Here is a 72,089-nt window from a genome sequence, read left to right as displayed (position 1 = left end):
TTTAAATCTTCCCCCTCTCACCTTAAACCTATGCCCTCTAGTTTTGGACTCCCCTACCCTGGGAAGAAGACCGTGGCTATTTACCTTATCTATGCCCCTCATGATTTTATAAACCTCCATAAGGTCACCCCTCATCCTCAAAAGATTTATTTATTATTCATTCAGGAGATGTGGGCCTCTGTCTTGGACAGAATTTATTGCCCTTGAGAAGATGGTGGTGAGCTGCCTTCTTGAACTGCTGCTGTCCAAGCGCTGTAGGTACACCCACAGTGCTGTTAGGGAAGGAGTTCCAGGATTTTGACCCAGCGACAGTGAAGGAACAGTGATATATTTCCAAATCACGATAGTGAGTGACTTGGAGAGGAACCTCCAGGTGCTGGTGTTCCCATTATTCTGCTGCCCTTGTCCTTCTAGATGGTAGCAGTCGTGGGCTTGGAAGGTTGCTGCCTAATGAGCCTTGGTGAGTTCCTGCAGTACATCCTGTAGATGGAACACACTGCTGCTACTGTGCATTGGTGGATGAGGTGCCAAGCAAGTGAGCTGCTTTGTCTTGTCTACAGAAATTTTGTTTATTAGAACTTCGATTGCAGCAGGAAATAAACCAGGCCCAGGGAAAGTCATGGAGCAGATATACTCGTATGTAGAACTGGATCCTTTCAGAGCAACAATAATTAATGCAGGTTACACAATGAAAATCAATGTTAATGCTTTGATGAGAGGAAGAGAAAATACACAAGTGTAGCATCAATTTTTTGCTGCAGGAACCTGGCTTAAAAATGTTAGCTGCATCAAGTAACACCAATGGATGAGTCATGCACCTATTTTATATGAGTGAAGTGAGGAGGGACAGTGGTTACCTGAAGAATGAGTATGTGAGAGATACAATTAGTATTATATTGAAACTGATGCTGGCCATTACTGCAGATTCCTTTTCCCTATCATTTTTCTCCACCACAAAATTCCTATATACAGTGGAGCCCCGATTTTACGTGCACCGATTTAGCGCAAAATCGGATATTACGCGATCGCGTGTTGGACCCTTTTTTCTACTATTTCCGGTTTAGTGAATTAGCGCGACCCTGATTTAGCGCGACCCCGATAACATTCGCGATCACATTTTATGGACCCCAGCCATCGCGTTAAAACGGGGCTCCACTGTATTATAAATCAGTAGAACTTTAGGACCCAGACTCAACATCACAATTATCAGGGCAAGTGTCAACTGTGCTAGCTGCTGAGCATGAAAGCCAATCAAGGAGAAAGTGACTCTAGTCTGTTGTTCTGTGCTTCCTGGAGCTTCAGAGTGCTGGAGGTCCCGAAGCAACTAAGAATGGTCTGTGCCACTAAAAAATAAATTTTGGGGAGGCGATGGCCTAGTGGTATTATTGCTAGTATTTAATCCAGAAACTCAGCGAATGTTCTGGGGACATGGGGTCGAATCCCGCCACGGCAGATGGTGGAATTTGAATTCAATTTTTTAAATCTGGAATTAAGAATCTACTGATGATCATGAAACCAATGTCCATTGTCGGAAAAAGCCATCTGGTTCACTATGTCATTTTATGGAAGGAAATCTGCCGTCCCTACCTGGTCTGGCCTACCTGTGCCTCCAGAGCCACAGCAATGTGGTTGACTCTCAACTGCCCTATGAAATGGCCTAGCAAGCCACTCAGTTCAGGGGCGCCTAGGGATGATCAATAAATGCTGGCCAGCTAGAGATGCCCATGTTCCACGAATCAATTTAAAAAAAACACTCCATCCCCCCCACTGTGCACGCGCGCACACACACACACAACAATAAAAAAAGCCTCATTCTATTTTTGCTAAAAGAATGCTACAGGAAATCAAGCGGCCCACGTAGTGATGGGTGTCTACAAAACCAAAATAGGGTCAGCTGATTTAGTGACTTCAGTTCAATTCATCCGATTGCTTTTTGTTTATTAGGCACCTTGCACCAATACTACATAAACTAATGTTGTTCTGAATCCTGTGTGTGCAGAAATCATGCATGTTGTTCCTAGACTGACGAAATGTCGCAGCACTTGCCTCAACTCCAGGGAAAGTCTGGTTCTCACCTACTTATTGACTCTTTATGTAATGACAAACACTGCCTGGTGAACTTGTTCTTCCCTGTATTACCTTCGAAAAGTCTTTGAGCAAAAAGTTTCAAAATCCCTGCAGATGCTTCATTCCAAGCCACAGAACATTTGGCGATCACTTAGGAGGAAATGCTGTAGAAGGGATGGGAAAGAAAAAGAAATCAGACTTTGCTAAATTAACATTCTTTTTCTTCAATGCAGGAAGCCCACGACAACCCCAAAGCCCTCAGATTCAGCGTTCCAACACAGTACCTCACCAAAGACCTTCTCCACAGGGTCAGCAACCCCAGAGTCCTCAGCCCAGTACAAATCAGCAAGAGAAATCTCCAGGTTCAGCTTCTCCAAAGCAGATCAAATCTGCGGGCACCTCCCCTAACCAGTCATACAAGCCTGGAGCCTTCACTGCACAGCCATCTAGGCCCCCTGCTCAGGGCCAGGCTTTTTCACAGCCAAGATCTGGAGTAGCAACACCACAGCAGCAGAGCACAGCACCACAGCCACTGCTCAAGTAAGTAAAAAGTTTATTTATTAGTGTCCACAAGTAGGCTTACATTAACACTGCAATTAAGTTACTGTGAAAATCCCCTAGTTGCCACACTCCGGCGCCTGTTCAGTAACACTGAAGGAGAATTTAGCACGGCCAATGTACCTAACCAGAAATAAAGGCACTGGAGAAGGGGCACCAAAGATTCACAAGAATAATCCCAGAACTGGGAGCATTTAACCCTCAGGAAAGGCTGGAGCTCTAGAAAAGACAAGACTTAAATGTGTTGGAAGTCTTTAAGATTATGAAGGGGTTCAATAATCCAATAGGATTTCAGGAGAAACCTCTTTACCCAGTGAGTGACGAGAATGTGGTTGAGGTGAACAGCATGAATACATTGAAGGGTAAGCTAGACAAACATACATGAGGGAGAAAGGAATATAAGGATATGCTGTAGTCTGAAGACACAGTTTTAAAAAGATAAATGTTAAATATCTTGAACAGTATTTTCCTCCCAACCATCCCACCTCACATTCTTTCCCAGCCAAGCTGGATACTAAAGGAATTTGTAACAGTTTTCTGTCAATAGAGCTGTCTAAAACGCAACTGTGAGTTATCCAAGAACCGTTCAGGGTAGCCTATCCAACATTCCTTACACTGTGATCACTGGTAAGAGCATTGAGATGAGGGAGTAGCCATCAACTCATGTCATGTTCTCTGTGGCATGTCACATTAGTACATCATCACACTGGCCAGAATTCTCCGACCTCACCAGTGGTTGGGATTCTCCAGTCCCGCAGAAGTGAATGGAGATTTGGCTGAGTGCCAAATTCTCTGTTCTCGCTGGCAGTGGAAGCTGGCTGTGCAAGACCAGAGAAATCCAGCCACTGTCACCCAACTGTTAAAAACGATAGTTCCCATTCGCATCACAGCTGTAGCAAACTAAGGCAACACCAGACTATGAATCTTCCACAATAATCACTCCTAGTGTTTTGTGCACATCTTTTGTCAGAGCAATATCATACTTTTGTCAGTCATGTCAAATGTTAATCCAGCAAATTAGAAATATAAAAAGTGAAATGTTCAGCAATTTAACAGCAAATATTAAAGATTCAGCATATTGCACCACAGAACTTTAGCCACCTTTGTGCACACTTTTTTCTTCCTCTCAAACTGCTGGAGATATTTCATATCCATAATAGATATCTACCCCTTACAATTGTGATCCCTATATGGACTAGCATCATAATTGGCAAAAGTGAGCACAAGTGAGTTTAAAGAACAGTGGATTCATAGAAACATAGAAACTTTAGAAGGGGTAGGCTATTTGACACTTCGAGCCTGCTCTACTATCCATTTTGATTATGGCTGATCATCAAATTCAATATCCTGATCCCCCCTTCTCCCCATTTCCCTTGATCCCTTTAGCCCCAAGAGCTACATCTAATTTCTTCTTGAAATCACATATTTTGGCCTCAGCTACATTCTGTGGTAGTGATTTCCACACATTCACTACCCTCTAGTGAAGAAATTTCTCCTCACCTCAATTCTAAAAGGTTTACTCCTTATCCTCAAATTATGACCCCTACTTCTGGACTCCCCCACCATTGGGAATATTTTTTCTGAATCTACCCTGTCTAACCCTGTTAGAGTTTTATAAGTTTCTATGAGATCCACTCTCGCTCTTCTAAACTCCAGTGAATATAATCCTAACCGATTTAGTCTCTCCTCATATGACAGACTTACCATCCCAGGAATCAGCCTGGTAAACCTTTGCTGCACTTCCTCAATAGCAAGGAATCCTTCCTCAGATAAGGACACCAAGGGGTTGGGGTGATCGTGGCTGGCCAGGGAACGGGGACATAGGGGCCGGCTTGGGGAGGTTCGGGAGGACAGCGATCTGGAGATGGGGGATTGCGGGGCTGGCCAGCGATCAGGAGGTCGGAAATGCGGGGCCACTGTGCATGCACCGATCTCCGCACGAACAGATCAGTGCACACGCAGTAGTCCGATCAGTGCTATGCAGCCGGCCTCTCCAGCGGGAATAGGCACCACCCCTCCCGCTAGGGCACTGTGTGATGCACAGTGTGTCAGAGATTCATTCTGGTAATCCCGCTTTAAAAATCGGTGCGAGTTACTCCAGTTTTCTCACAGATTTGGGACTTAGAATTTTTTTGGGAGAATCCTGGCCATAATGTGAACAGTTGAATCATTAACATATAATGTGAACAGTCCTAGCACAGATCCCTGCGGTGTCATACTAGTCACTACCTGCTTATCAGAAAAAGACCCATTTATGCCAACTCTTTGCTTCCTATCTGCAAACCAGCTTTCTATCCATCTCAAGACACTACCTGCAATCCCATGTGCTTTAACTTTATATATTAATCTGCTGTGTGTGACCTTTCTCAAAAGCCTTCTGAAAGTCTAAATAGACCACATCTACTGGTTCTCCTCGGTCAACCCCACTAGTTACATCCTCAGAAAATTCCAATAGATTCATCAAGCTTGATTTCCCTTTTGTAAATCCATGCCGACTTTGTCTGATTATACCACTGCCTTCCAAATACTGAGCTATTAAATCCTTGATAATGGAGTCCAGCAACTTCCCCAGTAACGACGTTAGGCTCACTGGTCTATAGTTCCCTGTTTTCTCTCTACCTCCCTTTTTGAATAGCAGTCTTACATTAACTACCCTCCAGTCTGTAGGAACCAGTCCAGAGTCCAAAGAAATTTGGAAAATACCACCAATGGATCTCCTATTTCCAGGGCCACTTCCTGAACTATTCTGGGATGAAGATTATCAGGCTCTGGAGATTCATCCACCTTCAATCCCATCAATTTCCCCAAAACCATTTCTCTACAAATACTGATTTCCTTCAGCTCCTCACTAAAACTTGTTTCTCTCTGAACTTCTGGTACATTATTCATGTCTTCCTTTGTTCTATTGTGAACATTGTACAACGAAGATAAAAGGTCAGTCCACCAATTGAATTAATTCAATTAAATCTGCTAATTAGTGAACTTTTAACTGCAAAAACAACTATAGAAATTATAATGTAGGACAGTATGCATTGTCTGTACTGAGTTCAGAATTAATAGGCAGATCTTCTAAACTCCTGTCTGAATTCCTTATGTGATGTGAAGCTTTGTAGTGGGACTATTAATTTAGAAAATAGATTCTTAAAGTCTTCAGGAGGAATTGTCCCATCCCACCCGCCACGGGAATTGTAGTGGGGAGGGGGCAGGGGCAGACCATGCAAAGGTCCGTTGACCTCGGGTGGGACTTTCCGGTTTTGGGGAGAGCATGGCTGGAAAGTCCTACCCTTCAAGTATCTCATTTGGGACACGAAGATATCTGCAGTGGGGGAGTGAAAATATGTCAGTAGTACAGTCAACGTGTAGTTCAGAGATCAGGGTTAAGTTGAATTGTTGGACAAGCTTAGAGGGAATTTTTCTATCGAATTATGTGAAAATCAATCCAGATGCATTGAGTGGTAGCCCACTGGGTGGTTGAAATGGGAAGCGTTCCTCTTGCTAATACTAATCGCCATCATTTTGATGAACACAAGCAAAATCACCAATGGTTCAAATTTATGATATTCCTAATGGAAACAATAGGGATGATTTTAAAAATAAAGGCTGTTTTATTTAGTACATGGGCAATAGGTTTTTCTTTTGGATATTCAGCATAACAAGTATTACAGCTGACAGAAACCGCTCCGCATTTAATTTCTCTTTCAGCAAATCACAATCATTGACAAACAGTTTCAGTATTACTGAGCCCCCTCAGCGTACTGGCGCCAATGAAGATGAAGCGAAGGCAGAGACAATTCGGAACCTGAGGAAGTCCTTTGCCAGCCTCTTTTCTGATTAACCCTTTACAGTATTCTCATGTGTGAGTCAATGAAATCGATGAACTGTGGAAATCCACGGCACCTACCAAACTGTTCTCAAAAGGATGGTGGGAATTGGAGATGGAAATATCTGGATTCTGTAATGCAAACACTCTTACACGGATCAATGGGCAGTGCATTTCACTTTATGGATAACAAGCTGTAAAATGAGGTATTGTTTTCCAACTAGGACAAGAGGCAAAAAGAAATCCTGCTGTGCCAGGTGTGTGTGCAGATGTTAAGTGTGTGTGATGTGAATAACTGTGCACTTTATCTCTCAAAGCAGCTTGTTGGGTGTCGTATGGAATGCTGTTGTTAATCAGAGAATCATCATTTATTTGGGTTTAAAGGAACACTATGTAAAATGGACAGATTGTTATTCCCTGATGACCGAACCAATCGATCTATCCATCCATCCATTTAGGTCATTCCTATCTTCTCATCCATTTCAGTTTCAGGCATAGTTTAAATCCAGTTCAGAATCACTTTACGTATTCCTCTCCTGATTCAGTTCCAATTTGAATCGTAGATATTTTATTTTCCTCATTCTAATCCTTGATGATTTTGCTCCGGGTAGGAGACAAAAATAAGGGAAGCATTACTTCTATGAGTCAGTACCATTTTAGGCAAACACTGACCTCCAGTGTTTTTCCATAATTAGTAAAACAGCACAGAAGGAATTCCTTGATCTGGGCTGCAAACATGTGGATGATTACTACCTCCCTATCTTTGTTAGTGTGACTAACAAAGGCTTCTTTCCTAACTGACATCACCTTTGGAAGATAGTAGGGTGCTTTGGAGGGAGGGAGAGTGAATGCAATTGGCAAATGCCAAGAGAGTTGCATTCCACATTTAACTGCAGTTAGATGCTGCTACTCAGTTCATCACATCCGATCACATCAGTCTGAAATAATTGCCCCAACTACTGACAGAAACAGTAGGACAGCATGAGCTTAGCTTTCAAAACATTCTCCTTTTTTGTGCCTGTGTTTGAGGTCAAAGACAATCCTGAGTTTGCATGCTTTGCCCAGAGGCAAACCGTGAAGCTACTTGCAAATGTAAGCTTCCAACAGGATGATACAAGGGTTGGGAATCCATAGTTATGAGGCAAGATGAAATACTAGGACTGTTTCTACTGGCACGTGAGTGACTAAGAGAAGATTTAATCGAGGTTTTATTTAAGATTATGATTTGATTGGGACCATCAATTTTAAATTGTCACTACAAAAGTGAGAGCATAGGGGAAATGTCTTTATGCAGAGAATTGTTAGAGCATGTTAGCACAGGGAGGTGAGCAGATCTATTGAATATTTAAAGGAAAATTGGATATATATTTGAAGCCAAGGAAGGTACAGGAATTGAGCAGAAATTAGACCAATAGGATTGTTTTGGACTGCTCCAATAAAGGACCAGTCAGAACATAATGGGGCCTCTTTTTGTGCTAAAAAACCCTTTGGTTCATGTAAATTCATAGTTCCTTTGAAGGTTGTGCAAAAAAGCATCTAAGATTGTCAGCTCAGCCAAGAAATTAACCATTTCCCCGTTTGGATACACACTGTGAATAACATGGACACCACTTTTCTGGGCGGGCTAATGTTAACATTTGGTGATGTTGTAAAATGGACTACCAGCAGATTTGCTTGTCCGCTGACTAACCCCGATTATAACCTGAACATTTCAACAGGAAGGGGAAATCAGATGGGGGTGCCATGAGACTGGTATTAGTGTCAGAGGTCTGAGTCATGACAAAATACTGTAGAAGCTTGGGCTGTTCAGGCTAGAAAGGAAGCATTTGAGAGCTGATCTTTTGGAGATATACAAGATAACTGAAGGCATGAAAACATTTTAACGAGGAATTTTACTTAAACTATGAGAGTAGTCGAGGGAAATGGGTTCAACCTAATAAACTGGTTACTACAGGATTGATAAAGAAAATTTTAACAAGATGTGATTGAATTCTGAACTAAACCACCAAATCTAATGGAAACTAAATTACTGGAATAATTTAAGAAACAAGTGAATGCTACAATGGGTGATGTTAGGAACTACCTAAATGAATGGATGTAGATGGCTAAATTGGCTGCTTTCATTCTTAACTATCTGGTGACAATTGGCTTGATTAAGCCTTGAGAAAAGCAAGTAGGTGAGGTTCATATGTAGGTGGCTTTAAACATGCTCATCATTGTTTCAGTGGTGCACCTAGGAAGCAACATTTTTATGTGGACTGTGATACAAAGAATGAGGCAGCCCTCAGACTTAACAACAATGGGCAGATAACCAAGGGACAGTCCATACCAGGGTCCCAAATGCATTGGGTCTCACTGAGCAAGAGAACTTAACCTGGAAAATTAGTTTCAAATGTCCCAAACCAGTAAAATACAAAATTCAAAGGGCGAGATTCTCCGGCTTCCCAGCCACGTGTTTCCCGCCAGAGGGAGGTGGCACATTGTTTGCTAGCGGCGGGATTCTCTGGTCCTGCCGCTGTCAATGGGAATTCCCATTGACGACACCCCACACCAGCAGGAAACCCCCGGGCAGGGATCCGCTGCCGATGGGATAGCAGAGTTCCACCAGCGAGAACAGACGGAGAATTCCAGCCCAAATCTTTAACCTTAAATTATTAGAAGAATGATTTACAATAATTTTCTCATTGTGATGGGCCACTGTGGGGCAGACTGTACGAAGACTCTGCTTTCTTGTCATGTGGGTTCATTCTCTTTCTCCTTCTAAATATATTGACATTAAATAGCTCAACAATTTGCAAATTCTAGCATAAGTTTAACCATAATAATAGGAACATGTGGAACATAAAGCCATAAAATATTGGCTTTGTTCAATGAGTAATCCAAGTTAGCAGAAAGGTATTGTGCAACACATTCAAATAAAAGGGATTCTCATACTATTTGGCACTTTTAATTGTATCATGCCTCACAGATCCATTAACAATATTTGGCTATCAGAGGACCATCTGAAGTGTTTATTTTTGTTATTTTGCTAATGTACATAAAAAGGAAAGCTCTTTCTCCAAATCTTAACAACAGAAGACTCAACCATTTGGTGAGCCAAAACTGCACGATTGTCTGACAAAGTGCTGCTTTGTTGTTATTTTAATGCATTATTTTAAGATCTTTTTCTCCCACAACCACATTTAGCAGATTTCAGTATTCTGAGTAATCTTTCAATGTGTGTGAGCATTAACAAAATGAGTCTTGCAGACTGTTCAAACATGAGGCATAACAAAAATCTGACTCAATTCATATGCAATACCCCCAGCCCAAAACAAGAAGCAATTGTCAATTAAGCGGAATACCTTATTCGTCCTCACTGGACTCATAGATGGAGAAAAAAATGGCACTCTTGGAACCACCCCCAGTAAGATTGCCATCTCCAGGGTTGCCCTGCCATTTCCTGTAATTAAAGCCTAACCTCTAGGACACTTGCAGTGAGCAACCCGGGAGAAAAGTCACAGGGAGCAATTTTTAAAAATTGTTTCCTGAATTTTCTTTGAACACCATTGTTTACGAGCCTTGCTAGGTGCAAAAGAGCTAATTGAAAGTCAAAAATCATACAATTAGGTAATGAAGAGTCGAATGCACTTTTCAATTAGCAAAAAGAGAAGGCAGCGCACCATGAGGATGAACATGCTGGGTGACCAAGGGCAGGAGTGGGGATGGTGGTGATGGCAGGTTATGTGATGAGAGCTCCAGAAGTATATGCTATTGGATTTGGTATCACTACACCCCAATGGAAATCACCAGTTCAGGAGAGGAAGGCAAATTGGTTCAGCAGCTTCTTCTATAGCAAAAATGTTGTCATTTTTCAAATTATATGCTTCTTCTCTACGTCTTACTTATACTTTTGCTTTGCAATTTTGCCATTTCTTAAATTATCAATACCTCCCATCCCCTATCCTGGAAATGTCTAGACAACCCGCTCCTGGGTTCTTCCTGCAGAGGCGTGACTGAGCTCAGATACTGAAACTGCAATTTGGGATGGCAGAGGCTCACAACTGACTGTTGCCATTTCTTTCCAGAATTGGTAAAGGTGCCCACTGAAAGCAGGCAGGAGCAACAGGAATATTAAAATTGCTTTCCTACAATAGTTATCCCATCGCAATTTTTAATAAATGTCCCACATGCTCCCAGAATTCAAATCAAGGCTTCAGTACGTGCCCCATTGTACTGCAACCAGCGTGCAAGCTATTGAATTGTATTGTCTTTTACTTACCCCTCATTAACCCATTGTGGATGGTATTGAGATGAAGATTCCGGTTTACATTTATAATGTGTTATTTGTCATGTTTCTACTATTATTTAGTGAAACTGTAATTTACTCGTGATGAGGAAGAATGTTATACTTGGCCTATGTGTAGTTGTAACGTGTTGAATTAAGAGTGATTCTTGTTTCTTTTAAGAATAAAGTTAATATTTTGTGCTCTGGACAGTTGTTCTTTAACTGCAGAGATAAGTTTCTTTCTCATTCAGAGGTTGTGAATCTTGGGAACTCTTCCTGAGAGCGCTGGAGGCAGGGTCAGTGGATATTTTTAAGGCAGAGGTAGACTGATTTGTGACCAACAAGAGAGTCAAAGATTATTGGGTGTTGGCGGAACCTGGAGTTGAGGCCACCATCAGATCAGCCATGATCTTATTGAATGGCAGAGCAAGCTTGAGGGGCTGAAGAGCCTACTCTCAACTTACACGTTCGTAATTGTCTCCCTCCCCATCAGCCAACCATGACTGAACCCCAAAAGTACTTATTTGGAGCAATTAGTTACATGGATATTGCTAAATAGCTTGCTGTGTGAGTTTAGATAGTGAGTGCAAGTAGTCTTTCAATCATAGAGGATAACACATCCAAGACTGATACTGTCTTCATCCAACACCAGGCCTACACCACTTCCAGCAATATTCACAGAATAGTATTCAGAAGAGGAATCCTGAGCACCTCCTGCCATATATGGCTTAATATCATGACTAGTATAATAAAAAAAAATTGTAAGTTTGTGATCAAAACATATGATCACTATGACATCCAATACAGAAGGAAATTAATTCCTCTCCTGGTCTGAGCCAGTTGAAGGCCCAGCACTAGCCACTGCCCCCAGTCAGCTCTTTAATTGGCTGGTAGCTCTTGGAGAAGGATTTCTTGCCTCAGAGGGACGTGAGCTATGAATTCAGCAACTAATTGCCTGAGCTAGGTTAACCACTCAAATTCTCAGCCCCTGTTTCATTACAAGATAGAGATGCGCAACTTCTAGAGAATGAGCAAGAACGGTCTACATTGGATATCGAAGCACTGGCTTGCCCCAAATTTGAGAATGTAAGTAAACATGTTTGCAGATACCTTGAATCTAACACTAACAAATCGCATCTGCAAGCGGTACACAGACTAATATATCGGCGGAGAAAAAGTCAAAGCAGATGCAATTTGTACACTTGCCAATACGGTGGTTTACATTCAGAAAGTGCAGTTTACAGATTTGTCTGGGTTGGTGCCATCTTTTCAGCCTCCAGTGCCGATTGTGAGCATGGCTTCAGTTTAATGAATCAGACCAAATCCAAGACTCGCAACAGGTTACAAGTTATCCATTTGGAGCATTTCATGAGGATAAAATTCTACTTCACAGCAAATGAAGATGTCAACCTTGACAGCATTTTCCATCCGTGGAAAATGGAGAAAGATAAAACGGGATAAACGTATCACAGGGTTTTCTATTTAATAATGGACAGATCTGGCCTGTTTCAATGCTGTGTATCCTGTTGTTTCCTCTGGCTGGGGGGGCAGGAGGGATCTAGAACAAGAGGTCACAGTCTGAATACTTCACTGCAGAGAGTCAGAAAGTACATTCACAAAACACTCAAATTTATTTCATCGAATTCAATGCTGCTCTGCACTTTCTGGTAATGAGAGCAAGGATGGTATTGATAAATCTCGAACAGCTGCCTACCCAACATCTAACCTGGGGACTGTGTACTTATATTTAAAATACTAATCAAGCATTTTAATCCTCTGACTTCAACATGGAAATCTATTGATATTGGTGGAAACAGAAAGAATATTTACTAATTTCAATTCAGAGCACTCTGGCTTTAAAAATCCAAAAACAAACTTATTTTATCTGTGCTATCAAGTTACCATCATTTTACAAAAATGATTTAGTATGTTGCCTATAGTACCCATAAAAATCAAGAGCTCTAGGAAATGAAGCAGCCTGCTAAAGGAAAAAGGTAGGTTCTGAAGATATTTTGCATTCACATGTACAGGTTTGGTGCACTTTGCTCCATACATTAATGTTGACGAGTAGTCCTTCATTTTCTCTAGATTTTAAATCGATAGCCCCAAGCAGCCATTTTATTGAAATTTAAAGTTGAGTGTTCAAAGATCAGGTGGGAATTTGGAAGAAAACTCTGGATTAATGCAGTTTCTTGAAGCCAACAATTTGCAAGATAGTTTTAGAAAGCAAACTGTAGTCTGGATATGCTACTGACAGTTCTCTGTAAGCACTGATAGTAATTGGTAAACAGACATTGGTCAGAACATTGAATACAAGAGTTGGGACCTCTTGGAAGTTATACAAGACATTGGTACGGCTACACTTGGAATACTGTGTACAGTTCTGGTCACCCTATTATAAAAAGGATATTAAACTAGAAAGGGTGCAGAAAAGATTTACTAGAATGCTACCAGGACTTGATGGTTTGAGTTATAAGGAGAGGCTGGATAAACTGGGACTTTTTTTTCCTCTGGAGTGTAGGAGACTTAGGGGTGATCTTATAGAAGTCTATAAAATAATGAGGGGCATTGGTCAGCTAGATAGTCAATATATTTTCCCAAAGGTAGGGGAGTCGAAAACTAGAGGGCATAGGTTTAAGGCGAGAAGGGAGAGATACAAAAGGGTCCAGAGGGACATTTTTTTCACGGAGGGTGGTGAGTAGAGAGGTAGTAGTAGAGGCGGGTACAATATGTTTTTTAAAAAACGTTAGACAGTTACATGAGTAAGATGGCCATCAAGGGATATGGGCCAAACGCAGGCAATTGGGATAGCTTAGTAGTTTAAAAAAAAGGGTGGCATGGACAAGTTGGGCTGAAGAGCCTGTTTCCATGCTGTAAACCTCTGACTAAAAAACTGATTCCACTAATATTCAACTTTAAGTTGCTGCTGGCTTTACATTGTCTTTCAGTAATAGGCCATGGGCATGATATGGAGGGCATCTATAGATAGCAGTGCCTTTACATTTATTTGATACTCAGTTAATGTCCAAGTGAAATTTGACCACAGGAATATCATGCTATATAGCAGCAGCCTTTCCCTCGGAAGCAGCTGTGACATCTACATCATGCCACCCAATTATCAGGAGAGGAAACATTGGGTGGTTGATTTGTAACAGAAATGGACTGACCTCTGCATCTATTGGCGAGGCCCCACTATGAAACCACAGAATAACAGAAGAAATCCAGAGCCTAAATACATCAGCAAAATGAAGCCAGGATACAACAGATCAAGGGCAGAGATAGTTTGGCGGCTATTTCACACGAGTGCTCAACATTTCTTGCAGGTGCTACATTTTACTTGTGACCTGAATAATGATGCACCACTACCAGGTTTGGGCAGGAAGCTGGACCATCTCATAAAACATTTGTCGTGTACTCATCAGCATACAGGTCCAGCTGTTATCACAAGTTGTCAGTCAGCCTCACAAAGTAACCTCCTAAACTCAATGGAGGCTCTGTTGAAAGTCTACATTAGGAAGGGAAACAAATGGGGTATTATAATTTTATGTTCATGTATTGTGGAGGTGTTATTTGTTTTGTTATTTTTGTTCAACAGTTTCCTTTTTATTGTGAAAATACATTTATAGGTTCAAAATCCTGATTTTTCCCTATTAAGCATTCCTCCTTTCAGAGTGCTGAATCATGTGGCAGCACTTAATATATTTCAAACAATCACTCGATGGTACAAAACTTGAATACTGCTGAAAAGAGAAACATGTTGCTGAAGCTTTTCAACTTGCACTCATCAGGGCAAATGCAAGAATGCAAAATTTCAAACAATCACGACAATTTGTACTACAGGAGAAAAGGTGTGATTGGCAATACCTCAGGGGCAATCAGGGTTAACTTGCCAACTCTGGAGAGTGTACAGGGATATATTTCAGTAGATGGTCCACAGCATAGTTTTCTGTTATGATCTGTGCATCTTCCCATCATTTAGCTGAATTTTGGTCGGAGAAAGGCACACACTGGGTCATAGTAATGTGATCTCCGCAGGATTGCTGATAGCTGAAAAAATATCCAGCACCAAGCCCCAAAATGAACTGGCAAATTCCCTGTATTACCAAAACCTATTACTTGATTGTCAGTTGAATGCAAACTTGTACTTCACTGTTGACTAGGATATAGATCGAGAGTATTTGAGAGGTATTGGCTCCCTTTAAAATCCATCCTTTAATGTGGATTTTAAGATCTTTGCTAATATTTTAGAATATTAAAGCAGAATATACCTTTCAGAAAAATATAACATTTATTTATTTGTCACAAGTAGGCTTACATTAACACTGCAATAAAGTTACTGTGAAAAGTTATATGCTCCGGCACCTGTTTGGGTACACCGAGGGAGAATTTAGCATGGCCAATGCACCAAACCAGCATGTCTTCCAGGCTGTAGGAGGAAACTCAGAGAGAACGTGCAGACTCCACACAGACAGTGGCCCAAGCCGGGAATAAAATTCGGGTCCCTGGCGCTGTGAGGCAGCAGTGCTAAACACTGTGCCACCATTCTCTTCCCTCTAATAGAAAAAGACGACCTGGAATTTGTCTTGTGAGGTGGCATTTTTAATATTGAAAGTTACAAAGCATCCTACTGCAGAAAATCACATAGATAATGAATGCTGAAATTTCTATTGAAAATAGTCTTTTAGATTTTAGAAAGTGAGTGTGTAACTTCAGAGGGGATTTACTTTCCTCAAAAAGATATGCAACTTATGCTGAGGAACAGCTGTCTGGGAATATGTACCTCTAGTACATTAATCAAGTGACTGTTCAGGTAAGTTTGGGTATTCACACGGAGCCCAGTCACTCCTTCAGATATTCAAATATAGCCATTTAGTGATTCCCATTTAAAAGGGCACAAGCACCATCCCATACTAATCAGAGATACTGAGGCCAATTTTGCTCAGCTTTGCTGAATTTGCTCAATTCATCACATAATAGGAAGTCAAGATGTGATCTTTCTAGCATTGAGCAACAGAAGTTGGCTGCAAATTATAATCAAAGGTTAAAGTCCTTTTGTTTAAAGATTTATGGCGACTGGGTAGCACCGTGAGTTACCGTACCTTCACCTTCAAGCCAGACAGATGACATGAAAGCATAACAATTTTATTTTCAAGAGGGATGAATCCAAAACACAAAATCACCAATACCCACAACTAATAATTAAACTCAAGATCCACAGGATACTGGAGGTTGGAATTGATGCCATAAATCTCACTCGAGCATTTAAGTAGCCCTATAACTAATATGGGAGCTTTCAAGGCTGACACACTGCAGTCCAGGTGAGCCTTAACAGCTGACAATGTATATTGCAAATTCCAGCATTTGCACCAAACAGTTTTCTATTACACTTCAGATATGCATGCAATGGATGAGTCTCCCACCAGGAATGTAAATGTTTTTCTTTGATATGCAGAAGAATATCAATGCAATTTTAAAATAAAGTTAAAATACTTTATTAGTCACAAGTAAGGCTTACATTAACACTGTAATGAAGTTACTGTGAAATTCCCCTAGTCGCCACATTCTGGCGCCTATTCAGGTCTATGCACCTAACCAGCACGTCTTTCAGACTGGGAGGAAACCGGAGCACCCGGAGGAAACCCATGCAAACATGGAGAGAACATGCAAACTCCACACATTGACCCAAGCCGGGAATCAAACCCAGGTCCCTGGCGTTGTGAGACAGCAGTGCTAACCACTGTGCCACCCCCTGTGATGTGCTTTTGGCAGCTGATTTTAATATCTGTTAAATATGCATTTAAACAGGACTTTTCACACTCACCAGATATCTCAAACTATTGAATTGACTGCAAAGCACTTTAAGTGTAGTCACTATTGTAATGTTAACTTTTGCACCATTGTTAATTTCAGATATTTAGTTGAATAAAAAAATTATAGTCCAATAAGCCAGTCTATTGTATTAACAATGATGCTGTTTTTTTTAATACTTTTCCAATTCAATCAAATCAAATCCAATTCAGAGTCTCAACAAGTTGAGACATTTCAGATCCAGGCTGACAAGACAGGGCGAGCGACCAAACCACCCTGTCCTGGGCCTGATGTACATGAGCCAAGCTGATTGGAGAAGGGGGAGGTTCCTCCTCCAAGACTCGAGCTCATTTGCATCTTAGCCAAAAGGCCGAGATGCCGCTTTAAAAAATTGCTTCATATGAAACATATGAAGCCTCAGCGCAACCCAATGACCCCGACCAAGTGCGGCCGACAATGGGGTGCCGACCACACACCCGATCCTAGCCAAAAGGCCGAGAAGCGATGCTGTTTTACTCTGGTCAGATGATGTATGTGCATCAATATGCATGCTATACCTGTGTGGAGATGCAGCCTCATGCTCTGGGCTCCCCAGTAGGGGCAAGCTTCTGATTTGAATTAGTCAGAGGAAGTCACTGAAGAATTAACCTATTACACCTGCAGAGTCAGCAGCAACACTGGACAGGTGGAACACATTAATTTGAAATGGGGGTAAGGAAGGGGAGGAATTTAAAGGAGGCAAATAAAAGAATCTCACTTTACATATACAGCACAAGTATCCAAATAAATCAGGGGCTGGTCCACATTCCAAAATCATCCCCATTTCAAATTCACTGATCATGAAGGTCCTTTACAATGATTATAGTTGTATCAATGGTGACTTTTACAACAAGGTTTTCAGAAAGAATCATTCCAAAGTCATCTGAAACAATTTATTTCTGTGCATTATACAGTAAGTATTATAAACAAGTTTCGCTTTAGCAAGCAACTCCTTTGCATGTACCACAATTTGACACGTCTAGAAGCAAAATACAGGCAAGATTGAAATTCTTACTATACAGGGTAATAATTCTCAAGCAGCTGATTCTTTGAATCATAGTCAAATTTAAGCCATCTTGTACAAATCTACAATAAAGTAGAATCCATCTTGTAAAAATCTATGGGCAGGATTTTCCGTGCAAGCGACCACGTGTTTCACGGTGGCAGCGGCAGCCCGCCATTGGCCAGGATCTTCTGGAACCACCTTAGTTAATCGGGTTTGCCATTGAATGCACCCCTCGCCACTGTGAAATGTACAGTGGGGGTGCGCCCTCAGTGGGGCCACAAGATCCCACCGGCGTGAACAACCAGAAAATTCTGGCCTACATTACAACCACTTAGTCAAATAAAGTATTTAAATTTTACATGAAAAGAATTCCAAACAAAAATATGAACATATTCAGAAAGGGAGCTGCGATATTCTAAAGCCCACTTTTGTCGCCCTGCATGAAATAAGATCAACAATTATCCCACCATGTGGGTCAAATGTTCATTTAGGTCCTTCTGTCCCACATTTCTTATATTCCTTATTTAACTTTTCAGGCTTGGATTGGCAAATTAATATACAACTGGTGTATGTTTTAGTTGCAAGCTTTTTAGACTTTTTAAAGAAAGATTGACAAAGACTAGAAATGCAGTAACTCAGCATCCTTTAAGAACTAAATCTAAGAAAGTCTTAAAGCTTCATTGAGGAGTTCTTAAATGATGCCACGCCTAATGTTTGCTGATCTGCCTCCAGTGGACCTCCCCGGAAATCTGATGGCATGAAATCCAGGCATTTCAGTTGACTGACCTGGCAAAGAATTAGTTGGGTCAAACGGAGGCCTGAATGGAGGCAATGTCCCTGGCAACGGTCCTGATCCGGGTAAAAAGCGATTAACAGGATCTCCTCTGTAAGGCAGCTGAGGATGCTCATCATATTCTCCTCCAATAATTCCAGGTGGATAAAAATGGCGAGGTTCAAATGGGAAGGGATTGAAGGGGCCAGGCTGACCTGGAAATACGGGCAAAGCAGGTGGCAAAAAGAGAGGAATTCTGTGCAGAGTCTTTCTCCTCGACACATATTTTTCTTTGTAGAGCTTTAAAAATAAATGGTTATGCTGAAGTTAGAACATCTATACAAATGTAAGTATACAAAAAATGTTAAATTGTCTATTCTCCATTGAGTTATCATAATTTCCACCCTATTATAGTCACGAGCCGTGCCATGGCCTGTCCTACTCGCTCAGCTTTCTCCTCCCAGAGTGGGTGATAGGTTGGGCTGGTGCGGGGTGACAGTCCTTCTTTAACGCAGAGGGGAAGAGAGTTAGGCAAATCTTCCCAATATTATGATTAATATTAGGAAATTACTGGCACTAACCAGAAGCTACTGCTCGTTGGAATAATGCAGCAGGACTGCCTGCATCACTTCATGAAGTATTTTTTCATAAAATCTGGATCCAACTATACTTTTGAGAGGCTGGTCAAGATTACCCTCACCTATCATCTGAATACCACCATACTCTTATGTTCTTGACACACCATAGCAGTCTCCCTGGTTCAATTTTCTCTCCTTCTGATGGTGTCTCATGCTATGAACAGGTACGATCAGTCTTTCAGCACCTTGCCTAACTGGCCATTCTTAACGTGCGAGTCTGAACAGCAACTGTTAAGACTATTCAGCTGAGAGTAGTGGACAGTGCAGATTTGAAACAGAGATCAATCCACCCTTCCCCTCATCATCTACTGAGAGTTCAGTGGGGGAATCTGCGTTGCTGTCTCCCCCCTCTAGTCCACGGATAATGCAAGCATTTGAATTCTACTCAGTCAATCCACCTTGCCCTAACATGTATACTTAAAATTGTTAACATTTGTGGAGTGACAGAGCCAATTCTGTTTAAAACTGTACTTACTTTCTTCCAGTCATGGCTGCTGGCTCGCGAATCTGTTTAAAAATAAGAAATTAGGATATCTTTAACTTTAAATTTGTGAATGAACCAATAGATAAATGACAATACTTCGCTTGGAAAGTTTTCTACTTCAAAGCTTGACTAAAGACTTCACTCACCCTGGGCACTGGCCTTTTTAGAATTGAATTTTAAATTTATAATTGACATACAAAGAAAGACTTGCATTTTTGTAGCTTCTTACATAACCTCAGGACGTCCAATGACTTAATACTTTTACAGCAAATTACATAAAAAAGGATTTAATTCTTTTCCATGAAATAAACAGCAGCACACGATACAGGTCACAATGCAATATGATAGAGAGTTGATAGTGCAGCAAATATTACATTGTTATTTAATATGACAGAGCCAATTTTCTGCCAGCACACATCAGCTCAATTGTTGCTATGATACGGTTCCTGAACTGCAAGAGTGTTAGCCTGGCTAAGATCAAGTGTAGTATCGGATCTGCACTTGGTTGAGGTCATGGGGTTACACTGAGGCTTCATATGTTTCATATGAAGCAATTTTTAAAAGCGGCATCTTGGCCTTTTGGCTAAGATGCAAATGAGCTCAAGTCTTGGAGGAGGATCCTCCCCCTTCTCCAATCAGCTTGACTCATGTAGATCAGGCCCAGGACAGGGTGGTTTAGTCGCCCGCCCTGTCTTGTCAACCTGGATCGGAAATGTCTCAACTTGTTGAGACTCTGAATTGGATTTGATTTGATTGAATTGGAAAAGTATAAAAAAAAGAGTGTTAGCTCACCTCTGAAGTCCCTCAAGTACAGAAATCTCCAAAGTAGTTGGTCATTAGTAGCTGTATAAAGATCCCGGCACACTGCCGAGAGAGATAAAATAGAGGATACATCGAGCTGTCTGAAAATTCGCAATTTGAGTTCCAGAGGGAGAACCACAAGACCAAACACATCTGGGAGGTTTAAAGCTGAAAGAGGTTAAAAATATTTCATTTTTAGAAAGTTATTTCTTCGGCATGGCTGAAAAAAACCATTAATAAAAATAAATCCAATAACTAACATTCAAGAAAAATGAAAGACAGTAGATAAATTTACTGCATGAAACTAATATTTCTGGATACAGGTAAGCCGCATTTAAAATGCATTCTAATAAGACATTTCATTGTAGTGTGCTTTGTAAATTAGGGAAGTTCCCTGAATAGCGCTGTCTCCATTTTTATTTTAACATACTTACTAAGCATACTCTGTCTTCCTACCACTCACCGCCCCTCTCCCTACCTTCCCGCTGCCACCTCCCTCCCCTGACCTTCTGTCGGTTCCCTCTCCTGAACTCTTGCTGCAAGCAAGAACTCAGGAGAGGCACAGCGAAAGGCAGGAAGCGAGTTAGGGAGCAGGAGAGGCGGTCAGTGTGAGGAAGGGTGCAGGGCGGGTGGGGGAAGCAGCAAGTGGGCAAGGTGACAAACTAGAAATGGAAAGCAGCGAGCAGAAAAAGTTATGGAGAGGATCTTTGGGCCATTGCACCCATTAGGACTTTAACGTAAAACTTATATCATGCTTATTATGTGTTTTCTTATGGGAAATGGATTTTGTTCAGTACATTTTCGCTCAGCACACTGTACAAACACATCAGGCGTGCTAAACAAGGGATAGCTGTATTTATTTCAGATTTACTGATAAACAACTGCCACTGTATCTTGCTGTTTGTGTTGGTTTATTGATGAAGATGCAAGGCAGATTCTTGGCACAGCAAATCAGGGCATACTTGGTCTATTGGGAAACATCAAGTTACATATGCCATTGAAATTAACATTCATTCAACAACTCAGTTTCAGAAAATAAATTTCCCAGGAAACCTATTTAGCTTTCAATGCAAATTAGTATCCTTCTCTCTTGCCAGCCCTCTCCCCCTTAATACATTGATACATCTGGAGGACAGAAAGAAGCTTACCTTGTCTGGCATTGGCAAGCAGAGGATACACAAGCTGATCTTTGAACATACAGGAGAGTTTTTGTAGATCTTTATACACATTTGCAGCATTCCCACCTTGCAAAGATAAAACACATTATTGGATGTTTGTGATTAATGTTTGTGACAGCAGAGCTTCAATTTTAAGTTAGACGAGAAATGACACAAAAATTGGCTGTCTATTTGACATTGAAGAGGATAGCTGTTGACTCCAGAATTATATCAATGATTGAATGGGCAGAGAAATGGAATTAGATTTAAAAAAGTATCAGGTGATGCACTTAGGGAGGGCAAGCAAGGAAAGGGAATACTCAATAAATGGGAAGATACTGAGAGGGGTTCAGGAAGTGAGAGACCTTGCAGTGCATGTCTACAGGTCCTTGAAGATGTCAGAACAGGTGGACAAGGTAGTCAAAAATGCATATGGAATGCTTTCCTTTCTTGGGCAGGCATGAAATGATGGAACTGTATAAAACACTGGTTAGCTCACAGCTGGAATTGTGTGTATAGTTTTGGGCACCAGATTACAGGAAGGACAGAATTGCTCTGAAGAGTGCGCAGAGGAGATTATAAGAATGCTGCAGGACTTGAAAATTGCAGCTACGAGGAAAGATTGGTTAGGCTGGGGTTGTTTTCCTTAGAATAGAGGAGGCTGAAGGGTGACCCAATTGGTGTGTACAAAATTATGAGGGGCCAAGACAGGGTAGACAGGGACGACTTGTTTCCCCTTGCCGGGTCATAGATTTAAGGTGATTGGTGGAAGGATTAGAGGAGACATGGGGTAAAACTATTCCACCCAGAGAGTGGTGGCTGTCTGGAATTCATTGTCTAAATTAGTGGTTGAGGTTGAAACGCTCAATTCATTTAAAAAGGGCTCTGGATAAGCATCTGAAGTGCTGCAGCCTGCAAGGCTATGGGCCAGGTGCTGGAAAATGGAATTAAAATGAGCGACGAGTATTTTTTTCTCTATTTTGGCCGGCACGGACTCGATGGGTTCAATGACCTCTTTCTGCATCGTATCGTTCCTATAGCTCTATGGATAACTTTTCACAACATTATCGCTCAAGAGAAGCTGGTTAGGCAACACTAATTACACACAGTCATTTTTTAAAGAGGTTTAAAAATATATCTTCCCACTACAAACGGATTTTCCCATATTAAGGGGAGAAGTTTACATGCCAAAAGGAGCATAGCTAACTTCAAACACACTGAAAAAGACATAGGCTGCTAATGTGCTTTTTGTAAAGTTATATAACCTGTTCTGCTGAAGGGTTTCATTTGAAACATGCATTGCTTAGATACAGATTGGCAGGGAAATCCCAATTTTCTTTAGTTTTTATATTTCAGAACTTAAAATATAGTTAACTTTATATTTGATTTACTCCACTCAACTAATTGAAGCGGATACTTGGATGAGGTAGTGCACCCATTAACACTATTATAATTACACTCCCACAACACAGAACAAAGGGTCAGAACATCACAAACATAGATGTTCATATCACACACATGGAGGAGATAATGCCAATAACACAACTGCCAAAAGCATCAGAAACGTGCATGCTCTTCAGACAGCTGCAACGGAGCTCCATAGTGGAATGAAAATAACTTTTTTAAAATCTGGTCATGCAAATCGTTTACTGAACCAGATAATCCAACTGATTAAGTGATGAAACACTCAAACCAGCCAACATGAAAGGATATATAAGGGATTACGTGCTTCAATTACTCCCTTTCACCTCTGATGTCTAGGTTAAATCATATTGGTATTGAATTTGGCAATTCCTAATGAATACAAATTCAGAGTATAAAATACTTTGATTCAGCAGAACATGACAATTCCATGTGTTGTGATAGAAACAAGAGAGGTAAAATCTGCCACTGAGTACCAAAATGGCAAACTCTGCTCTACAACCTAGCACTGCTACTGGTCTTGTGGATATTCATTTCAAAAAACATTACACTTTTGCCTTAGCGAAAGTAAACAATTGAAATATACAAGATCCTGAAGGATCTTAACAGGGTGGACGTAGAGAGGATGTTTCCTCTTGTGGGAGAATCTACAACTAGGGTCTCCCTTTTAAGACAGAGACAAGAAACGTTTTCTCTCAGAGGGTCAAGAGTCTTTGCTTCCACTGCCCTTTGAGGAAGACACTTCCAGAGTCTTTAAATATTTTAAAGTAGATAGATTCTTGATGAGCAAAAGGTTATTAGGGGTAGATGGGAATACAGCATTTAGGTTACAGTCAGATCAGCCATGATATATGACAGAATAGGCTCGAAGGGCCAAGTGGCCTATTCCTCATTTGTATGCGCATACATAATTTATTCTCGTGAGATGTACATACATTATTTACTATAACTATGCAATAAAGACTTGTACATTCAAAAGCCTAGTTTAAAATTCCACACCAAACTTACCCAGTTTGTCGAAATAAACATAGGATGCAGGAGACAATTGTACTTTCTTTACACTTTTGACGTTCTCATTTATCTTCAGTGTGGCTGTTAGAAAAAGAGAAAACATTCAATATATGTTACTCCATTCACAGCTAAACTGATGTATATTACAGAGATCTGGCACTATCCGACTATGAAGGAGAACTCCTATGCAAGAAGCTTAAAGGACAACATGTTGGAGTACTAATACAATGTCATTGAGCATTTGGTCAGTTACTATCCGCTTTTAAAAATTAAAATGACTGCTTCCTTCTTATATGTATTATACATTTAAACATATCTGACACTTCAGCGCAGCAGTGGGAGTGCTGCATTGTTGGAGGTGCAGTTTTCAGAAATGACAAACTAAGACCTCAAGTATGTGTAGATTTCATTTGACTAGTCAAAGCAAAACAGACATTCTCCCTATGATTTGTCTAACATTTCTCCCTTAGATAACAATATCAAAACAGGTTAACTGATTAATGACCTCCCTGCTGGTTACTGGCTGTCTCAGTGTTCACAAATTCACTTGTACTTATGTGGACTTCTCAAATCCTCACGATGTTCCATTTACAACAGGTTCTTCCTTGTAAAAAGAAAATGCTTTGCTGCCCTAACTTTGCAGAACCTACCCAATCTTTCCTAATGTATAAAATGTTGTGGTATCATCTCTGAACAAGAATCGTAAACATAAATAAAGCCAATTACATATGGACAAGGGGAGATTGGGTAAATAGATGTGATGGTGATTATCCCTTTAAGAGCAGCACAACAGAAGAGGGTCACCTGGCTTGAGGGACCAATTGGGATTGTGAGTGGATAATCACCCCAGGGGGTGGAGCCCTCAGTCAGAAGACATCGAGAAGGCATGTAGAAGACACGTAGGGACTGGAGCAGCCGCTGTGGCTGTGGGCCTCTGTACAGTATTTCCTTGTTAATAAATACCCTTTGTGTTTCTGACGAAGTCTGTAGCATGCATTATTATAATAGACTAAAAAGTATGGAGGCAAATAAGCAGTCAGAAATATTTGAAGAAACAATTCAAAATGTTCCACAAAAATAATTCCATTGAAAAACAAAAAATCTGAAGAGTCATCTGTGTCTTACTGAAAGCAGTTAAGGATAGCATTAGATTAAAAGAGGCTTATAACGTTACAAAGAATAGTAGTAACTCTGAAGATTGAGTGTTTTAGAAACCAGGAAAAGGCCACCAAAAGTTGTTAAAAAAGTGATAGATGGAATGAGAGTAAAGTAGCCAGGATTATAAAAACAGATTGTAAAATAGAGTGGTTAAAGGTCGCTTAGAAATAGAGACAGAAGAAATCATCATGGGTAATGAGGAAATTGCAGAATGAATCGTTGAACAAATACTTTGTGTCTTGTCTTCACAGAAGACAAGTTACAAATCAGAAATAAAGGGTAACTTAGGGGCTAATAAGATGGAGGAAATTAAGGAATTAATATCAGCAGAGAAAAAGTATGAAAAAAAATTCAAGGGAATAAAATCCACCAAAATCATCAGGGCCTGATGGCCTACATCCTAGGGTTCTAAAAGAGATAGCTACAGAGAAAGTGGATGTGCTGGCTATGATTTTCCAAAATTCCCTTGATTGTGGAACAGTTCCAGCAGATTGGAAGTCAGTAAATTAAACACCGCTATTCAAGAAAGGAGGCCAAGAGAAATTGGGGAATTACAGACAAGTTAGCCTGGCATCAGTCATTGGGAAAAGTGCACTTTGAAAAGCATAGTATGACTGGAACAAGTCAAGCCTTCACAAAAGGGAAACTCTGACAAAACTTTGAGGATACAAAGCGAGGTGTGAATGCAAGTCGTGAGGAGAATATAAAAAGGTTTCAAAGAAATATAGACAGGTTAAGTGAATGGGCAACAAGGTGGCAGATGGGGGTATATGTGGAGACAAGTGAGATTATTTATTTTGGTCGTAGTAGAAAAGCAGAATTTTTTTTAAAAAGGCATAAAACTTATAAATGTTGAGAGAGACTTGGGTGTACTCAAACAAGGAATCTAAAAGTTAGCATGCAAATACAGCAAGCAATTATGAAAGCACATAGCATGTTAGCATTTATTGCAAGATGATTGGAGTACAAGAATAAAGCAATCTTGCTACCACTATGAAACCACACCTGGAATAATGTGCAATGTTGGTCTCCATATTTAAGAAAGGAGATGCTTGCATTGGAAGTGATACAGCAAAGGTTCACCAGGTTGGTCCCTGGGATGAGGGGGTTGTCCTATGTTGAGCAATTGAGTAAAGTGAATTTCTGTTCTCTGGACTTTGGAAGAATGAGGGGTGATTTCATTGAAATATTCAAGATTACGAAGGGACTCAACAGGGTAGATATTGGGATGTTGTTTCTCCTGGCTGGAAAATCTAGAACAAGGGGGCACAGTTTCAGAATAAGGGTTGATCATTTAGGACTGAGATGAGGAGAAATGTCTTCACTCAGAGGGCTGTGAAACTTTGGAATTCTCTACCCCAGAAGATGCACTGTTACTGAATATATTCAAGGCTGAGGTAGCAGAGTTTTGGTCTTTCGGGGAATTGAGGGATATGGGAAATGGGCTGGAAAGTGAAGTTGAAGCCCAGGATCAGCCAGGATCATACTGAATGGTGGAGCAGGCTCAATGGGCCAAATGTCTTCTGCTCCTATTTCTTCCTATCCGTCACATAATCCTGCTGTCTGGGGGGGTTGTGTGTGTCAGGGGAGCAGCTATCCCAGTTTCCTCAATATCACACTCTGTTCTCACTCTGGGCACCAGGCCTTTACTGAAGCATACAAGGGTTGCGAAATGCAAGACCAGAATCAAGGAACAAGATGCAATGTTTCATAGCAAATAGGTAAAATAAGAGGCAAAGGGATACTAATTGGCAACAAAAGAGAACAAGACTTTGATCATCTAAACATGTATATCCCAATCTAAAGGTCATATAAAACAATACATGACACCTGGCAAACGAATGACATGTACTCTTTCCAAAGAGCCATCGTGCCTTACCATTGACGACAACCAGATTTCCCATTGGGATGCAAGACAGAGTAGCAGACCCATCTTCACACAGAAAATGACTGTATTGTAGTCTATAGAGACCTTCGTTCTTCCATTTCTCAGGCATTTGGGAACCCTTCAGACGGATGCCCTACAAAAATACACAAGGATAATTCTTTTTTGCAAGTTATTTCATTCCCTTCTGAGTCCCTAGTAAATGTTCTAGCTAAGCTCTTGAGCATGTGATGTACGCCGAGGCCTCAACCAGCATTGGAAGGAAGCGTGCAAGGCTAACCTGGGTGAATCTTCCTTAAGATAAGGGCTTTGACACCTTCATTCATATTATACTCGAGACTGGGGACTTGCAATCTATCAAACAGTGGCTGCACCACATATTACCATTCCAAAGACAGCTAGAAGCACTACTCAGTACTAAGTGGTCCATCTTAATGGGTAGCTTAAACCTTTATGTTGGCCATGGGTAAGTTACCCTCCACCAAGCCTCGACCCAGCCAACACTCAAGGGTGGAAATGAGGTGGGAACTAACCAGATTCTGCCATGCGTACCTGTAGAGCCATGGCTGTGTTCATTTAATATATTAAATGCGCTTGTGATAAACAGAGACCAATGATTTCCATCAAAATTAAATGGAGGGGGCAAAATTATTTTGTCAGATTGCACAATTATTAAAATGTGATTCAACATGGAAAGTGGCCATTCAGCCCATGAAGACTAAACTTTTTTAAAAAAAATTATTGTCACAAAAATAATTCTTTAAAAAGTAGGCTTACATTAATACTGCAATGAAGTTACTGTGAAAATCCCCTAGTCGCCACACTCCGGCGCCTGTTCGGGAACACTGAGGGAGAATTTAGCATGGCCAATGCACTTAACCAGCCTGTCTTTCAGACTGTGGGAGGAAACTGGAGCACCCAAAGGAAACGCACATAGACACGGGGAGAATGTGCAGACTCCACACAGACAGTGACCCAAACCGGGAATCAAACCTGGGTCCCTGGTGCAGTGAGGCAGCAGTGCTAACCACTGTGCCACCATGCCGCTTTGGTAGAGCTATCCAATTAATCTTTCCTGCTTTTTCCTTATAGCCTGTAATTTATTGCATTTCATGTATTTATCCAATTCTCTTCTGAATGTTACTACAGCTATCCATCCACTAGCATTCCCAATGTGTTCCTAAAAAAGTGTTATACAAAAATCACTTTACTATAGAATATGTATAACAAGGGTGGGTCACATTCTTGACCTATAACTTTTACATTAAAAATCTACTAACTGCTTTGAACATAACTGTCTCAAAATTCCTCTTAGTAACTCACTAACTCTTACTTATCCCTTTCTACTTGCCTCCTGCTCTCCGATTCTCACCTCCCAATCGCCACTTCCCATCCAACCCACCTACTTGCCACTCCCTCGCCTGACCACCCAGCTCCCCTCTATAAGCAAGCTTAAATTATGATTTTGTTTTTAGTGAAACCAAAATCATTTTCAGGTTAAACTGATTCAATAAGCCAACATGGCCAAAGGAAACCACCTTAGAAGTTAAGATGTGGTTTTCTGAAAGCAACCCTTTTATATATCGTCATACTGAGTGAATCAGGCAGGCTAGCCAAAGGTGATTTTAAAATAGTGAATTCCAACTCATTTTAATAGAAGACTTACGATGAATCAATAGTTATTTTAAGGCTGGGCTAAATTAAAATTCTTAAGTCTTTTTAGAATACATTTAAGAGGCATCTGGATAGGTACATGAATAGGGAGGAATAGAAGGATATGGGCCAAGTAAGGCAGAAGGTTTTTTTAGTTTGGTTAGAGCATCATGATTGGCATGGGCTTGGAGGGCTATTTTGAAAGAGTACAAACTTCTATTAAGCTCAAAATAATTACAACATGTACCTTACAATGCATAATAATTTACTGAAACGTGCCAGTAACACCAGATTGCAAGCAATGTGCCTTGGCTATGACAATCAAGATTTAACCCATAAATCAATAAAAAAATGCGCATTATTAGCTCACCATTTGTAAGAATATAACCTTATCTAGTATTATGTGACCATTTTGAAGTCTTTACATTTAAGTTAGATTAACGGTCTAGAATCTATCAATATCTCTTAATTCAAAAATAATTATCCTCTAGTTTAAAAACAAACGAGCTTACACCATTAGGATTTGCATAGTTATGGTAACAACAGGTAGGACCAGGCAGCTTGCATGAAGAGTTGGATTCAGCCAGACCCTCAGTTATAATTATATTGGACAAACTATTAATTATAGGGGGTCAGTTAGCTCAGTTGGCTGGATGGCTGGTTTGTGACGCAGAACACGGGTTCAATTTCCATACTGGCTGAAGTTATTCTCAACTTTGCCCCTCACCTGAGGTGTGGTGATCCTCAGGTTAAATCACCACCAGTCAGCTCCCCCCCTCAAACGGGAGAGCACCCTATGGTCATCTGGGACGATGGCGATTTTACCTTTATATTAGTAGTTTTATTACAGGATTAGATTTACACAAGTTGCTACTAGGATGTTCTTAAAGGGATTTTATGTTAAAGATTAGCGCAAAGCATTCTTACATACTTTGTTAAAATGCAGATGCAAAATGGCTAAAAAGAATGCATTAAATTGTAACATAATTAGATAGAAGGACAGTGACCAGCTTCAAAACCAAAGGTTAAAACAAATTATACAAAGACATGTCTGAAATCAGACTAAGAAAACACACTGAACAGACCATTTCTCTATCATCAAGATTCATTTAACACAAAGGTCAAGACCAATTAAGCTGAATTGAAGAATGTCAGCCAATGAGCACATGGAAAGGCAGGTTCTGGAGCTTCCCCGGGGGTTTAGAACTCAAAGGAGACTCCACTAACTAGCCATGTTTTAACTGAGGATAATTGTTTGAACAGAGAATAAATGTTTTTATGGAACTAATCAACCCATCAAAAGTCATGAAGGTCTGTTAGATGTGATAAGTACGTTTGTGTTTCTTTTTTGGGTTATTTTCTTAAAACTGAATCTAGTGTGGAAAAAAGATGGGATTGATTTTAATTTAAATACATTTAACTAACTGATAAGAACTTCATTTGAATTCTGCACTGGACTAAAAGGGTTGTTTTAAAGGATCAGAGTAAACTTTTTGTAATCAATGGCTCCACCCAGTGGACAAGCTTTGGGCATTCTGCAGTCAAGTTGCTTGTTTGTGACTCAAAACAGGTTTCGGCCTTTTGGCTAAGATCAAGTGTAGTATCGACATGCTGTACTTGGTTGAAGTCATTAGGTTATATTTTAGCTTCATTTGAAGCAATTTTTAAAAGCGGCATCTCGGCCTTTTGGCTAAGATGCAAATGAGATCAAACCTTAGAGGAGGTGCAATGCCTGCTTCAATCAGCTTGGATCATGTAAATCAAGCCCAAGACAGGAGGTGGGAGCCCTGTCTTGTCAGCTTGGATCGGGAATGTCTCACTTGTTGAGACTCTGAATTGAGCTTGATTGGATTAAATTTTTAAAAAGCCTTTCAAAAAAATATATTTCTCAAATTCTTATAGTCTCCCACCAGTCACCTGTGTCTCGGTTTCAGTGAGGGCTCAGATGAAGAAAAGCAAGCATAAGCAAGGGAAAAAGTGAGGGTTTTGGAGAAGGAGTTGCAAGCGGGAGCTCAGGGTTGGAATTGGTGAGGGGAGGTTCGGGATGGAGCAAGAGAGGGAAACAGCAAGAGGAGGAGAGCGGGGAAAAAGAGAGGGGATGGGAGCTGGAGGAGGAAGTAGCTGTTTAAAAAATGAGCATGCGCAGCAACCATGCTGGAATATGCCCAATTTACAAATGATGCTAAAATGAAAACACCATTAGAACATGTTGTATACCAGGAGACTTCTATATTAAATCTGCTTCATTCAGGCACTGCATTCCAGATTACAACTTGCTGTATAAAAACGGTTGCCTCTGTCTTTACTAAAACCAGTTTCTCTTTATTTACTCAAACAAAACCTTCAATAACTTTGAACATCTCGATCAAATCTTCTTTTAATTCTGCTGTTCAATCTGGCTCAGAAGCCACCACAAAAACATGGTAGACTCCATCTCCAGGACGTCATGAGGATTATTTCTGGGACGTTTGAGATCAACGCAGCTTGAATGGCTTCCTGTGTTAACGTTTATTCAACTTTCTGATATCTGCAGGGAAAACATCTTTCACAACCACCACCGGCCGACAGCAACAGAGCACTCTCATTGACACAAGACCACAAACAAAACCCCACGCATTCATCTAAAATCCCACAGTTCCTACTGGAACATCCTACAAACTGACAAACAGCCCCATCTCTTGATAGCACATCTCCAGGTTAACTGCGAACATTACCAACTCCAACCTGGTAATGAGTTATAAACTACTTGTAAAAAAAAAGTTTAAAGTTTATTTATTAGTCACAAGTAAGGCTTACATTAACACTGCAATGAAGTGACTGTGAAATTCCCCTAGTAGCCACACTCCGGGACCTGTTCGAGTCAATGTACTAAACCTGTTCTCAGGAGGACAACCCAGGCCTTTTCAGTCCATTTCTGTTTTAGCATGGTTACTGCACATGCGCATTTTTTAAACAGCTACTTCCTCCTCCAGCTCCCATCTCCTCCCTTCTCTCTCCCCACTCTCAACTACAACCTGGTAACGGACCTGAATGTTGAAGTCCTAGGTTTCAACCTTCAATGGAAAATCTGGATAACCTTCAACCACTTAAGGACAGGGCAGGGAAAATAAGTAGAACAGCTCATATCGTGACTATGGCCATCCCACTCAGACCATCGTCCAAATACTGAGCTTGAGAGAGAGATCCAATCGTGGTGGCATCACAACCATTCACACTATCAGCTGAAGCTGCCAGATGGACGGTTAATTTCAACAACAAACTATAATTGTTTCCCTAGCCACTAGTTTAAAAACTAGTTTTCCATAGTTTAGAAAACCTGTTCTAAGGGGGAGAATGATGTTGAGATGCCGGCATTGGACTGGGGTGAACACAGTAAGAGTTTTAACAACACCAGGTTAAAGTCCAACCTGGTGTTGTTAAAACTCTTACTAAGGGGGAGAACCCAGATCTTTTCAGTCCCTACACATAACGGAACTCTTTCATCACGCGTAAAGTTCTTCTGCACCTTCTCCAAAGGCCTTGATATCCTCCTTAGGGTGGGGCCCAGAATAGAACACAAGCTCCATCAGAGGCTTAACCAGTGTTTTATAAAAATTTTAAATAATTTCCTTGTTTTTCCAGTCTGCTTTTCTTGGGTTCCTTCTCAACTTGTTTGGCCACCATCAAAGATTAGAGTATATACACTGTATACAATATATATATAGAATATATACACTGCTGGTCTCTGTTCAATTGGACAAGAAGCTTGTAAACTTAAGTTTACAATCTAGACCAAGCATGCAATGCAGTAGAAGAGAGTCTGCAGAGTTGGAATTGTTGCCCTGCAAGTAGGTCAACAGAGTTGCCCCAATCTGCGTCTCCCAGTAGTTTAAATTTTAAGTTTATTTTATTAGTGTCACAATTAGGTTTACATTAACACTGCAATGAAGTTACTGTGAAAATTCTCTAGTTGCCACGGGGAGGATATGCAGACTCCGCACAGACAGTGGCCCAGGCCGGGAATTAAACCCGGGTCACTGGTGCCATGAGGCAGCAGTGCTAACTACTGTGCCACCATACACTTAGTGACACACAATCTGAACAGGAGCAGCAAGAGATTTTTATCTCCTGGTCAACATTCTTCCCACAACTAATATCACCAAAAATAAACTCAATTGGGCATTCATCTAGTCAAAGAATCATAAAATCATAGAATCCCTACAGTACAGAAGATGGGCCATTTGGCCCATTGAGTCTGTACTGACCACAATCCCACCCAGGCCCTATTCCCATATATTTACCCTACTAATCTCCCTGACACGAGGGTCAACTTAGCATGGTCAATCCACCTAACCCACACACCTTTGGACTGTGGGAGGAAACTCATGCAGACACGGGAGAATGTGCAAACTCCACACAGTGACCCGAGGCTGGGATTGAACCCGGGTCCCTGGTACTATGAGGCAGCAGTGCTAATCACTGTGCCACCCTGTCGTTTGTGAGGTGTTGTTAGTACAAAAAAGTTGAAATGTTTTATCAACAGTCATGGCGCTTCTCAGATAAATCACTCTTTATATTAAAGATTTCTTACCTGGAAATATAAAGAACAAATATACATCACAAAGCATCTTCCACGTTCTCACAACATCCTGAGGTGCTTTCAGCCAATTAATTGCTTCTGTAAGTGCATTTACTGTTGTTTCAGACAAGTGGACAGCCAATTTACACATAGCAAAAATATAAATGACGAATTCAGCTGTTTTTGGGGCTCTCAATCTCGGGATAAATGTTAACCAGGACACTGGGAGAATCCTCTCATTCCTTCAATTGTGCTGATGAATCTTTTACAAGACTATTACGAAGCTGTAACTTTTATGTTGGCTTAAAATGAAGGAAAACGAAAGAAGAGTTTTGAACATCTTGTGGATTGAACACAGTGCTAGAAAATAACATTGATATCGCTCATATTTGCTCACTCAAAAGCAGGGATTCATTTTAAAAGAGACAAAACAAGATAAATTCAAATGAAAACGAGGCAGAGAGAAGAAAATTACAACCGTAAGATGTTCAGAACAGAGTGGGCGAGGGACATGGAAGGATTAATCATGATTCTGTTCATTAGAAAGCAAATTCATTCTAATTGGGTCGACTGCTCCAGAGGTTTAGACACCAATGTTGTAATTTTGCACTGTATATATGATCACGTACTGAATTTCATGTCACTCAAGATTGTTTACCTGTGGAATGTATCCTGCCTCCAGCATAAGGAGGTGAAGCACTACAATCAGAGCATCCTTCGGGTTGGCGCACTCAGCAGAGCGATACAATATTTCCAATGAATGTGGCACCATTCCATCAACTGCTTCACTGCACAGCATTGGCTCATAAGGATGTCTCGCTGTGGTTTCGTCAAATACCATGGACATCTCGTCAGATGAAGAATCTTGGACATTTGCTTCAGACTGCTGATATGCATCAGAGTCAATCTCGTGACCAGACTCTAGTCTATTCCCACCATTCTCAGCAGTGTTTGAGCATGATGGTTCCTCCTTAACGCTCAAGTCTGACAATGATCCAGAGGCAGAAAAGCAATCTGGCAGCATTAAGCAGATCAAATCCCCAGAGACTATTCCCATGGACTTTATGGTTTGCTCATCATCGGTTAGAACATCTTTCCCATTTAAACTGATGTTGAATTTAATATCAGAACTGTAAAACAGAAGCAGATAAGAGCTTAAAATTTCAAATCAGAAAGTTGTAAAACTGCATAAATAAAAAGATGCACAAAATTCAATTGCAATTTGTTTTGCCAGATTAAAGAACATATTTCTTATGCCTCTCAAAATAATATTACAGAACCTGGTACAATTCACAGTGCATCTATAGATCCCAGCTTAGTCACATCGTCATGTGTCTACTGTGCGCATTTCACAATGCCTGACAATTAAAATAAGATGTTTAATAAAAGTTACAGAATGCACAACATTAAGAGTTAGTTTAGGAAATTGGTACATTTATAAATGGCATGGTACATTGGGGAGACCATGCAGACGCTACGACAACGGATGAATGAACACCACTCGACAATCACCAGGCAGGAGTGTTCTCTTCCTGTCGGGGAACACTTCAGCAGTCATGGGCATTCAGCCTCTGATCTTCGGGTAAGCATTCTCCAAGGCAGCCTTCACGACACACAATGCAGAATCATTGAGCAGAAACTGATAGCCAAGTTCCACACATGAGGACAGCCTCAACCGGGATCTTGGGTTCATGTCACACTATCTGTAACCCCCACGGCTTGCCTGGGCTTGCAAAATCTCACTAACTGTCCTGGCTGGAGACAATACACATCTCTTTAACCTGTGCTTAACTCTCTCTTCACTCAGATCATCTGTACGTTTAAGACTTGATTACCTGTAAAGACTCGCATTCCAACCATTATCTTGTAAATTGAGTTTGTGTCTATATATGCCCTGTTTGTGAACACAACTCCTCACTCACCTGAAGGAGCAACACTCTGAAAGCTTGTGCTACCAAATAAACCTGTTGGACTTTAACCTGGTGTTGAGAGACTTTTTACTATGCTTACCCCAGTCCAACGCCGGCATTTCCACATCAATCTTATAATAGCCCTTTCTATCTTTCTATACCAGGGTGAAGTTTTTTGTTGGTTTCACCATTGGTTAATTTTGCCATAAATGATAAATTTTGATTAGACTTGTTTTTTAAAGTCTGTGAAAAATTAAATGGGGGACTGGACAGGGCCTGGGTTTAGTGTGGTCAGATGATCTGTGACATGAGCAATGGTAATAATGGAGGCTTCAATCGCTGTCTTTGGCTGTCAATGGGATTATTCTGGTGTGCGCGCACTGGATAATTTACTCCAGGTCCAGGACTACGTGCTCAGGGACGCGCTCAAGCTTGGGGCAGCCGCCGCAAAGGCACAATGGGGAAAGGCCACCGTGTAAAGCGTCTCAACCGAGGCAGACCGAGGGCCGGGTAACTGCAGAATGCCCTCGGCCTGCGTAACTGTAGAATACCCTCGGCCTGCGTAACTGTGTGCCAATCTGAAAAATAACGGCACACAGTAAACTCTGATGATGTACATAGTTTTAAGTAATGAAATGTAATGAATGTCATGTTTTGTAAATAAGCACTGTATTGTAGGGTAAAAATGATTCATTTTTTGCACTGTTTGTAACTTTTGGATCTGTCTTTTGCAATGTCTTATTTGAGAGGTTTTTTTAATGAATAAAGTATATTTTTGAAATTAAAAAAAAATTTACCTGATGGAAGTTGAGCTGCAGCGACCACAGGGCTAAGAGGCACTCAAGCAAAGTGCTGCTGAATTAACATGGCCCTTGTGGCCATGCCAGCTTGCCAATTACCAAGAGGCCTGGGAAAGTCTCAGCCTCTTCCTCCAATGCCTGGGTACTAGCTTTGCCCGGCATGTCCCTTCATCATCCTCCCCAGAAGAGTGATGTACCAGGTCCTCCTCTTAATCTAGGTTCAATTCTTTTGGTATTGTCACATTGTGGTGGCCTGCTGTATGCTGCACAATGATGCACCCAGCTGGCTTGTTCTGGAGGGCACGACCCAAATAGCTAAGGCAATGGAAGCACATCTTCAAGATGTTAAGTGGGTTCATGTTAGTAGATGTCTCTGGTTGTAGCACCCCTCTGCATGTGTCTGAATGTCAGACAGGTGTCAACAGTCAACAATACAGAGGATAACTCATCCTTAGATGTGCAGGTGAGGTGGATTGGCCATGCTAAACTACCACTTAGTGTCCCAAGATGTATAGGGTAGGGGGATTAGCAGGGTAAATACGAGAGGTTAAGGAGATAGGATGGGCTTGGGTGAGGTGCTCTGTAGGAGAGTCAGTGCAGACTCAATGGGCCGAATGGTCTCTTTCTGCATTGTAGGGATTCTGTTCTGTGTACACTTCTATTTTTGTTTTAATAAACATTTACTTTGCTATAAAATCATCACCAAAGACATCATTTCTGGATTTCAAAACCTCTCCTCATACCACAGAAATTGCAAACACGAGGTTAGTTGTTTCAAGTTTCCCTTCTGGGATTTGAACAGCTTGGCATTTGCTATTAGCCATGACCTTAACAGCATGCAATTTTAAAAATAAATAGCCTGTTCTATGTTGTAGCTTCTTTGCATTTCTGTGTACATCTATAGATTCACACTCTGTCACTACTGTAAGGATATCTCCAACTTCAAATAAACCACTAAGAGATATACCAGATAAGAGATAAACAGAAATAGCAAGGTGGTAGCTTCCATGATAAATTCTGCCAATAACATAGCCTACAATCTTGACATCCATCATTAGGAACACATTGAAGACTTGGGAATGAAGGAGATTGTCATTGACTTCAGGAAGCGTAGTGGAGAACATGCCCCTGTCTACATCAACGGGGAAGTAGAAGAAATGGTCGAAAGCTTCAAGCTTTTAGGTGTCCAGATCACCAACAATCTGTCCTGGTACTTCCATGCTGACGCTATAATTAAGAAAGCCCACCAATGCCTCTACTTTCTCAGAAGACTAAGGAAATTTGGCATGTCAGCTACGACTTTCATCAACTTTGACAGATGCACCATAGAAAGCATTCTTTCTGGTTGTATCACAGCTTGGTATGGCTCCTGTTCTGCCCAAGACTGCAAGAAACTACAAAAGGTTGTGAATGTAGCCCAATCCATCATGCAAACCAGCCTCCCATCCATTGACTCCGTCTACACTTCCTGCTGTCTCGGCAAAGCAGCCAATGTAATTAAGGACCCCACGCACCCCGGACATTCTCGCTTCTTCCTTCGGGAAAAAGATACAAAAGTCTGAGGTTACGCACCAACCGACTCAAGAACAGCTTCTTCCCTGCTGCCATCAGACTTTTGAATGGACCTACTGTGCATTAAGTTGATTTTTCTCCACAACCTAGCTGTGACTGTAACACTACATTCTGCACTCTCTCCTTTCCTTCTCTATGAACAGTATGCTTTGTCTGTATAGCGCGGAAGAAACAATACTTTTCACTGTATACTAATACATGTGACAATAATAAAATCAAAAATGTGACATAGTAGTAACAGAACAGAAATTTGGCACAGCATAATACCCCTTCCCAAAGAACAGCCTAAACTTTCTCATGGGCTGAGCGGAAGCACAATTTCTAGTAAAAATTACAAGATATAATTTATGATTTCCATGACACCAAAATTAAATTCTGGTGTTTAAAACCTAGCACTGGATAACACTATCAACGGGACATGAATTCTATTATTGTGTTCAAACCACACTTTGAAAGCATTGATGTGTGACATTCCATTCTAGTTAGTACAGTGTAAAGTTATTCTGGAATGCTGCATACAGCATGAAAGTTACAGGACAGACCAAAAATATGTCTATGTTCTAAAATTATCAAGAATGTTGATAATTTTCTATCCGAGCACTAAAAATAAAGTTTTGATACGGTAAAATGAATCATTTCACAACATAAGCATGTTCCATTTCAAAGCATACTAGCAGCACAAATGATCAAACTAGCTAATCAGAGAAGCAGTGACTTTACTTCATTTACCTGTATCCTAAGGATGGCAGAAGAGAGGTAGTAATCTTATTACGGAGGTCAGTGAGCGTGGGCTCATTCTGCTCCAACTCCACCCAGCCCCTCTGTCTTTGAACTCGCACACGCAGTTTCATTGCAGCTGGTTCAACATGAAGTTGTTAACTGCTGTTGGTATTTCTGCAGGTGCAGAAGGAGCTAGAGAGAAAATTACAGTGTTATACTCAACAAAGGATTAAATTTAGCTGAAGGACAGGTTAATTATTTTGGCATATTATATACATATAGAGACACCTTTGATAAAAATTGACACATTCAGTTTCCTTGAATTAGTCATGTCACTGTGGAGTGGTACCAAATGGAAGATCAGAAATCACCCAGGGTGAATGGAGACTGGTCATTTCTGCCACAGTTACAAAGAAGAATAGACAGCCAGTTTCCTTTCTCTCCTCTTTCAGCCAGAAAAGGGACTTCTGAATATGTCACAAGAGGGAATATTAATTAGGAGCACAGTCACTGGAAAGTGTGAACGATTTCTATCCCATTCACAGAAAAATGGATTTGAAGAATAATTTTGAAGAAACTCATTTTCTTTCTTTCATTCCACTATCTTACGAAAAAAAGACATTCATTTACATTGCTTCTTTCACAGCCTAAACATGATCCAATTCTCTTTGCAAATAAAATTATTTTCTTTAATGAAATTAGGCAGCAAGGTCCCACAGACAGTAATGAGGTAAATAACCAGTCAACCTGTGTAGGCGGTGGTGTTCGACCATAAGACATAGGAGCAGAATTAGGTCACTCGATCCATCGAGTCTGCTCCATCATTCAATCATGGCCGATATTTTTCTCATCCCCATTCTCCTGCCTTTTCCCCACGACCCCTGATCCCCTTATTAATCAAGAACCTATCTATCTCTGACTTAATGACCTGGCCTTGACAGCCTTCTGCTGCAAAGAGTTCCACAGATTCACCACTCTCTGGCAGAAGAAATTCCTCCACATCTCTGTTTTAAAGGATCGTCCCTTTAGCCTGAGGTTGTGCCCTCTGGTTCTAGTTTTTCCCACTAGTGGAAACATCCTCTCCATGTCCACTCTTTCCAGGCCTCTCAGTATCCTGTAAGTTTCAATAAGATCCCCCCCCCCATCCTTCTAAACTCTAACAAGTACAGACCCAGAGTCCTCAACCATGCCTCATACGACAAGCTCTTCATTCCAGGGAACCTTCTTGGGACCCTTTGAGGCCAGCACATCCTTCCTTAGCTACGGAGACCAAAACTGCTCACAATACTCCAAATGGGGTTAGACCAGAGCCTTATACAGCCTCAGAAGTACATCCCTGCTCTTGTATTCTAGAGGTATAAGTTATGCTCCAGCTTGACTAGTGCCTTTGTTTTTAATCCATTTGAGCAAATATACAGGTACTCATCATAGCATTTCATCTAAAAGACAGCCCCTCTGTCAGGACACCACTCACTGCTTTCATCAACAGTCATCCTTAATGTTCTTTCTCCAAAAGGAAACTGAATATTCACAATCTTCCAATTATCCCCATTATAAAAAGTCAACATTTTAGCTGCAAACAATAGCAGTTTACAATTTACCGTCCAAGGAGTCCCAGCAGTCTATAAGCTATTCTGTAGATTGCATTCAAGCCAAGAATCAATGCTGATTTGGATTTTAAAGCTTTTCTTCCAGACTGCAGTTTGGAATCAGCTCAGCAAAAACCTTTGGCTGCCAAGAGGAGAAACGCAGGCAAATATATTTCCAATTGCTCCAAGGTCATGGAGAAAAATGTCCAATGACTGGAATCATACTCGATGCAAAGATGGTTACAATTGAAGGCCAGTTAATATCTTAGGACATCACTGCCGGAGTTTCTCAGTACAATGTCCTTAACCCAACTATCCTCACCTGCTTGAAAAACATTGACACTTTAGGATCAGAATGATTCTATAATGTTCAGATCCGTCCGCAGTTCCTGAGTTAATGCAGCTCAGGCACCCAGAACACAGGCAAACATCGAGGCTAGAGCCAAGAAGCGAGTGACAATGGCCATCACCTTCTGTTGTGGCTCAGTTGGTAGTTTTCTGGTCTTTTGTGGATTCAGCTTCCAAAAATCTGAGAGAGTGCTGTACTGTCAGAGGTGCCATCTTTCAGTTAAGACGTTAAGCTGAGCCCCAACTACCTTACAGGTGAATGTAAAATATCCCATTGCTCTATCTTGAAGAGCAATGGAGTTATCCCCGTCTCTTGGTCAATATCGATCCCTCAAGTCACATCACAAAAATAGATTATCTGGTCATCGTCACAGTGCGGTTTGCAGGAGCTGGCTGCCATATTTCCTACATCCCAACAGCAAGTACACTCCCAAAAGATACTCCATGGGCTGCAAGATAGGTCAAAAGGTCCTTTAAAATGCTATACAGATGCAAGTCTCTCTTTTTGCATGTAGCACAGTCTTCTATTTGCTTCCAAACACCCTTGGGGGGACTTGCTGAACTGGATTTTGGTCGCAGCAGAAGGAATGCACACTAAAAAATAACTTATTTTCCCCAAAGTCAGAAATACCATGTTCAGTTGCAATCCAGATTATAATAAAAAACAAACAATGGTATTAAAAGAGATGGGTGAAATATTAAGCAAGGATGATATCAGATGGAAATGGCCTGGAAGAAAAAAAACCACACGTTTGCCAAGAAAACGCAGGTTACATGGTCAATAATCCACAAGTGGGGGAAACAACACAAAATGACATTGCATAAGCAAGGGCAGCAACCTGATTTACTGGAACCTCTTGTGAACAGTTTTACTTTCGATTCTGAAGTTACAGATGTGAACACAGGATCTTCACATGCAGGAGGCGGCCATTCGGCCCATCCAGTCTGTGCTAGCTCTCTCCGTCCCACTTACATGACTTATTCCCCAGAACCTTGCACACAGCCTGCTCCCCTCTCAAACCTCTCTGCATTCACAGGCCATAGGAGCCCAGAGGAAAGGAAGCTGCTCAGGCCGCTGGAGCCGGGAGGGGGGCTGCATAGGCTGCAGAGATCCGGAGAGAGGCTGCACAGGCCGCAGACACCCAGAGTGGGAGGCTGGACAGGCCGCAGACACCCAGTGGGAGGTTGGACAGGCCGTTGGAGTCGGAGAGAGGCTGCACAGGCCATAAACACCCAGAGAGGGAGGCTGCACAGGCCGCTGGAGCCGGGAGGGGGGGCTGCATAGGCTGCAGAGATCCGGAGAGAGGCTGCACAGGCCGCAGACACCCAGGGACGCAGGCTCTCGGACACAGGCCACCAGCCTTGATGCTGCCATGATTCCGGCTGGGCCACAGGGCCTGACTCGAGTTACTTACAGCTCTCGGGAAGGGTAGGGGCAGCGCTCCGCCCAGGCCTGTGCCGCTGCTCCGCCGCCTGTCTGTCCCCGTCACTATGGTGATTGTTACTGTCCGCCCACCCCCCGCAAACAGACAGCAGCGCAAGCCCCGCCCCCCGGGTCCGCAGGGGGGCGGGGCAAGGCCGTCAGCTCCATCGATTGCGCCTGCGCCGACACTGGCCAATCCGCTACTGCCTGGCAAGCTGAGTGCCTGCATTCTGCGCATGCTCAGAGCTATCTGTGATGAATTGATGGTGGAGCCTTCATGACAGTAAGAAGTTTAACAACACCAGGTTAAAGTCCAACAGGTTTATTTGGTAGCAAAAGCCACACAAGCTTTCGAGGCTCTGAGCCCCTTCTTCAGGTGAGTGGGAATTCTGTTCACAAACAGAACTTATAAGACACAGACTCAATTTACATGAATAATGGTTGGAATGCGAATACTTACAACTAATCCAGTCTTTAAGAAACAAAACAATGGGAGTGGAGAGAGCATCAAGACAGGCTAAAAAGATGTGTATTGTCTCCAGACAAGACAGCCAGTGAAACTCTGCAGGTCCACGCAACTGTGGGAGTTACAAATAGTGTGACATAAATTCTGATTCTAGGATCGCATGATAAAGACTCAGGAGGAAAAAAGCAGAAATATTTATGTGAAATAGTGTGACATAAACCCAATATCCCGGTTGAGGCCGTCCTTGTGTGTGCGGAACCTGGCTATCAGTTTCTGCTCCGCGACTCTGCGCTGTCGTGTGTCGCGAAGGCCGCCTTGGAGAACGCTTACCCGAATATCAGAGGCCGAATGCCCGTGACCGCTGAAGTGCTCCCCAACAGGAAGAGAACAGTCTTGCCTGGTGATTGTCGAGCGGTGTTCATTCATCCGTTGTCGCAGCGTCTGCATAGTTTCCCCAATGTACCATGCCTCGGGACATCCTTTCTTGCAGCGTATCAGGTAGACAACGTTGGCCGAGTTGCAAGAGTATGTACCGTGTACCTGGTGGATGGTGTTCTCACGTGAGATGATGGCATCTGTGTCGATGATCCGGCACGTCTTGCAGAGGTTGCTGTGGCAGGGTTGTGTGGTGTCTTGGTCACTGTTCTCCTGAAGGCTGGGTAGTTTGCTGCGGACAATGGTCTGTTTGAGGTTGTGCGGTTGTTTGAAGGCAAGAAGTGGGGGTGTGGGGATGGCCTTGGCGAGATGTTCGTCTTCATCAATGACATGTTGAAGGCTCCGGAGGAGATGCCGTAGCTTCTCCGCTCCGGGGAAGTACTGGACAACGAAGGGTACTCTGTCCACTGTGTCCCGTGTTTGTCTTCTGAGGAGGTCGGTGCGGTTTTTCGCTGTGGCGCGTCGGAACTGTTGATCAATGAGTCTAGCGCCATATCCTGTTCTTATGAGGGCATCTTTCAGCGTCTGGAGGTGTCTGTTGCGATCCTCCTCATCCGAGCAGATCCTGTGTATACGGAGGGCTTGTCCGTAGGGGATGGCTTCTTTTACGTGTTTAGGGTGGAAGCTGGAGAAGTGGAGCATCGTGAGGTTATCCGTGGGCTTGCGGTACAGTGAGGTGCTGAGGTGACCGTCCTTAATGGAGATGCGCGTGTCCAAGAATGCAACCGATTCCGGAGAGTAGTCTATGGTGAGCCTGATGGTGGGATGGAACTTGACTGCCCTCGACTTGACATGTATGCCCAAGCCGTCAGGAGGTGCGTCAACACCAAATTCATCAGCCGCACTCACAAGACAGCCCCGAACATCACCCAAGCACAACGTAACGCCATCCACGCTCTCAAGACCAACCGCAACATTGTCATCAAACCAGCAGACAAAGGAGGGGCCATCGTCATACTGAACAGAACGGATTACTGCAAAGAAGTGTACCGACAACTCAACAACGAGGAACACTACAGACAGTTACCTGCAGATCCGACCAAAGAACACACCCGTCAACTCAACACTCTGATCAAGACCTTTGATCCGGACCTTCAGAACACCCTCCGTGCTCTCATCCCACGTACTCCCCGCGTTGGAGATCTCTACTGCCTCCCGAAGATACACAAGGCAAACACACCCGGCCGTCCCATCGTATCGGGCAATGGGGCCCTGTGCGAGAACCTCTCCGGCTATGTCGAGGGCATCCTGAAACCCATTGTACAAAGAACCCCCAGCTTTTGTCGCGACACGACGGACTTCCTACAGAAACTCGGCACACATGGAGCAGTTGAACCAGGAGCGCTCCTCGTCACAATGGATGTCTCAGCACTCTACACCAGCATCCCCCATGACGATGGCATTGCTGCAACTGCCTCAGTGCTCAGCGCCAACAACTGCCAGTTTCCAGATGCAATTTTACATCTCATCCGCTTCATCCTGGACCACAATATCTTCACCTTCAACAACCAGTTCTTCATCCAGACACACGGAACAGCCATGGGGACCAAATTTGCACCTCAATATGCCAACATCTTCATGCACAGGTTCGAACAAGACTTCTTCACCGCACGGGACCTTCAACCGGTGCTATACACTAGATACATCGATGACATTTTCTTCCTTTGGACTCATGGTGAACAATCACTGAAACAACTCTATGATGACATCAACAAGTTCCATCCCACCATCAGGCTCACCATAGACTACTCTCCGGAATCGGTTGCATTCTTGGACACGCGCATCTCCATTAAGGACGGTCACCTCAGCACCTCACTGTACCGCAAGCCCACGGATAACCTCACGATGCTCCACTTCTCCAGCTTCCACCCTAAACACGTAAAAGAAGCCATCCCCTACGGACAAGCCCTCCGTATACACAGGATCTGCTCGGATGAGGAGGATCGCAACAGACACCTCCAGACGCTGAAAGATGCCCTCATAAGAACAGGATATGGCGCTAGACTCATTGATCAACAGTTCCGACGCGCCACAGCGAAAAACCGCACCGACCTCCTCAGAAGACAAACACGGGACACAGTGGACAGAGTACCCTTCGTTGTCCAGTACTTCCCCGGAGCGGAGAAGCTACGGCATCTCCTCCGGAGCCTTCAACATGTCATTGATGAAGACGTACATCTCGCCAAGGCCATCCCCACACCCCCACTTCTTGCCTTCAAACAACCGCACAACCTCAAACAGACCATTGTCCGCAGCAAACTACCCAGCCTTCAGGAGAACAGTGACCAAGACACCACACAACCCTGCCACAGCAACCTCTGCAAGACGTGCCGGATCATCGACACAGATGCCATCATCTCACGTGAGAACACCATCCACCAGGTACACGGTACATACTCTTGCAACTCGGCCAACGTTGTCTACCTGATACGCTGCAAGAAAGGATGTCCCGAGGCATGGTACATTGGGGAAACTATGCAGACGCTGCGACAACGGATGAATGAACACCGCTCGACAATCACCAGGCAAGACTGTTCTCTTCCTGTTGGGGAGCACTTCAGCGGTCACGGGCATTCGGCCTCTGATATTCGGGTAAGCGTTCTCCAAGGCGGCCTTCGCGACACACGACAGCGCAGAGTCGCGGAGCAGAAACTGATAGCCAGGTTCCGCACACACAAGGACGGCCTCAACCGGGATATTGGGTTTATGTCACACTATTTCACATAAATATTTCTGCTTTTTTCCTCCTGAGTCTTTATCATGCGATCCTAGAATCAGAATTTATGTCACACTATTTGTAACTCCCACAGTTGCGTGGACCTGCAGAGTTTCACTGGCTGTCTTGTCTGGAGACAATACACATCTTTTTAGCCTGTCTTGATGCTCTCTCCACTCCCATTGTTTTGTTTCTTAAAGACTGGATTAGTTGTAAGTATTCGCATTCCAACCATTATTCATGTAAATTGAGTCTGTGTCTTATAAGTTCTGTTTGTGAACAGAATTCCCACTCACCTGAAGAAGGGGCTCAGAGCCTCGAAAGCTTGTGTGGCTTTTGCTACCAAATAAACCTGTTGGACTTTAACCTGGTGTTGTTAAACTTCTTACTGTGTTTACCCCAGTCCAACGCCGGCATCTCCACATCATGACGAGCCTTCATTGCCAGTACTTCGCTAGTTTCATCCCAAGCACGTTAAAGAAGCCATCCCCTATGGACAAACCCTGCATATACACAGGATCTGCTAGGACGAGGAGGAGTGTGGCGGACACCTACAGACGCTGAAAGACATCCTCGTAGAAACGGGATACGATGTACAACTCATCGATCGACAGTTCCAACAGGGCGGCACGGTAGCACAGTGGTTAGCACTGCTGCTTCACAGCTCCAGGGTCCCGGGTTCGATTCCCGGCTCGGGTCACTGTCTGTGTGGAGTTTGCACATTCTCCTCGTGTCTGCGTGGGTTTCCTCTGGGTGCTCCGGTTTCCTCCCACAGTCCAAAGATGTGTGGGTTAGGTTGATTGGCCAGGTTAAAAATTGCCCCTTAGTCCTGATGCGTAGATTAGAGGGATTAGCGGGTAAAATATGTGGGGGTAGGGCCTGGGTGGGATTGTGGTCGGTGCAGACTCGATGGGCCGAATGGCCTCCTTCTGCACTGTAGGGTTTCTATAAAAAAAAATGCCACAGCGAGAGACCGCAATACCCTCCTCAGGAGACAAACATGGGACATGACTGACAGAGTACCGATCGTCTTTCAGTACTTCCGAGCGGAGAAACTACGATATGAAGATGCCGGCATTGGACTGGGGTAAGCACAGTAAGAAGTCTCACAACACCAGGTTAAAGTCCAACAGGTTTATTTGGTAGCAAAAGCCACAAGCTTTCGGAGCGCTCGCTCCTTCGTCAGGTAAGTCCGGAGAAACTATGCCAACTTCTTTGCAGCCTTCAACATGTCATCAATGACGAGGAACATCTCGCCAAGGTCATCCCTGCACCTCCACTACTTACCTTCAAACAGCTGCCTAACCTCAAACAGACCATCATTCGCAGCAAGCTACCCAGCCCTCAGGGGAATAACGACCACGACACATAACCCTGCTATGGAAACCTCTGCAGGAAATGCCAAATCGTCATCATGGATACCACCATCAAATGGGGGAACATCACTCACGAGGTACACAGTCATGCAACTCGACCAACGTAGTCTACTTCATACGCTGCAGGAAAGGATGCCCTGGCACATGGTACAAACGGTGAGACCATGCAGACACTATGACAATGGATGAACGGACACAATGCAACAATCACCAGGCAGGAATGTTCCCTCGCAGTCGGAGAACACCTCAGTGGCCAAGAACATTCAGCCTCCGATCTTTGAGAAAATGTTCTTCAGGACGGCCTTCGAGACGCATGACAATGCAGAATCACCGAGCAGGAACTGATAGCCAATTTCTGCACTCATGAGACGGCCTTAACCGTGATCTCGGGTTCAAGTCGCACTATATATAACCCTACCATATTGTTGTGTGAGGGACACAATCTCCCTAACTGTCCTGTTCTGACACCATGCACACCATGATTACAGGTGAGGATCTCTCTACCTGAATTAGTTTGTATAGTGTTTAACACCATCTCACTCTTTTATTGTTTGTAATTATCTCTCTGCCTTAAATTATCAGGTCTTAGGTCATCCCTTCACTTGTTATACAGCCTGTGTTGACACTTTACACATGATTATACTTAACTACTTGCATTTGTCTATTAGCACTTGTGATTACTTGTAAAGACTTGTTATTAGCCAGCCTACACTGTCCGTACTTACTACAAAAGATTGTGAATGCAGCCCAATCCATCTCACAAACCAGCCTCCCATCCATTGACTCTATCTACACTTCCCACTACCTTGGTAAAGCAGCCAGTATAATTAAGGACTCCATGCACCCCGGACATTCTCACTTCCACCTTCTTCCATCGGGAAAAAGATACAAAAGTCTGAGGTCACGTACCAACCGACTCAAGAACAGCTTCTTCCCTGCTTCACCATTCATTACGATCATGGCTGATCATCCAACTCAATAGCCTAATCCAGCTTTTTCCCGTAACCTTTGATCCCATTCACAAGTGCTATATCCAGTCGCCTCTTGAGTACATTCAATGTTTTGGCATCAACTACTTCCTGTGGTAATGAATTCCACAGACTCACCACTCTTTGGGTGAAGAAATGTCTCCTCCTAATTCTCCATCCTGAATGGTCTACCCTGAATGCTCAGACTGTGACCTCTGGTTCTGGACTCCCCCACCATCAGGAATATCCTCCCTGCATCTACCCTATCTAGTCTGTTAGAATTTTATAAGTCTCTATGAAATGGGTGAGATCGTAAATGAATATTTCTCATCAGTATTTACTGTTGAGAAAAGCATGGATGTTAGGGAACTTGGGGAAATAAATAGTGATATCTTGAGGAGTGTACATATTACAGAGAAGGAGGTGCTGGAAGTCTTAAAGCGCATCAAGGGAGATGAATCCCCGGGACCTGATAAATTGTATCCCAGGATATTGTGGGAGGCTAGGGAGGAAATTGCGGTTTCCCTAGCAGAGATATTTGATTCATCGATAGTCACAGGTGAGGTGCCTGAAGATTGGAGGGTGGCAAATGTTGTGCCTTTGTTTAAAAAGGGCTGCAGGGAAAAGCCTGGCAATTACAGGCCAGTGAGCCTCACATCTGTGGTGGGTAAGTTGTTGGAAGGTATTTTGAGAGACAGGATCTACAAGATTTTAGAGATGCAAGGACTGATTAGGAACAGTCAGCATAGCTTTGTGAGTGGAAAATCATGTCTCACAAATTTGATTCAGTTTTTTGAAGGGGTAACTAAGAAGGTAGATGAGGGCAGTGCAGTTGATGTTGTCTACATGGACTTTAGCAAGGCCTTTGACAAGGTACCGCATGGTAGGTTGTTGCACAAGATTAAATCTCACGGGATCCAGGATGAGTTAGCTAAATGGATCAAAATTGGCTTGATGACAGAAGCCAGAGGGTTATTTTTTGAACTGGAGGCCTGTGACCAGCGGTGTGCCTCAGGGATTAGTGCTGGGTCCATTGTTATTTGTCATTTATATTAATGATTTGGATGAGAATATAGGAACCTTGGTTAGTAAGTTTGCAGATGACACCAAGATTGGCGGCATAGTGGACAGTGAAGAAGGTTATCTCGGACTGCAACGGGATCTTGATCAATTGGGCCAGTGGGCTGACGAATGGCAGATGGAGTTTAATTTAGATAAATGCAAGATGATGCATTTTGGTAGATTGAATCAGGGCAGGACTTACTCAGTTAATGGTAGGGCGTTGGGGAGAGTTACAGAGCAAAGAGATCTAGGGGTACAGGTTCATAGCTCCTTGAAAGTGGAGTCACAGGTGGACAGAGTGGTGAAGAAAGCATGCTTGGTTTCATTGGTCAGAACATTGAATACAGGAGTTGGTACATCTAGTTGAAGTTGTACAGGACATTGGTAAGGCCACACTTGGAATACTGTGTACAGTTCTGGTCACCTTATTATAGAAAATATATTAAACTAGAAAGGGTGCAGAAAAGATTTACTAGGATGCTATCAGGACTTGATGGTTTGCATTATAAGGAGAGGTGGGATAGACTGGGACTTTTTTCTCTGGAGCATAGAAGGCTGAGGGGTGATCTTAAAGAGGTCTATAAAATAATGAGGGGCATAGATAAGGGAGATAGTCAATATCTTTTCCCAAAGGTAGGGGAGTCTAAAATTAGAGGACATAGATTTAAGGTGAGAGGGGAGAGATACAAAAGTGTCCAGAGGTAGTAGTAGAGGCGGGTACAATTTTGTCTTTTAAAAAGCATTTAGACAGTTACATGGGTAAGATGGGTGTAGAGGGATATGGACCAAATGCGGGCAATTGGGACTAGCTTGGGTTTTCAAAAAAAAAGGGGCGGCATGGACAAGCTGGGCCGAAGGGCCAGTTTCCATGCTGGAAACCTCTATGACTTTATGAGATCGCCCCCTCATTAGTCTGAACTCCAGCGAAAACAATTCTAACCTAGTCAATCTCTCCTCATACATCAGTCCCGCCATCCCCGGAATCAGCCTGGTAAATCTTCGCTGCACTCCCTCGAGAGCAAGAACATCCTTCCTCAGAAAAGAAGACCAAAACTGCACATAATACTCTAGGTGTGGCCTCACCAAGGCCCTGTATAATTGCAACAACACATCCCTACTCCTGTACTAGAAACCTCTCGCAATGAAGGCCAACATTCCATTTGCCTTCTTTACTGCCTGCTGCACTTGAATGCTTCCCACTGCACGGGGGCACAGCGGCATAGTGGTTAGCACTGCTGCCTCACAGCGCTAGGGACCTGGGTTTGATTCCTGGCTTGGGTCACTGTCTGTGTGGAGTTTGCACGTTCTCTCTGTGTCTGTGTGGGTTTCCTCTGGGTGCTCCGGTTTCCTCCCACAGTCCAAAGATGTGCAGGTTAGGCGAATTGGCCATGCTAAATTCTCCCTCAGTGTACCCGAACAGGCGCCGGAGTGTTTTCACAGTAACTTCATTGCAGTGTTAATGTAAGCCTACTTGTGACTAATAAATTAACTTTAATCCTGCAAATTCAAAAGCAGGCAAGTAAAAAGTGGAAATGCTCAGCAGATAAGGCAACATCAGTGGAGAGGAACGCTGGAAAATCTCAGGTTTGGCAGCATCTGTAAGGAGAGAAAAGAGCTGATGTCAAAGCTGACAAAGAGTCATCTGGACTCGAAACGTCAGCTCTTTTCTCTCCTTACAGATGCTGCCAGGCCTGCTGAGATTTTCCAGTGTTTTCTCTTTTGGTTTCAGATTCCAGCATTTGCAGTAATTTGCTTTTATCTGTGGAGAGGAACAGAGTTGGTATTTCAGGTGGTTGGCCAGAATGGTCCTAATGTTCACACAATTGTTAAAGTGTATGAGGAGTCCATTCGGCCCATCATGTTGTACCAGTTTTCCAAAGGAGCATCTTGAATTAGTGTCATTCCCCTGCCTTTTCCCCATACCCTTGTACATTGTTTCTATTCAAATAATTATCTAAGGCCCTCTTGAATGCTTCACTCTCTCAATGAAACATCACACGACAGCAGTTGAAGGAAACCTGCCATGTCCGACACTTTCAAATTTACCAATAGAACCTATTTTAACTGTTTGCTTTTTAAAAGCACCGTGTTTAAATAGATTTATTTAAATATCAGTTTGGGGTGTTTTGATGGGGGATGGGAGATTTGTCCTTTGTTTGTAGTTAGACCATCCTGCTCTGGCCCTGCTCAGTGTTTTGAAAGGTTCAGATAGAAAATTGCCTTGTTTAGTGGCCGCCTGTTTATCCCGAAGATACATAAGGCCAACACACCCGGCCGTCCCATCATATCAGGCAATGGGACCCTGAGTGAGAACCTCTCCGGCTATGTCGAGGGCATCCTGAAACCCATTGTACAAAGAGCTTTTGTCACGACACTACGGACTTCCTACAGAAACTCAGCCTGCATGGAGCAGTTGAACCAGGAGCACTCCTCGTCACAATGGATGTCTCGGCACTCTCCACCAGCATCCCCCACGATGATGGCATTGCTGCAACTGCCTCAGTATTCAACACCGACAACTGCCAATCTCCAGATGCAATTTTACAACTCATCCGCTTCACCCTGGACCACAATGTTTTCACCTTCAACAACCAGTTCTTCATCCAGACACACGGAACAGCCATGGGGACCAAATTCACACTTCAATATGCCAACGTCTTCATGCACAGGTTCGAACAAGACCTCTTCACCGCACAGGACCATCAACCGATGCTATACACTAGATACATCAATGACATTTTCTTCCTTTGGACTCATGGTGAACAATCACTGAAACAACTATATGATGACATCAACAAGATCCATCCCACCATCAGACTCACCATGGACTACTCTCCGGAATCGGTTGCATTCTTGGACACACGCACCTCCATCAAGGACGGTCACCTCAGCACTTCACTGTACCGCAAGCCCACGGATAACCTCACGATGCTCCACTTCTCCAGCTTCCACCCTAAACACGCTAAAGAAGCAATCCCATACGGACAAGCCCTCCGTATACACAGGATCTGCTCAGATGAGGAGGATCGCAACAGACACCGAAAGATGCCCTCATAAGAACAGGATATGGCGCTCGACTCATCGATTGACAGTTCCGACGCGCCCCAGCAAAAAACCGCACCAACCTCCTCAGAAGACAAATACGAGACACGGTGGACAGAATACCTTCGTCGTCCAGTACTTCCCCGGAGCGGAGAAGCTATGACATCTTCTCCGGAGCCTTCAACATGTCATCGATGAAGATGAACATCTCGCCAAGGCCATCCCCACACCCCTACTTCTTGCCTTCAAACAACCACACCAACCTCAGACCATTGTCTGCACAAACTACCCAGCCTTCAGGAGAACAGTGATCATGACACCACACAACCCTGCCACAGCAACCTCTGCAAGACGTGCCGGATCATCGACACGGATGCCATCACCTCTAGGTACACGGTACATACACTTGCAACTCGGCCAATGTTGTCTACCTGATACGCTGCAGGAAAGGATGTGCCGAGGCATGGTACATTGGGGAAACCATGCAGACGCTACGACAACGGATGAATGAACACCACTCGACAATCACCAGGCAGGAGTGTTCTCTTCCTGTTGGGGGACACTTCATGATGTGGAGATGCCGGCGTTGGACTGGGGTAAACACAGTAAGAAGTTTAACAACACCAGGTTAAAGCCCAACTGGTTTATTTGGTAGCAAAAGCCACAAGCTTTCGGAGCCTTAAGCCCCTTCTTCAGGTCAGTGGGGAACACTTCAGCAGTCATGGGCATTCAGCCTCTGATCTTCGGGTAAGCATTCTCCAAGGCAGCCTTCATGACACACGACAACGCAGAGTCGCTGAGCAGAAACTGATAGCCAGGTTCCGCACACGAGGACAGCCTCAACCGGGATCTTGGGTTCATGTCACACTATCTGTAACCCCCACGACTTGCCTGGTCTTGCAAAATCTCACTAACTGTCCTGGCTGGAGACAATACACATCTCTTTAACCTGTGTTTAATGCTCTCTCCACTCACATTGTCTGTACCTTTAAGACTTGATTACCTGTAAAGACTCACATTCCAATCATTATTCATGTAAATTGAGTTTGTGTCTTTATATGCCCTGTTTGTGAACATAATTCCCACTCGCCTGATGAAGGAGCAGCGCTCCGAAAGCTTGTGGCGTTTCCTACCAAATAAACCTGTTGGACTTTAACCTGGAGTTGTGAGACTTCTTACCGTTTGAAACGAACCAGGAGCCGTAGCTGCTGCGGTCATGCGCAGTTGGATCCTTGGCCGGTGCAGCGCTCATGCGCAGTTGGAGACTGGGCCGGTGCGGCGGTCATGCGCAGTTGGAGACTGGGCCGGCAAGTTGAGTGTCCGCCATGAGTCGCAGTTATAACGATGAGTTGGGTTTCCTCGATAAAATCCGCAAGAACTGCTGGAGGATCAAAAAGGGCTTTGTGCCCAACATGCAGGTGATTAGAGCGGCCAGTGCTTCGAGCGAGACCCGAAGCTGCAGCTCACCTTTGCAGCCCCCCCCAATCCCCCGGCTCCCCCCAATCCCTCCCCAGCTCCCCCCATTTCCCCCCCCACCCCAAACTCGGCTCCCTTCGATCCCCCCCCCCAAGTTCCCCCCAATCCCCCCCCCCAAGTTCCCCCCAATCCCCCCCCCCAAGTTCCCCCCAATCCCCCCCCCCCCCAAGTTCCCCCCAATCCCCCCCCCCAAGTTCCCCCCAATCCCCCCCCCCAAGTTCCCCCCAATCCCCCCCCCCCAAGTTCCCCCCAATCCCCCCCCCAAGTTCCCCCCAATCCCCCCCCCCCCAAACTTGGCTCCCTCCGATCTCCCCCCCCGATCCGCCCCCTCCCCGGTTTCCCCCAATCCCCTCCCCAATCTCACCCTCCCCCCCCCCCATCTCCCCCTCCCCCCCCCCCAATCTCCCCCCCCCAATCTCCCCCCCCTCCCCCCCCCCCCCAATCTCCCCCCCCCCCAATCTCCCCCCCCCCTCCCCCCCCCCAATCTCCCCCTCCCCCCCCCCCCCCCCGGTTCCCCCGATGCTCCCCCAGATCCCCTCCCCTGGTTCCCCCCGGCTCCCCCCAATTTCCCCGGCTCCCCCTGATTCCCCCGGCCCACCCCGATTTCCCCCCCCCCCCGGTTCCCCCCGGCTCCCCCCGATTCCCTCCCCCCGATTTCCCCCCCCCCCGGCTCCCCCCGATTTCCCCCCCCCCCCCCGATTCCCCCCCCCCCCCGGCTCCCCCTGATTTCCCCCCCCGGCTCCCCCCGATTTCCCCGGCTCCCCCCGATTCCCCCCCCCCCCCCGGCTCCCCCCGATTCTCCCCCCCCTTCCCCCCGATTTGCTCCCCCCGATTTCCCCCCCCCCCGGCTCCCCCCGATTTCCCTCCCCCCGATTTCCCCCCCCCCCCGATTTCTCCCCCCCCCCCCCCCCCCCGATTTCTCCCCCCCCCCCCCGATTTCTCCCCCCCCCCCCCCCCCCGATTTCCCCCCGGCTCCCCCTGATCCCCGATTTCCCTCCCCCCGATTTCTCCCTCCCCCCAATCCCCCCCCCCCCCCCCCATGCCTCGACTCACTCCAATCCGCCCGGCTCCCCCCAATCCACTGCTCCCCCCAACCAGATCCCCCCCCCCTTGGCCCGGCTCCCCCCAATCTCCCCCACCCCCCGGCCTGCCCCCAATCCCCCCCCCCCCCTCAATCCCCCCCCCCCCCTCAATCCCCTCCCCCCCCCCCCTCAATCCCCCCCCCCCCCAAATCTCCCCCCCCCCCCCCCAAATCTCCCCCCCCTGGCTCCCCACACCCCCCTCCCCCCCCATCTCGCCCCAATTTCTCTCTCTCTCTCCCCCCCCAGCTTGCCCCAATTTTCGCTTGACCTAATTTCTGCCCCGAGCTCACCCCGATTTCCCCCCCCCCTTGTTGGATCTAACTTAAAGACTGACCTGACATTCATGTGTTCTAGGTGGAAGGGGTGTTTTATGTGAATGATACCCTGGAGAAATTGATGTTTGAAGAGCTGCGAAATTCATGCCGTGGAGGAGGTAAGAATAAATTGCAAGGTGTTTATAATATGCAAATTGAGTACAGGACCCGGATTTTAAGTAGTTGTAGGTGATTTAAAAGTTTTGAATCTCAAACTAGAAATTGTGCATTTGTTATATCTGATGTCATAATTTGGTCTTGGGAATGGAGATGTGCCATCTTGTTCACATAGCGGTACAGATCAATGATGGCTTTTGAGACTATACACACTGAACGAAGCTGTAACGGTATGATGATATACCAGTAATGCCACTGGACTATTAGTGCAAATGCATGGACTAATAATCTGTAGACCTGAGTTCAAATCTCATCAAAGCAGCTGGGTACTAAATTCAGTTAGTTGATTGCCTAAATCTAAAATATAAAGTTAATGTCAATACAGGTGACCACGTAAGTATCGGATTGTTAGACTCCCAACATCATGAGCCTTAATCTTGTGCAGTCACCTTGCATGTGGCACTTCATTAAATGTCTTTTCGAAATCCAAATACACTACATCTCTACTGCTTCCCCTTTATCCACCCTGCTTGTCCTATCCTCAAAGAAGTCTAATAAATTTGTCAAGCGCGATTTCCCTTGACTCTGATTGTATTACGATTTTTTTCTAAATGTCTTGCTTCTACTTTCGTAATAATGGTTTCTAGCATTTTTTCAATGACAGAATTAGACTAATTGGTCTGGTGTTTCCTACTTTGCTTCCTTTCACTCTTGAGTAGTGGTGTTACATCTGCAACTTTCCAATCCGCTGGGACTCCTCCAAAATCGAGGAAATTTTGGAAGATTACAACCAATGCATTCACCATCTCGGCAGCCACTTCCTTTCACACCAAAGCATGCAGGTCCAAGGGACTTGTCAACCTTTAGTCTCATTAGTTTTTCGAATGCTCGATAAGTGAAGTGACTAAGATTGTGCATAATATTATAGACCAAGCTAGCCCTGGGTTTGCTTTGCATTCTGTGACTTAACTGTGTACCCTAAACTTGGTTCACCTTCGTAACAGCCTCATAAACACTGGTGTATGTTCAACAACTTACCTATAGTCCTTGATGATTATCTTCAGCTGTGAATGATGTATAGGTGCTGTAGGTAGCATTGCCCTACCCAAATGCAGTCATGCATCACACTGCATTCATTTCTATTGCTCTTAAAAGGCATCTAGAAATTAGCCCATTCCATCGTCATATCCAGATTTGCCTGCTTGATCATCTTTGCATTCATAGAATCATAGCAGCCCTATAGTGCAGAAGGTCATCATTCGGCCTATCAAACCTGCACTGACAACAGTCCCACCCAGGCCCTATCCCATAACCCACATATTTACCTTGCTAATCCCCCTGACACTAGGGGGCAATCTTGCATGGCCAACAGCCTAACCCGCACATCTTTGGAGTGTGGGAGGAAACTGGAGCACCTGGTGGAAACTCACGTAAACATGGGGAGAACATGCAAACCACACAGACAGTCACCCGAGGCCGGAATTGAACCTGGGTCCCTGGCGCTGTGAGGCAGCAGTGCTAACCACTGTGCTGCCCTTAAATTCGGACAGAGCTTAATATCATCAGACCACTTGTGCATTGCTCTCCAGATGTAAGGAAGAAATTACATGATTCAATCTTGAACCAAGATAAGCTGCATAGCCTTTTCTGTTCTCTTTATGTTTTGTGACTGCATTTGCAAATTCGGTTAAAATGTGGGTCTTGTCAGAAAGAGGTGGTTTAGAGCATGATGTTGTATATATTAATGGACTGTCTCTGCATGTGGCTATGTTCTTCCTTCCTTTGTCATCCCATTGCTTACAACTAATGAAAACTAAATAAATTAATCCTTGTCTTGTTCTAGGTGTGGGTGGCTTCATGCCAGCCATGAAGCAGATTGGAAATGTGGCAGCATTGCCTGGGATTGTTCATGTGAGTTAGTGTTCATTTAAGAATTGCTGCTCTGTGGAATTTGCTTTTTAAAAATTAAATGATCCAGAGTTTCATGCTTAGGAAAGTCATCGTATTCACATACGCTCCAGATGGTTTGGGGTGCTCATTAAGATTTTTGGGAGAAGATAATTTGATAGCACATTGCCTTCAGAGATTGAAATGTAACTGTAAATAATATAAAAGTCAATTCTGATGGGAATTGTGGAAGAGAAATAAGCATTTAAATAAAAGACCCAGGGATCTGTTCTGGGACCCTTGCTGTTTGTCATTTTCATAAATGACCTGGATGAGGAAGTGGAGAGATGGGTTGGTAAGTTTGCCGACGACACGAAGGTTGGTGGGGTTGTGGATAGTCTGGAGAGATGTCAGAAGTTACAGAGGGACATAGATAAGATGCAAGACTGGGCGGACAACTGGCAGATGGACTTCAACCCTGATAAATGTGTAGTGGTCCATTTTGGTAGGTCAAATGGGATGAAGGAGTACAATATAAAGGGAAAGACTCTTAGTACTGTAGAGGATCAGAAGGACCTTGGGTTCCGGGTCCATAGGACTCTAAAATCGGCCCCGCAGGTGGAGGAGGTGGTTAAGAAGGCGTATGGTGTGCTGGCCTTTATCAATCGAGGGATTGAGTTTAGGAGTCCTGGGATAATGATGCAGCTATATAAGACCCTTGTCAGACCCCACTTGGAGTACTGTGCTCAGTTCTGGTCGACTCATTACAGGAAGGATGTGGAAAAGATTGAAAGGGTGCAGAGGAGATTTACAAGGATGTTGCCTGGATTGAGTGGCATGCCTTATGAGGATAGGCTGAGGGAGCTCGGTCTTTTCTCCTTGGAGAGACATAGGATAAGAGGAGACCTAATAGAGGTATATAAGATGTTGAGTGGCATAGATCGGGTGGACTCTCAGAGGCTTTTTCCTAGGGTGGAAATGGCTGCTACGAGAGGACACAGGTTTAAGGTGCTGGGGGGTAGGTACAGGGGAAATGTTCGGGGGAAGTTTTTCCACACAGAGGGTGGTGGGCGAGTGGAATCGGCTGCCGTCAGTGGTGGTGGAGGCGAACTCAATAGGGTCTTTTAAGAGACTCCTGGATGAGTACATGGGACTTAATAGGATGGAGGGTTATAGGTAAGCCTAGAAGGTCGGGATATGTTCGGCACAACTTGTGGGGCTGAAGGGCCTGTTTTGTGCTCTAGTTTTTCTATGTTTCTAAAAGACAACCTTATGTAGGCTCCTTTTGTTATTGTTGGTTGCATGCTGATACTATGAAGAGTATTGATCTAATAATACTTTGAAGCATTCTAGACCCACAACACATATGACAACAAAGTTGTCTCCTGGCCCGAAACTTGGCAATTTCAGCAGCACGCTTTTGAACCGTTATGATCCAATCTGTTTTCAGCATCGCCTGGTGGGACTGAACCCTATTCTGGTGTGGCCATCTCTGCACATTTGCTGCAGAAGGAGGCAGTAGGTTGATAGGTGCAACATTCGCTTGCCTCTATTTTCTCTGGGTCCTCATTTTGCTTCTGCTTATCTCTTCCAATGTCCTTCCAAGCAGTCAGCCTCCAGAGGTCACTGCCTACATGAGTCATCAAAACTTGACAAAAGTATTAGATATTTGCAGATACAGAATGTCTGTGTAATGAGGATGCATTAATGTGAGATCACTTGTTTAAACTTAAAACTCTTCACAATTAATGCTTAGCAAGTATATGTTATGCTCACCGAGAAGAGCATATTTTAAGAACTTAATGTTGCATGTAAAAAGTTACAGGTAGTGAGTTTAAGAATCTGGTAAATTGGTGTGTTTGTGCTTGTACATTTTGATGTGAGTGTTTCAGCCTTCATTTCTGGTTACTGAAACATTGTTTTTATTAACTTTTTTTACAGAAATCCATTGGCCTTCCTGATGTCCATTCAGGCTATGGGTTTGCAATTGGAAACATGGCTGCCTTTGACATGAATGATCCTCAGGCTGTAGTATCTCCAGGTAAAGAAAAACTTTCACTAGCTAGACTGGGCTGGTGTAGACATTTGGTTGTGGAGCGCTTGACAAGTTGAAGATCTGGAGTTTTTTTTTCTTAGTGGGTCACACATTCTATTACATTAGATAAGAAAAACACAAATATAACCATCCTTGTTATTATAACTGTTACTTCTTTACAAGGGATGGCATGTTTGTGCCATAATATTGCACAAGGATAGGGGTGTCTAAATGCAGCCCAAGAGCACCTTTGATCAGGCCCACAAAGCTCTTGTTCCTTGTATGTGCAAAGCAAGCTCCAGTAGCTTTGGACTTTGACTTTTTATAATTCTCAGGACATGAAAAGACTGTCCTTCAATTAATGAATTTTAACCAAACCTGGAATTTCTAAAGAGCTAAAGCTTCCAAGATTCTGGGCTTTGGTGAAGGGGACTCAGCAGGTTTGTGTATGGAGCTAAACGTAAAGTTTATTTATTAGTCACAAGTAAAGCTTACATTAGCACTGAAATTCCCCTAGTCGCCACACTCCGGAGCCTGTTCGGGTCACTGCGCCTGACCAGCATGTCTTTCAGACTGGGAGGAAACTGGAGCACCTGGAAAAAAACCCACGCAGATGTGGGGAGAATGTGCAAACTCTACACAGACAGTGGCCCAATGCGGGTCCCTGGCGCTGTGAGGCAGCAGTGCTAACCATTCGCGACCGTGCCACCCCATGTCATGCTATTTATGAATTTGGAGGGGGTGGTCTGTTTTTTTTTTCTGAATAGGAGTTTCATCTTTTGTTTATGGGGGCTTAGATTATTGATCGACTGCGCACAATTACTGTTTTTGTGTGTATTTGTTTTCCATATCCAAACACTTGGACATTTCTGCAATAGGAAAGCTAAGCCAGCATTCCATTTCTCTCGGTGTTGGCACGAAGAATCTTTCTGCATTCTCTGAAGGCTTCTGTGGATTGAACAATGTGTGCATTCATTCAGATACCTGAACTGAGGGGAGGGCGGGGGTGGGATGCATTGTGGAAGTAAGAAATTAATATATTTATGTGAGTATATTTTGCTTTTGTAGGTGGTGTGGGTTTTGACATCAACTGCGGAGTGCGTTTGCTACGTACCAACCTCGATGAAGGGGATGTGCAGCCAGTAAAGGAACAGCTGGCTCAGGCCATGTTTGATCACATTCCTGTAGGAGTCGGATCAAAGGGAGTCATCCCCATGGGTGCCAAGTAAGGATGCTGCATAAGGACTTGGAAAAAAGGAATGTAAAAGTTTCATTTTTAGTGGCAAGAAGCAGGAGAGGGTAACCTTGGAAGTTTTGTTACAAATTATGTGATTTAGCATTGATCACCATGTGAATGTAATTTTTTAATGGAGGTGCAGGGGGTTTGGTGTTGATGCTACTGCATTAATTCTGACTTAGAAAGTTGTATGCTGAGGGAAAAAGATGAGAAATTGTGCTCTCAATGTCTAAATGTATGGAACAGCTGATTAAACTTGGTTTAAAAGGCACAAGCTAATATTGCCTGGGGGAAAAACAACTAGTTGGTAAATTCATAAAGCTGGTACTGTTGGTAGCTATTTGAACAAATTTCTACTTGAATTGCTTGGTAATTGGATGGTAATGTTTAGTTTGACAGAATGCAGTGTTGCAAGTATTCAGAAGTGATTTTTTTTTGGCCCTTGTTCTCCAACATATATCCCACATTACAATCTACTTTCATCGATGAATTCTCCCTCCATCCTTGAGAGTGGTTTCATTTTCTAGCTTTTATATGTATAAACAAACAAATCTTTCCACGCCAAATAATAAATGCAATCTTTTTCTTTTGGGATTGCTTTAGCTACTGGATCTATCCTGTCATTCACAGGGCCTTTCTGTCTTCAAAAGTGATTGAATAACACTTGCAATAGGCTTTATTAGGCTTTAAGTTTATGCAGTAACAGAAAAAAAGCAGTAGCAATAAAGTAGTAGTTAAACTTTGTAGGGACTCATTTATAATGGATATCAAATAGTTCCTAACCTTTGTGCTAAAAGTATATTAATGTCGTTGTTTTATTGAAATTATCTGGCATAGTTCCTTTGGTGTTTGCAGTCAGATCTTTTTTCAAAGCCAGCTGATCAAACTCAGTTTGAAAAGCACAAACTAATACTGCTTGGAAAAAAAGACAACCTAAAGTAACTACCTGGTAAATTCATAAAGCTGCCAATGTTGGTAGTATTTGAACAAATCTCTCAGTATTTGAATTGCATGACTTGGCTTTTCTTTCAAACAAAGTGCCAGAGACTGAACAGATTGTTGCTGCAAGACTGTATTGAGCTAAACTAGGCCACACTTTCTGTGATTGTAGCTCTTTTAAATTCTTTTTAAAGTAACAAAGACAGCAATATTAGATCTTAGGACAAATTTGCTTCATTTTTGTTAGAATGATGCAATATTTATTTTACGCTTGAAGGAAATATCCAAGCAGTTAACCATAGATGAAATTCCTGTTGCTTATATGAAGCATTGTTGGAATATGAGCTGGCACATTAAAAGGAGCAGAAAGTTTGAGAGTACTTTGCGGTCAACGTAGCCATGCCCAACCTCATCAAATATCAATGTTAAAAGTGCCTTCATACTTGCTACGTGAGCTGAAGACACGTTTCAAAACCAGTTGTTAAAGAAATGCTATTTGTATTTGATCTTTGCTTTGCTGTATCAATTTTCAAAATGACTTGAGATTGGTGAGGTTTAGGATCTTTCTTTAATTGATCCTTGTGCTACCTTGGTGACATTTATTTGCAGAGACTTAGAAGAAGCTTTGGAGATGGGCGTGGATTGGTCCCTGAGGGAAGGCTATGCCTGGGCTGAGGATAAGGAGCACTGTGAAGAATATGGCAGAATGTTGCAAGCTGATCCTTCCAAGGTTTCTGCAAAGGCCAAAAAGAGAGGGTTGCCTCAGGTAAAAAAATTTTGTACCATGCATCCTCCCTGGCTGAAAGTAGCTATGAGATCTGCTCAGTGACTGCCCAGGAGCAGTCTGCAGTAACTTGCATCACTGCCATGCCAGTTTTATCCAAGATGAACTTGCATGAAGATTCACAGCTATCAACTTCATTGTTCACGGTTTTTGAATGGATATTATTGCTGTTTGCATGCAAGCCATATTGTGATATCTCATTTTTTTGCGTGGACAATGCTCATCTTTCTCGATCACAATGTTCATTATGACAGGAAAAATGACGGACAAACTTATTTTCTATTTTGTTTTTCTGATGTGCGGTTGGGTGTAATTTTCAGGTTTGTAAAGTTAACTTTGGAAATTATTTTAGAAAGGTGAACACTGTTGTTACAATGTGAATATTAGGAAATGTTTGGAATTGAATTGACACCAGAAGTTGCATTCTAATGTGTATGCATTTTTTGTAGCTGGGAACTTTGGGTGCCGGAAACCATTATGCCGAGATTCAGGTGGTTGATGAGATCTTTAATGATTATGCTGCACGTAAAATGGGCATTGACCACAAGGGCCAGGTATGTGTCATGGTTCACAGTGGGAGCAGAGGCTTTGGACACCAGGTTGCAACAGGTGAGGCACTTTTCCTGTCTCTACTCCTAATAGCACATCTCTTGGGTTCCATGCAAAGCTTCACCTAGACACCAGTATTCCAATCTATGAACATTAGAAACGGGAACAGTATCACTTGAGCCAGTCTTGACATTCAAATCTATCGATCTGAGCACTTGAGTATGAATCTGTAGTATGGAGGGGGCAGCCTTATTCGAGCATACCTGATGTTATAATTGTAACAAAACATGTTGAAAAGCTCCATCATTTTGATCCATCTTGTGGTCTGATGACATCCCAAATTGTACACTTAAAACTGCAACAAGTGCGTTCACACCTCTGTTACAACATCTTTCAACAATCCATAAGCACAGGTGGACCACCTGCTGACTGACTATGATAAAAAGTTTCTCCACTTACAAGAAAGGGCCCCCTTTTCAAGCAAACTAACAACCCATTTGGCTTTTTAGTGTTTGCTGTAAATTATTAGAACATATCAGTGATATTCAGCTAATGAAACATTTTGAAGGGCAGAATACCCTTATCGATAACAGCATACCTTTCAGAAAGCGAGATCAACAGAATCACAACTCATCTTTATCCACAATCTGCTTCAAGAAGACCACCATCATCCCTGTACCAAACAAAAGCCCAGCAGAGTGCTTGAATGCCTGGTGGCTCTGACATCCATCATAATGAAGTGCTTGAAAGGTTAATCATTGCACACATCAACTCTGGTCTCCCAGATTGCCTTGATCCACTACAGTTTGCCTAGTGCTGCATCAAGCCAACAGCAGACACCATCTCCCTGGCCCTACACTCAGCCCTGGAACAGCTGGATAATGACACTTATGTCAGACTCCTATTTATTGACTACAGCTCAGCCTTATCCCAACAAAACTCATCTCCAAACTCCTTGACCTAGGGCTCAACTCATCCCTCTGTAACTGGACTTCTTAACCCACAGATCGCAATCAGTAAGGATAGGCAACAACACCTTCAACACGATCATCCTCAACACCGGTACCCCACAAGGCTGTGTCCTCAGCCCCTTTATTCCTTATACACCTATGACTGTGCGGCCAAATTCCCCTCCAACTCCATTTTCAAGTTTGCTGATGACACCACCGTAGTGGCTTGGATCTCAAACAATGATGAGACAAAGTCAGGAAAGAGATAGAGAATCTGGTGAAATGGTGCAACAACAATAATCTCTCCCTCAATGTCAGTCAAACGAAGGAGATAATATCGACTTCAGACAGTGTAGTGGAGGACACGCCTCAGTCTACAGCAACGGTGATGAAGTGGAAATGGTCGAGAGCTTCAAGTTTCTAGGTGTTCGGATCACCATCGACCTGTTCTGATCCTTCCACGCTGACGCTATAGTTAAGAAAGCCCACCAACACCTCTACTTTCTCAAGAGACTAAGGAAATTTGGCATGTCTGCTGCGATGTCTCGCCAATTTTTACAGATGCACCATGGAAGGCATCCTTTCTGGTTGAATCACAGCTTGGTATGGCTCCTGCTCTAACTATGGTCGCAAGAAACTACAAAGGGTTGTGAATGTAGCCCAGTCCATCACGCAAACCAGCTCCCATCCATTGACTCCGTCTACACTTCCTGCTGCCTTGGAAAAGCAGTCAGCATAATCAAGGGCCTCATGCACCTCGAACATTCTCTCTTCCACCTTCTCCCCGTTGGGTAAAAGATAGAGAAGTCTGAGATCACGAACTCGAGAACAGCTCCCGTGCTGCCATCAGACTTTTGAATTACAGCTGATCTTCCTTTGCACCCTAGCTGATCTTCCTTTGCACCTCAGCTATGACTGTAACACTATATTCTGCACCCTCTCCTTTCCTTTTTCCCCTAAGTACTCTATGAATGGCATGTTTTTGTCTGTCTAGCGTGCAAGAAACAATACTTTTCACTGCATCCCAATACATGGGACAATAATAAATCAAATCAAACCTTGACAATCACATCACCACACATTTAGCTATTTTAGATTATTCCAAGGCTTTCATCTATGTACCACACACAGGTACTGGATAAACAAGTTCGCTGTGGAGTCTGACAAAATACTAAGCAATTGATAAGAACATTACTTCCAAATGTCAGCAATGAATCAGAGTCTCACCAAAAGCCAAGTCATGCAAAACTGTGTACAATTGGAGCTAGCCCTCCTTCCCCTTGTACTCCCAACATGCTGGCAAAAGCGGTAAAGATCAGTGAGATAATGGTGCATGGTGATATCTGTTTCATCCTATTTGAAATGGTTATATTGCAGTACTTTACTCTTTGTGATTTGAAGTGTAAAGCCCCCTGATTATACAGTGAATGTTGTCTCTAAATTCCATTGTGGCTCTGTGCAACAAGATTTTGACCAACAATTAAGGATAACTACCAGATAAGGCACAATAATATTTTTAACCTAGAGTGTTCTTAATTCTAAATACATTTTTTCTGTTTAAAATGAATTTATGTAATTAATTTTTGCCCGAAAATGGCTAGTTTTTTTAGTGAGTATTTCAATATGTGTGAAAAACAAACGTTGAAGTTTCATAGAATCCCTACAGTGCAGAAGGAGGCCATTCGGCCCATCGAATCCCACCCAGCCCCTATCCCTATAATCCTACCTAATAACCCTACTAACGCCCTAACACTAAGGGGCAATTTAGCATGGCCAATGCACCTAATCTGCACATCTTTGGACTGTGGCAAGAAACCGGAGCACCCGGAGGAAACCCACGCAGACATGGGGAGAATATGCAAACTCCACACAGACAGTGACCCAAGCCGGGAATCGAACCCGGGTCCCTGGTGCTGTGAGGCAGCAGTGTTAACCACTGTGGTTGCAGCAGACAAATTTGTCCTCTCCTAGCACAACGATTATTCGTGAAATAGCCTATCTTACTGTTAAGAAAACATTACATGAAGTGGCTTTTGAAGTCACTTAATGAAATTAAAAATGCAAATTATCAATGTCACAATATAAGCATCATTTATCGTCTGTCCTTTGCAAGATTACTAATCCCCCTACAGAATACTCCAGGTACCTTTTGGCATCCTGATGTTGCAAATTATTTTTATAAGTGAGCAATTTATGCATGTTTTAAAATGCATACATGTTGTACGATATGCCTTTTGATTAGATTTAACAAATCTAGCTTTCACTTCATTGCAATGGTATAGAATATACCCAGTATGCTTGCTGGCTGAGGCAGAGCATTGCTTTGTTTTTCAGATGCCCTTGTGGCGATGGAGAAAGCCATGAAAAGAGATAACATTATTGTCAATGACAGGCAGCTGGCATGTGCCAGGATCCATTCCCAAGAAGGTCAGGACTATCTCAAAGGCATGGCAGCAGCTGGAAACTACGCATGGGTGAATCGCTCCTCTATGACCTTTCTGACACGACAGGTAGAGATTACATTGAGCTGCACGTTTCATCTAATATTGCGAACTTGGTGTGCTAACTGCCGCTTAATTTGTTTATTTTCCACGTAAGGTTTTTGCTTTACGCTAAGTACATTCCTTGAGCAATTTTTTAAAAAACTACTGCTAGAGGCACTGTGTCAACACACAGATTAGTAGAGAATGGGTTTGTCCAAATGATTTCCTGACGGAGAGCACCTGATTTCATCCAATAATTATGGGAGGTGTAAATTGAAGGCAACTCACTTTATCAGATTCTTACAAGCAGCCATGGATTAAATAATCTCCCTGTCTACCTGAGTGTGTACCTCCTGCACAGTGGGATTTATTGCTGTGTGGTTCATCTATTCAGAGGAAAGGTTAACACGTTACGAAGCCAGCTGATATTACTACTGGACAAGTCAGATCCCAGAATGAAATCTGCCTTGATAGATCCTAACCTTTTTTAAGCCATGGAGGTATGTTGCTGAACAAATTCACAGGAGTTTGCTAATGAGCTTTTGACAAAAATAGTAAAACATTTATATTAAACAAGAAAAATGAACTAAATTACAGTAGCTAAAAAAGGTTGGAAAGATCTTAATACGAGCACAAGAAAATGATTTGAATATTCACAATACTTTCACCCCAGCTACCTCTTTACAGATTTGGAAACAAATTTGGAAAGATAATACAATTTACCATATCAACCTTGTACTCTAATATTCAGGATAAGTGTGCAGTACATGTGAACCAACTGGCACACTATGGACGGACACACTGCACTGCACAAAGCAAGTGACAGATGTGACCAAAGCAGACTCTATGGAGCATATGCAGAAAACACAAAAATGGAAAAGGACTTGAACTGCGCATGTGTGACCATTTTTCCTGCATGTGCAGGAGACATGAGGTCCACTGGGAACTGTAGTTCCTGAACTGCGATTACAGAAGTATTTGCAATTCTTAACAATGTATTGAAAAATTAGAGAATTGTCTTTTTAATTCTCTGGTGTGCCAAGTGTTGAGGATTTAAAGATATGATCTTATTAAAAAGGTGGAATTTAAGCATATAGCTGGCATTGTACTGAAGTTTATTTCCTCTTTCTATCTTAGTTTTCATATCTTGCTCATGGATTTACCTTCCATTTTCTTCCCATTTCTCACTTTCATCTGTCTTTCCTACTTTCTTGCTGCTCGTTTATGCTCTCTTCCACTTTCTATTCCTTTGACATATTGTGCAGTGTTTGTATCTCATGGTCAGTTTATTCCCACGGGTGGCACAGTGTTTAGCACTGCTGCCTCACGGCACCAGGGACTTGGGTTCGATTCCTGGCTACGGTCATTGTCTGTGTAGAGTCTGCTCATGTCTGTGTGGGTTTCCTCCCAGAGTCCAAAGGACGTGCTGGTTAGGTGCATTGGCTATGCTAAATTCTACCTCCATGTACCCGAACCTGCGCAAGTGTAGCGACTAGGGGATTTTCACAGTAACCTAATTGGAGTGTTACTGTAAGCCTACTTGTGGCTAATAAATAAATATAATAAATAAACATGTATTGTGTGCACCTGCTCTCTCTTTACCCATATTTATACTTTTCCATTTTTTTATTGGTCCTTATTTCACTAATTTATTCTTTGTCTTACAATCATTTCCCAAATTGCTTTTGCCTACCTTTCTCACTCTTGTTGCGCTATAATTAATTCCTTCTTTTTTTCTTCCTCCCACACACTCAGGCATTTGCCAAAGTTTTCAACACTACTCCGGATGATCTGGATATGCACGTGATTTATGATGTATCTCACAACATAGCCAAAGTGGAGGAGCATGTGGTGGATGGGAAACAGAAGACATTGCTAATCCACAGGAAGGGTTCCACAAGGGCCTTCCCACCACATCACCCTCTTATACCAGTTGATTATCAGGTATGGAAACTATTGGGATTGAACATAGGGTCTCGCTGAGGTTTTGTGGTTGTCTCGAGGCTATTTGCTAAACTGTAGAAACTTGCATGGTGTTAAGATTGTTGGGAGTCAGTTTGAATGAACTATTTAACATTTTAAATTGGACATTTAGTACTAACAGCTGGAGCAGTATTGATCTGTCACAACAAAACTACACCATTTTAGCAAGTATGTGGCGAGGAGTGGCATTCACCATCAGTTTCTCACTCTGCTCCTACTTTTTAAATCTTGCGTTGGATCTAAACATTTCTGGCCCAGACTTCTAACCTGGGCCTCTTCAGAATTGTGAGGAGTGTGCATGTTTGGGGAGACCTTCTTTGTAGGGCAGGGTCATTGCAGGAAGCCTAGCCAACCACCACCGCCACTCCCCACCTTCTTTAAGTGGCACTTGCTGCTGCATTTGATAAGTCTTCATTCACTAACACTGAAAAGCTTTGGAACATTTAAATAACTTGTGTTAGTGAATGATCATGAGTAAGGTAAGTGTGTAGGGTGAATAGAGTGCCAGCTGGTTAGTTGATAGGTGGAAGGGTGGATAGTGTGGGGTGAGTTTGGATCAGGGAGGGGAGTCAGAGGAAGGAGGGGGCAAGTCAGTTGGGTTGAGGAGTGTTTGGCGGTAGAGTTAAGGTGATCGTCGGGGGAGGGGTGCTGGGAGTGGGAGGAAAGGTCGGGCTGGGAGTCAAAATGATTTTACATTTTATATATATATATAGTTACCCACGAGTTAGAACTATTTTTTCTAACATTTCCTCAGTAACTATCCAAGTAACTATGTCAGAACCCTCTGAAGTCTCTGACTCTAACTCAGAATTAGAGATTTTCCCGGAAGGTTCTAGACATGGGAATTGCCCATTTGAAATCCAGGCTTCACAGGCGCAATTTCCATGTAGTCAGTGCATCAGGACTTTTGAGGGATTCTGCAGCATATCCCATCTTTTGTTTAGTTTGGAAACAGTATAGTAAACAGTGAAGTGGCATTTAGAACTGACAGAATATTAAGTAGTTGGGATTAGACACTCTCATGCTGATAAAGTAATATATAACACAAACAGCTCAAGGGATGTAACTGCCGTTAAGCTTGAGATTTAAATATATTTCAACACACATTTTACTTCCTGCTTTTGGATTTTATCACCATTTTATAGATACTCAATTGCCTTCTAAAGCACCTTATTTATTTGCAAATATATTTGGAGGCGCTGCAGTTGGTTCATATTGAAGCTTGTGAAGAAAGACAATGTGGGCTGTTAGATCTGGGAGGGAAAGTATTGGGAGCAGAGGATAGGTCTATGTAAGAGGATAATCAGTAAAAGATAATGTTGCTAAGCATGTGCTGAAAGCACTTGTGATCAATCAGAGCTTGGCCATGTGATTTCCATGCCAAAATAGTGATGTACAGATGATTAAAAGAAATGATGTGGATTACCATTCAGAAAATATTCTAATGAATGTTCATGCAACTGTGACGGTTGTGTGTGTTCTGTTTATATTCCTTTGTTTTTAATACTCGTAGTTGACGGGACAACCTGTTTTGATTGGTGGAACAATGGGAACCTGTAGCTATGTCCTTACTGGCACTGATCAAGGCATGACAGAAACTTTTGGAACCACCTGCCATGGAGCGGTAAGGAATTACAAAGCGCTGCATTTAACTGGGAGTGTTAAATTTCCAAGGATGCCCCTTCCTAGAATTACATAATGAGTGTAGATTTCACAATACAATAAGTTGCTCAATTGTCTTCTGGTTTTAAGTTACGTGGATAAACTTCCTTGAATGTTTTAATATTTTTCAGGCACAGCCCATTGCATACACTGTGTATATATAGATTGTACCTCAATTATCCCCTAATCCTGCCTTTATTTTTATCATAGAATCATAGAAACCCTACAGTGCAGAAAGAGGCCATTTGGCCCATCGAGTCCACACCGACCACAATCCAACCCAGGCCCTACCCCCTTATCCCTACATATTTACCCACCGATCTCTCTAACCTATGCATTTCAGGACATTAAGGGGCAATTCTAGCATGGCCAATCAACCTAACCTGCACATCTTTGGACTGTGGGAGGAAACTGGAGCACCCGGAGGAAACCCACGCAGACACAAGGAGAATGTGCAAACTCCACACAGACGGTGACGCAAGCCGGGAATCGAACCCATGTTCCTGGAGCTGTGAAGCAGCAGTGCTAACCACTGTGCTACTGTGCCGCCCCATGCCTCCTTCTCATGCCTCTGTTGTTCCGCTGGTGATAACCCTGGAACAACTAATATGTACCCTTTCTGGTGGTTCTTTGCTTGCACATCCCCACCAAACCCTATACCCATCCTGTGCCTCAACAACTGTCTTTTAAGTGATCTACTATGCTCTCCATCTACAGAGATGAGTGCTAATGGCAGCGTATACTTACCCCTAGTTGTTCATTTGGTGGTCTTTATATTGCTCATCTGAGTGGAGCTGCAGACTTAGAAATCAGACCTTGTCCATTCAAAGTGGGCTTATTCAATATGGACTTGTATAGAAACACTGCACAATGTTGGACAGCCTACACATTAAAATTTGGCGGCTGTTCTTAAGCAATTAAATAATTGAACGGATCCAGTTGTACTATTGATGTTTCAGTCTTACTAACAAATTATTTAAAGTTTTTTATGGGTGTGAAAATGGGACATGAAATAGTGCCCTATTTAACTTTTGCCTTAATATTTGAGCTGTCACTTGCAATCTTTTAACATGATTAGACTTGGTTGCTGTAAATTAAGGAGTTGGAATATAATTTTAAAATTTTCTTTCTAGGGGCGAGCTTTATCACGTGCAAAATCACGACGTAATCTTGATTTCCAGGATGTGTTGGACAAACTAGCAGATAAGGGAATTGCTATTCGTGTTGCTTCACCCAAACTAGTCATGGAAGAAGTAAGCGCTGCACACCACTTTTCTTTGTTTAACATTTCTTTTGAAGTTGGTTAAATGTTGTGGGAGCAAGTTACTTTGTTAATCTTTTTCCTATGCATGTTAGGTGACATTGATAAGAAAAATGTAGAAATCTTGTGTATATTTCAATTTCTGTATATAGAGAATTCTAATGTAATATTTCTAATTTAATAAGCTCAAACTTGATTTATAAATGTGACAAACAAGACCCAGTCCATGAGAAATTATTTTTAACTTGACAGCGAGTGGAAAAATATTTTTCATAATTACTATGGTTAAAAGGGTATTTGCCTTGTAGGGCAAACCTGTTGTTTGTGTTTGAGGCTAGTTACTGTTAGCAAGAGGTGCATCATAACCAAGCACAATTGATTCCTCATCCTACATCTGCACATGCATTTTGTAAAGCATTACTGATTGAGTCTTGAGCCAAATTTTCTATCCCTAATCACAGCTGCTGAGGTCAATTGTAGCTTTCCTGCAACTGAGATCAACTAATTCACTGAAACTGTGAAGAACTATTTGTATTTTTCCTCCTCTGATACCATGTGCATATTTTGAAGTCACGGTGTCTGATGGAAGATCTGCTCAACACCACTTACCAGTATTACCACACTGAAGGACTCTGGGCTGACTGGTTCCTCCCTGCTGCAGAAGTGCCTGCATATTCCTTAAAATTTACCATTAAAACAATTTTTCTAACCATCCTATTAATTCTGAGTTGATGCTGCCTGACAAGCCTACCTATGTCTTCCCTTTCTCTAAAGGTGGCTATTGTTTGATTTCTATGTAACAGAGTAAGGTAAATGTATTTTGGAATTAGTTTCTTTGATTTTCGTACAGGAAATGAAGACCCTCACATTGACAGTTTGTGTTCTGTGGATTTGCATGTTTTCTTAAATCCATTGGGATTTAGTATGCTTCTGTTCATAACTAAATCGATTATTGCCGTACGTTTGCCCAAAGCATTTAGGACCCAGGTTCCGACCCAGATTTATATTGCAAAGAGCAATGCAAATGTAAAAATTGTGGTCAGCTGCTAAAGAATACCTTTTTGTTTCTTCTAGGCTCCCGAATCCTACAAGAACGTAACTGATGTTGTGAATACTTGTCATGATGCAGGGATCAGCAAAAAAGCCATTAAATTGCGACCTATTGCAGTTATAAAAGGCTGATGGAGATTTTTTGATGATGGGCTAAATTAGGGAAATTGCTTTGAATGGACTACCTTTTTATTGAACTTCATGTAGCAATTTGGTGAAAAATCTTGATTTTCAGGCTTACTGTACAACACAACAAATACTGAACAAAGTATTGTTCTACTTCTGAAATTTCAGCAAATAATAAGTTGTGATATTGGTTCAACTCTGCCTACAGCTAACTTTGCAGAAGGCTTCTCCTTAATTTGATAAAATGGAAGTTTTGATTTTTAAAGTCACAATGCAATGGATAAATGTACAATAAAATGGTGGAGTCAAATGTTGTCCTTTTTTTGGTAAACTTAAGTAACATCAGAACAACTTTATTTTAGTAAGAACCCCACCAAAAAATGACGACTATTCTGTACAATGGCAAATAAACATTGGTCTGAATTTCAGTGGTCATGATGTTGAAGCTGTCAACACCTGCCTTTGTTACTTGACCACGACCTCGGAGTCTACACGTGCACAGAATGTTGCAGAAATTCAGAAGTTGTAGTTCTACACATCCCCAGAAGGCAAGCTGTTCGAACTGCAATCAATTGAAATCATTTGGAACTTGTACTCTTAGGCAGTTGGTCTCGCTGTAAAAA

At 42.9% G+C, this 72,089-nt stretch overlaps 3 protein-coding genes across 4 annotated transcripts in view; 2 read left to right on the top strand and 1 right to left on the bottom strand.

Annotated features, from left to right (window-relative positions):
• LOC144499216 (synapsin-3-like) overlaps positions 1-6,935 on the top strand; it is a 224,711-nt gene extending 217,776 nt beyond the window's left edge. Inside the window, exons 12-13 of the mRNA XM_078221335.1 lie at positions 2,301-2,607; positions 6,328-6,935. Coding sequence (XP_078077461.1) covers positions 2,301-2,607; positions 6,328-6,460 — 440 coding nt within the window. The 3' untranslated portion in view covers positions 6,461-6,935. The remainder of the gene's footprint in view (positions 1-2,300; positions 2,608-6,327) is intronic.
• Positions 6,936-17,438: 10,503 nt separating this feature from the next.
• fbxo7 (F-box protein 7) lies at positions 17,439-41,656 on the bottom strand. 2 transcript variants are annotated; one of them, XM_078220004.1, is made up of 9 exons: positions 41,459-41,656; positions 38,116-38,298; positions 33,763-34,234; positions 26,888-27,029; positions 23,848-23,931; positions 21,409-21,504; positions 20,252-20,428; positions 19,451-19,482; positions 17,439-18,637 (listed from the first exon to the last, which is right to left on the bottom strand). In XM_078220004.1, the coding sequence occupies exons 2-9, from the start codon at positions 38,235-38,237 to the stop codon at positions 18,257-18,259; spliced, it is 1,506 nt and encodes a 501-aa protein (XP_078076130.1). In that variant the 5' UTR covers positions 38,238-38,298; positions 41,459-41,656; the 3' UTR covers positions 17,439-18,256. The 2 variants fall into 2 exon arrangements, with proteins under 2 accessions (XP_078076130.1, XP_078076132.1); XM_078220006.1 differs by having other exon boundaries at positions 38,116-38,280; positions 41,459-41,502.
• Positions 41,657-52,563: 10,907 nt separating this feature from the next.
• Positions 52,564-71,776, top strand: rtcb (RNA 2',3'-cyclic phosphate and 5'-OH ligase). Its single transcript, XM_078220003.1, has 12 exons — positions 52,564-52,949; positions 54,444-54,522; positions 56,364-56,431; positions 58,349-58,448; positions 59,511-59,667; positions 61,228-61,384; positions 61,852-62,011; positions 65,236-65,411; positions 67,140-67,328; positions 68,881-68,991; positions 70,163-70,282; positions 71,365-71,776. Exons 1-12 carry the CDS (start codon positions 52,857-52,859, stop codon positions 71,470-71,472), a joined length of 1,518 nt encoding a protein of 505 aa, XP_078076129.1. The 5' UTR covers positions 52,564-52,856; the 3' UTR covers positions 71,473-71,776.
• Positions 71,777-72,089: the final 313 nt, after the last annotated feature.

This window comes from Mustelus asterias, chromosome 9 (assembly GCF_964213995.1).
Source record: "Mustelus asterias chromosome 9, sMusAst1.hap1.1, whole genome shotgun sequence".
In the NCBI taxonomy this organism is placed as follows: Eukaryota; Metazoa; Chordata; class Chondrichthyes; order Carcharhiniformes; family Triakidae; genus Mustelus; species Mustelus asterias.
This window is presented reverse-complemented; position numbering and strand designations above follow the sequence as displayed.

Bases quoted from the DNA above. Each gene is read 5' to 3' on its own strand.
- fbxo7 (XM_078220004.1), bottom strand. From the start codon at position 38,237: ATGAAACTGCGTGTGCGAGTTCAAAGACAGAGGGGCTGGGTGGAGTTG. The intron at 34,235-38,115 runs GTAAATGAAGTA...TCTGTTTTACAG, and splicing joins CTGCCATCCTTAGGATACAG to TTCTGATATTAAATTCAACA. The intron at 18,638-19,450 runs GTAAGTACAGTT...TTATTTTTAAAG, and splicing joins GCAGCCATGACTGGAAGAAA to CTCTACAAAGAAAAATATGT.
- rtcb (XM_078220003.1), top strand. From the start codon at position 52,857: ATGAGTCGCAGTTATAACGATGAGTTGGGTTTCCTCGATAAAATCCGC. The intron at 52,950-54,443 runs GTGATTAGAGCG...CATGTGTTCTAG, and splicing joins GCTTTGTGCCCAACATGCAG to GTGGAAGGGGTGTTTTATGT. The intron at 67,329-68,880 runs GTATGGAAACTA...TAATACTCGTAG, and splicing joins TTATACCAGTTGATTATCAG to TTGACGGGACAACCTGTTTT.